This window comes from Ovis aries, chromosome 18, assembly GCF_016772045.2.
Source record: "Ovis aries strain OAR_USU_Benz2616 breed Rambouillet chromosome 18, ARS-UI_Ramb_v3.0, whole genome shotgun sequence".
Lineage (NCBI taxonomy): Eukaryota > Metazoa > Chordata > Mammalia > Artiodactyla > Bovidae > Ovis > Ovis aries.
This window is the reverse complement of record NC_056071.1, coordinates 27,518,112-27,590,200: the sequence shown is the minus strand read 5'-3', so window position 1 is coordinate 27,590,200 and position 72,089 is coordinate 27,518,112. Positions and strand designations below refer to the sequence as shown.

The 72,089-nt window shown below is 40.7% G+C and overlaps 1 protein-coding gene and 1 pseudogene across 1 annotated transcript; both read right to left on the bottom strand.

Moving 5' to 3' along the window:
• Positions 1-49,502: 49,502 nt before the first annotated feature.
• On the bottom strand, positions 49,503-51,238 carry LOC101113365 (wee1-like protein kinase 2; annotated as a pseudogene).
• Positions 51,239-66,840: 15,602 nt separating this feature from the next.
• LOC114111569 (E3 ubiquitin-protein ligase RNF138) lies at positions 66,841-71,309 on the bottom strand. The gene is made up of 3 exons (XM_042235701.2): positions 71,256-71,309; positions 68,967-68,987; positions 66,841-68,787 (listed from the first exon to the last, which is right to left on the bottom strand). The coding sequence occupies exons 1-3, from the start codon at positions 71,307-71,309 to the stop codon at positions 68,173-68,175; spliced, it is 690 nt and encodes a 229-aa protein (XP_042091635.1). The 3' UTR covers positions 66,841-68,172.
• Between the last annotated feature and the right edge of the window lie 780 nt (positions 71,310-72,089).

Here is a 72,089-nt window from a genome sequence, read left to right as displayed (position 1 = left end):
GAATATGAAATTAAAAATAGAATGACATTATATGACATTGTAGACCAATGGCATCCCTTCATATGGGTCATACTAAAGTTTTATTTCAATGCGTAATTTTATTTTTAAAGGAAAATGTGAAAGTGATTACCAAGAGAAGATATACCAGGAGAAAATACAGAAGTATTCAGTGAATCATATGTAAGTTTTTAGAAGAATCTGAAGAATGCCAGTTGGGGTCTAAAATAATGCACTTTGAAGGATACAAAGTGAAGTAGACATATTGCTGTCTTAGGGTGGGCCGACTGGACTCAGAAATCAATTGTTGGGGACTTCCCTGGTGGTCCAGTGGCTAAGATTCAGTGGCTCCCAATGCAGGGGGTCTGGATTCAATTCCTCCTCAGGGAACTAGATCCCACATACAACAACTAAGAGTTTGCTTGCTGCAACTAAAGACCTGGTGCAGCCAAATAAATAAATATTTTTAAAAAATCAGTTGTCAGAACCTTGGTAATATCACCCTAGTTGATAATTTGGTCCTCATATTAACCAGTGCAAAAATATCTAAGTCGTAGTATTCAGTTCAGTTCAGTTCAGTCACTCAGTCGTGTCCTGACGCTTTGTGACCGTGTTGACTGCAGCACGCCAGGTTTCCCTGTCCATCACCAACTCCCGGAGCTTACTCAAACTTGTCCGTCAAGTCAGTGATGCCATCCAACCATCTCATCTTCTGTCATCCCCTTCTCCTGCCTTCAATCTTTCCCAGCATCAGGGTCTTTTTTTTTTTTTTTAAATTTTAAAATCTTTAATTCTTACATGCGTTCCCAAACATGACCCCCCCCCCCACCTCCCTCCCCACAACATCTCTCTGGGTCATCCCTATGCACCAGCCCCAAGCATGCTGCACCCTACGTCAGACATGGACTGGCGATTCAATTCTTACATGATAGTATACATGTTAGAATTCCCATTCTCCCAAATCATCCCACCCTCTCCCTCTCCCTCTGAGTCCAAAAGTCCGTTATACACATCTGTGTCTTTTTTCCTGTCTTGCATACAGGGTCATCATTGCCATCTTCCTAAATTCCATATATATGTGTTAGTATACTGTATTGGTGTTTTTCTTTCTGGCTTACTTCACTCTGTATAATCGGCTCCAGTTTCATCCATCTCATCAGAACTGATTCAAATGTGTTCTTTTTAACGGCTGAGTAATACTCCATTGTGTATATGTACCACAGCTTTCTTATCCATTCATCTGCTGATGGACATCTAGGTTGTTTCCATGTCCTGGCTATTATAAACAGTGCTGCGACGAACATTGGGGTACATGTGTCTCTTTCAATTCTGGTTTCCTCAGTGTGTATGCCCAGCAGTGGGATTGCTGGGTCATAAGGTAGTTCTATTTGCAATTTTTTAAGGAATCTCCACACTGTTCTCCATAGTGGCTGTACTAGTTTGCATTCCCACCAACAGTGTAGGAGGGTTCCCTTTTCTCCACACCCTCTCCAGCATTTATTGCTTGCAGATTTTTGGATCGCAGCCATTCTGACTGGTGTGAAGTGAGGATTTGCCTGCTTTTCTGTACATATGTTATATTGCAATAAAAAGCTTATCTAAAATACATCGACTTAAATTTTTTTTCTAGTTGATTTACAGTGTTTTGTTAGTTTCTGATATACAACCAAGTGATTCAATTATTAATTTTCATTACAATTTATTACAGGATATTGAATGTAGTTCCCCATGCTATACAGTGGGATCTTGTTGATTATCTATTTTATATACAGTAGTGTGTGTGTGTTAATCCCAAACTCCTCTATCCCTCCCCAACCCCTTCCCCTTTTGGTAACCGTAAGTTTTTTTTCTACATCTGTTTCTGTTTTGTAAATATGTTGACTTGTGTCATAGTTTAGGTATATATTTTTTAAAGTATAATAATTTCATGAATTACATATTATAAGCCCTCTTCATCACCCCCAGCCCCACCATAGGAATAACCAAGCTAGTATCAAGGTGGTAAGAAATTTCCAGGATTTAAGAACCTCAAAACTGCTGCTAAATGCAAAGTACTCTAAATAAGCTTCACTGTTGTTGAGTTTAAGATAGATACTAGGAATATTTATCTTTTGTTGCTATTTTAATTAAGTATTTTAAAAATTATCTAGTTCTTGAGTTGGTAAAAATTCTCATCAATAGTTTTTTACTACATTGGATTTTTAAGATAAAGCACAGAAGTTTAAAAAGAAAAGCTAATAATTCTCCTCCCGTCTCACTCCTATGTGTGATCACCCATTCTTCTGTACTTTTTTTATTGTCAAATAGGCAAAAATAAATATACATGTATGGTCCTCTCTATGCCATTTTTTATACAAATGGGATTAAATCAGCTACTTACATGTCAACCTATTTAATCATGGGTTTGTGCACATAAAATTAATTTATTTTAAAAAACATATTTTACAATGTGGCAGATTAAAGAATGCCACCGATTCTTTGCTAATCCTTCCACTGAGTGGTAGAATCTAAAGTCCCTCTCCTTAACTTTGGGCTGGACTTGGTGACTTACTTGCCTAATCAACAGATGGAGACAGAAGCCATGTTATTTAAAGCTTTCACCTTTGTCCCTTGGAACCTGGGAACTATGCTGTGAGGAAGGCCAAACAGCTCCATTCAGAGACCCCATGGAGTGACCCATTTGGAGAAGATCCCTGGCATATGCTGGCTAAGCATCCACCGAGAGCCAGAACCAACTCCTCAGTCTTATGAGTGAGAGTGAGTCTACAAAGTGTTTCCTCTTCCAGCCTCAGAAGAGCTGGACCAGCTGATGTTGCCCAGGGCAGAGAACGGCTGTTTTTGCCATGCCCCATTCAAACTGCTCATTCATGAGCAAAATGAGTAATTCTCATTGTTTTAAACCACTTGGTCTTGTGGAGGTTTGCTGCAAATCAATAGATAACCAGAATGCAAGGAATCAGAATATCTAGACATCTTAATTTACTCATTATGAAACCACCCCACTATGTATAAACATTTCCGTTAGATTTCAGGTTGTTTTCCCCCTGACTTCTAATAATCTTGCAACATACAATAAATACTACTGAAGTATCTGTTTACTGCATTTGATGCTGCTGGCTTTCCCTCAAACATCCTGTGGTTTGTTCTGTGGTACATGATTTATAGAACAGACATAATATCTGAGTGTTTCTAAACTTTCAGGCTTACCATATTGATCCATCAATCCTCCCCATTCTATTTTTCTGATGCTTTTTACTAGTGACAGATGCTGACTCTTTTTTCCACATATCAAGAAAAACACTTAGTTTGATTTTTAACAAAATCAACAGGATGAGTCATGGCATTCTTTAAAGTTTAATCTCTCTTTTTAGAACTCTTTGAATTTAATTGCCATCATGCTACATCACCTTTTGCATGTTTTAGAAAAATTAGTACAATACTCCCTGAAAAAAGCTTTCTGAGTCCACAAAATTTGAATTCTTTGCCATTTATCCAGAATTTGCTTGAGGTCAGAAAATACTGCATTTTTTTTCCTACTCTCTGATAAGAAAACCAATATTTTGGCAAGTTTTTTTCTTCTCTTCATTATTAAGGTGATTTCAAAGCACAAAGCTGGCTGTGTGTACACTCAGTATAATTTCAACAAAATTTGTTTGCTGCTTTTCAGATATGGTTCATGATATGATTTGGTGCTTGCTGTGGCATTATAACTTCCTCACGCTTTTTTCAAGGTCCATAAGAACTAAGGGGGACGATTTCCTCTGGAACCATACGGCCCCTATTATTTTGACAATTTAAACATGGAAGTCAAACTTCATGTTTCTGCTGCTTGCACTTTGTTTGTTTTTTTTTTTTTAAGTTTTTTTATTTTTTAAATTTTAAAATCTTTAATTCTTACATGCGTTCCCAAACATGAACCCCCTCCCACCTCCCTCCCCATAACATCTCTCTGGGTCATCCCCATGCACCAGCCCCAAGCATGCTGTATCCTGCGTCAGACATAGACTAGTGATTTAATTCTTACATGATAGTATAGGGCACCGTGGGGGAAAACACCACATTCACATATGAAATAAAGAATCCAGTGAGGCTGGGAAGTGGCCAGGTTGGCTACTTACCAAAGACTTACAAGGTGTATTTACTCCAGTATGTTGATTACATAGAAGACCTTAGTCTCAGTATTTTCATTCATTTCAATCCCACCATTCAAGATAACAGTAAAGGTAGCATAAATGAATATTAGAATGCCAGCTTCTTCATTGTAATGACTAATGTAGAAAGCACACACATCTGAAATCCCTCTGTTATATAAACATCTACACTGGAATATAATACCTAGGAGCAACCAATAAAGAATCTATACAAAGAGATACATTAAAATTGCAGATAAAATGAAATTCCTAAGTAATGTTCAAGAGACCCAGAAGGCAAAATAAAGAAAACAGAAAAAAGAACCAGAGAAAACAAATAGAAAACAAAATATAAGTAGGCAGACTTCATTCCTAATACAGCAGAAATTATATTAAATATAAATGTCTAAATAATGCCAGTCAAAAGACAGTAATTTACAGAGTTGATTTTAAAGTGACCTAACTATATGAAAAGTGGAATGAAGCAGGGCAAAGACTAATAGAGTTTTGCCAAGAAAATGCACTGGTCATAGCAAACACCCTCTTCCAACAACACAAGAGAAGACTCTACACATGGACATCACCAGATGGTCAACACCGAAATCAGATCGACTATATTCTTTGCAGCCAAAGATGGAGAAGCTCTATACAGTCAACAAAAACAAGACCAGGAGCTGACTGTGGCTCAGATCATGAACTCCTTATTACCAAATTTAGACTCAAATTGAAGAAAGTAGGGAAAACCGCTAGACCATTCGGGTATGACCTAAATCAAATCCCTTATGATTATACAGTGGAAGTGAGAAATAGATTTAAGGGCCTAGATCTGATAGATAGAGTTCCTGATGAACTATGGACGGAGGTTCGTGACATTGTACAGGAGACAGGGATCAAGACCATCCCCAAGGAAAAGAAATGCAAAAAAGCAAAATGGCTGTCTGGGGAGGCCTTACAAATAGCTGTGAAAAGAAGAGAGGCAAAAGCAAAGGAGAAAAGGAAAGATATAAGCATCTGAATGCAGAGTTCCAAAGAATAGCAAGAAGAGATAAGAAAGTCTTCTTCAATGATCAATGCAAAGAAATAGAGGAAAACAACAGAATGGGAAAGACTAGAGATCTCTTCAAGAAAATTAGAGATACCAAGGGAACATTTCATGCAAAGATGGGCTCGATAAAGGACAGAAATGGTCTCGACCTAACAGAAGCAGAAGATATTAAGAACAGGTGACAAGAATACATGGAAGAACTGTACAAAAAAATCTTCACGACCCAGATAATCATGATGATGTGATCACTAATCTAGAGCCAGACATCTTGGAATGTGAAGTCAAGAGGGCCTTAGAAAGCATCACTATGAACAAAGCTATTGGAGGTGATGGAATCCCAGTTGAGCTGTTTCAAATCCTGAAAGATGATGCTGTGAAAGTGCTGCATTCAATATGCCAGCAAATTTGGAAAACTCAGCAGGGGCCACAGGACTGGAAAAGATCAGTTTTCATTCCAATCCCAAAGAAAGGCAATGCCAAAGAACGGTCAAACTACCACACAATTGCACTCATCTCACATGCTAGTAAAGTAATGCTCAAAATTCTCCAAGCCAGGCTTCAGCAATACATGAACCGTGAACTCCCTGATGTTCAAGCTGGTTTTCAAAAAGGCAGAGGAACCAGAGATCAAATGGCCAACATCCTCTGGATCATGGAAAAAGCAAGAGAGTTCCAGAAAAACATCTATTTTTGCTTTATTGACTATGCCAAAGCCTTTGACTGTGTGGATCACAATAAACTGTGGAAAATTCTGAAAGAGATGGGGATACCAGACCACCTGACCTGCCTCTTGAGAAATCTGCATGCAGGTCAGGAAGCAACAGTTAGAACTGGACATGGAACAACAGACTGGTTCCAAATAGGAAACGGAGTATGTCAAGGCTGTATATTGTCACCCTGCTTATTTAACTTATATGCAGAGTACATCATGAGAAATGCTGGACTGGAAGAAACACAAGCTGGAATTAAGATTGCCAGGAGAAATATCAATAACCTCAGATATGCAGATGACACCACCCTTATGGCAGAGAGTGAAGAGGAGCTAAAAGCCTCTTGATGAAAGTGAGAGAGGAGAGCGAAAAAGTTGGCTTAAAGCTCAACATTCAGAAAACGAAGATCATGGCATCGGTCCCATCACTTCATGGGAAATAGATGGGGAAACAGTGGAAACAGTGTCAGACTGTATTTTTGGGGGCTCCAAAATCACTGCAGACGGTGATTGCAGCCATGAAATGAAAAGACACTTACTCCTTGGAAGAAAAGTTATGACCAACCTAGACAGTATATTCAAAAGCAGAGACATTACTTTGCCGACTAAGGTCCATCTAGTCAAGGCTATGGTTTTTCCTGTGGTCATGTATGGATGTGAGAGTTGGACTATGAAGAAGGCTGAGCACTGAAGAATTGATGCTTTTGAACTGTGGTGTTGGAGAAGACTCTTGAGAGTCCCTTGGACTGCAAGGAGATCCAACCAGTCCATTCTGAAGGAGATCAGGCCTGGGATTTCTTTGGAAGGAATGATGCTGAAGCTGAAGCTCCAGTACTTTGGCCACCTCATGCGAAGAGTTGACTCATTGGAAAAGACTCTGATGCTGGGAGGGATTGGGCGCAGGAGGAGAAGGGGACGACTGAGGATGAGATGACTGGATGGCATCACTGATTCGATGGATGTGAGTATGAGTGAACTCCGGGAGATAGTGATGGACAGGCAGGCCTGGCATGCTGCGATTCATGGGGTCGCAGAGTCAGACACGACTGCGCGACTGAACTGAACTGAACTGAACTGAACTATATGACAGCTATAAGAAACTCACTTCAAATATAATGATATAGTTAGGTTGAAAAATGATGGGACAATATTAAACATTAATCAAAAGAAAGTTGAAGTGGACATATTATCACATAGAACAGACCTTAAGGTAAAGGAAATTACAAAGGACCAAAAGGGATATTTCATAATGATAAAAGCAGAGAGCAACTCTAAATACATCTGCACCAATCAACATGGTTGCAAAATATGTGAAGAGAAACTGATAAAGGGCAAAATCAGCACAATTATTGTTGGAGACTATAATACCCTTTCCTCTCTCTACAACTGATACAGCCCAGCATCAACCTGCAGGATATAATCAACCTTCAGAGGGCACTCCACCCAACAGCAGTGGAATACACATTCTTTTCAAACGCCCATGGAATATTTACCAAAATCAAACATCTCATGAGCCATTAGGTGAATTTCAACAGATATAAAGTAATTGAAATCACTTGGAATTTGTTCTATGACCACGGTGGACTCAAACTAGGAACTGATAACAGAAAAATAACAGAAACATCTCCATGCTTTTAGAAACTACACAACATTCTTCTAGTCCGTGCCTCAAAGAGGAAGTCTCAAAGGTAGTTTAAAAAGTACACTGAACTGAATGAAAATACAATATATAGTTAAGTTCTGGGATAGAGACTTCTAGGAAGGTGGAATAAATGTACTTTTCCTTATTCCTCCCACTAAGTTCAACTAAAACCCTTAAACATTATACATGAAACTAACATAAAAATGACTCTGAAAGGTGGAAAGAAGAAAACAGATCAGTAAGGGATCTTGGATCTGGAGAAATGACACAGTGATGAGTTCCCTGGATTTTTCTTTCAGCCTCACCTATTCCATGAAATTCTCCAGGCAAGAATACTGAAGTGAGTAGCTATTCCCTTCTCCAAGCGATCTTCCCGACCCAGGGATTGAACCCAAGTCTCCTGCATTGCAGGCCCATTTTTCACCATCTGAGCCACCAGGAAAGCCCTCTATATCCTACACCTAGTGCTATAGAAGCCAGAAACCTGCCAACAGGAAATCACAGATAAAAGACAAACACCAACAAAAAAACACTTGCTTTCTGTATCCAGTTGTTCAGTTGCTCAATCATGTCCGACTCTTTGCGACACCATGGACTGCAGCACTCCAGGCTTTCCTGTCCTTCACCAATACCCGGAGCTTGCTCAAACTCATGTCCATCGAGTCAGTGATGCCATCCAACCATCTCATCCTCTGTCATCCGCTTCTCCTCCCGCCTTCAATCTTTCCCAGCATCAGGGTCTTTTCTAATGAGTCAGCTCTTTGCATCAGGTAGCCAAAGTATTGGAGCTTCGGCGCTAGCATCATTCCTTCCAATGAGTATTCACCAGGAAAGGGTCAGTCTAGCAAGACGGAAAGGTCTAGACAATAACCACCCTACTTCAGCAAAACTTCACAGAAAGACTTGAAGGTCCAGGTAACCCTTGAAGGCAAGGGCCAGGTGCCGGGCCTAGTCTTCCATGCTTGCCCAGCTGCAACGAGATGACACACCTGCTCCCCTACACCTGGGTTGTATTGGAGAAGGCCAAGTGGGGGGTCAGGACTTCAGTCCCTGACCAGTGCTAATTAGGTCCGGTCCCCTTGGGGTGCCAGTGGAGATCACATGGGTTCATAACAAGGCATCCTGCCTCTCTGCCATGGTGATAACAGCAGGCATCATGAGAAGCTGAGCCTCCACCACTGCTCAGCAGTAATGAAGAATCCTCCCTTCCAGGAGTGAAGATTGGCCAGGTAGGAACCTGAACTTCAACCCCTACTTGGCACTAACGATGCTGAACCCTCTCCATCCATAGAAGTGATGTCAGAAGAAACCTCTAAACAAAAGATTTAGATAAGATCCAATTTCACAATATAATACTTCAAATATTCGGGTTTATTCATCCATCATACCAAGGGCTAGGAAAGTCTCAACTTGAAAGAGTAAAAATGATCAGTAGACATCAACACAGAGATGACAAAGACGTTAGAATTTTCTAATGAGGATTTTAAAGCAGCCATCATAAAAACACCTTGAATGAAAAAAGAATTACCAACATCAGGAATGAAATGAGGGATATCAATATGGACCAAACAAGTGTCTTAAAGATAATAAGGAAATATTATAAACAGTTCTACATCCATAAACTTGACCTTAGATAAAATGGACAAACTCCTTGAAAAGCACAAATTACTACAATCTACCCAAAATGAAACATATTTAAATAGTCCCATAAATATTAGGGCAGTTTATTTTGTAATTTGAAGCTCTCCCTCCCAAAATCTTTCGGTCCAGGTGGTTTCACTGGGAGAATTTTATCTAAAGTTTGGGAAGAATTAGATTTTCCAACTAATTTTACCAGATCAGTATTACCCTGATATCATCTAGACCATGGCAGTACAAAAAAAGAGAAAACTACAGACCAATATCAATCATGAATATGAACACAAGTGTCCTTAAAAAAACATTAGAAATAGAATCAATGTATAAAACAAATTATACAGCATAACCACGGGGAATCTAGATTAGAGTTGCAAGGCTGGTTCCATAATCAAAATCAATTAATACTAAAAAAAAATCAATTAATGCCATTTTCACAGGCTAAAAAATAAAAAGAATTACATGATCATATTAAATCATGCAGAAAAAAGCAAGTGAAAAAGTTCAACACTCTATGATAAAACTCTCAGCAATCTAGGGAAAGAAGGAAGTTCCTCAACATGATAAAGAATATATACAAAACCCCTCCAGTCAATAGCACATTTCAGGATAGAGAAGTGAATGCTTCCCCATTAGACTGAGGAGAAGGAAGATCTTCTCTCACCATTGTTACTCAGTAGTCCTGGAAGCGCCAGCTGATATAGTCAGGCACATCGAGGAAATAAAAGGCATATACACCATAAAGAAAGAAACCTGTGTCTATAATTCAGATGACATGATGGATGAGGTAGAAAATTCTAAGGGATTTGCCAAAAGAAATACCCCAAAACCCTTCTAGAGTAAGAGAGTTTAGCAAGTTTGCAGGAAAGAAAGTTAATACACACCAAAAAGATTGTGTTTCTATGTACTAGCAATGAACATGTGGAAACTGAAATTGAAAATCAAATACCAGTTATGGTCACTGAAAAAAAAAATGAAGTACTTAGATGCAAAGCTAACAAAGCACAGGCAGGACTTATACTGAAAACTAAAAAAATTACAAAGTTACTAACACTGTACACAAATATGCCAGACATGTAATTTTTACATCTAACTGAATTTGAAGAAAAACTTCTGTTTCTTGCTGCACACATTTTGACTTTTTGTGAATTCAATACATTGTACTATTGTATTTATAATGTAAATCTTTAAAAAGTGTGACAATGCTAAGAATGGTTAAGAACATGGTAGATAGAACTTCTATTGCAGCTCACACTGGTTCAACCAATTTAGAGAATAGTTGGCATTGCCTTTTACATGCCTAAATTATATTTAAATTGATCTGATCACATGAATAAAGCACTATTTTGTGTTATTCACTGTTCTAAGCGCTTTCCAGAGTCTGACTCATTTAATTCCTCCAATCCTCTGAAGTACATGCTGCTTACAGTGCTACTTCACAGTTGAAGACATTGAGGAACAGAAGCATTAACTATTTGCCCGAGATACATCAAATAAGTGGCAGAGCCAGCATCCAAATGCAGGTCCTCTTGTTCTAGTATCTATAGAACAAGACTATTTCTCTGTTGACTCTGCTTTGCACACACTGACTTACGACCATCAGACGCCACTCCTAGGTCGTGTCTTTAAGACTTTGTTCTAGAAAGCGTACACAAAGATGTGCATTGCAGCATTGGTTGTGATTATGTGCACACAATCCAAACGTTTATGAACAAAACAAAAGAAGATGTATTACAACTTTCACACAATAGAATTTTGCTGTTTTTGTTCAGTTACCAAGACTCTGTGATCCCATAAACTGCAGAATGCCAGGCTTCCCTGTCCTTCACTGTCTCACAGAGTTTGCCCAAATTCATGTCAGTTGAGTCAGTGATGCCATCCAACATTTCATCCTCTGTTGTCCTCTTCTCCTCTTGCCCTTAACCTTTCCCAGCATCAGGGTCTTTTCCAATGGGTCTGCTCTTCTGATCAGGTGGCCAACATATTGGAGCTTCAGCTTCAGCATCAGTCCTTCCAATGAATATTCAGGGTTGATTTTCTTTAGGATTGACTGGTTTGATCTCCTTGCTGTCCAAGGGATTCTCAAGAGTCTTCTCGGCACCATCAAAAGCATCAGTTCTTTGACGCTCAGCCTTCTTTATAGTTCAACTCTCACATCCTTACATGACTACTAGAAAAACCATACCTTTGATCATATGGACCTTTCTTGGTAAAGTGATTTCTCTGTTTTTAATACACTGCCTAGTTTCCTCATAGCTATTCTTCTAAGGAGCAAGTGTCTTTTAATTTTGTAGCTTCAGTCTGAGTCTACATGGATTTTGGAACCCATAGAAAATGAAATCTGACGCTGTTTCCTCATTTTGCCCATCTATTTGTCTTGAAGTGATAGGAATGGATGCCATGACGTTTGTTTTTTGAATGTTGAGTTTTAAGCCAGATTTTACACTCTTCTTTCACTTTCATCAAGAGGCTCTTTAGTTCCTCTTCACTTTCTGCCATTAGGGTAGTGTTATCTGCATATCTGAGGTTATTGATCTTTCTCCCTGAAATCCTGATTCCAGCTTGTGCTTTATCCAGTCTGGCATTTCACATGATGTACTCTGCATATGAGTTAAATAAGCAGGATGACAATATACAGCCTTGATGTACTCCTTTCTCGACTTGGAATGAATCCGTTGTTCTAAGTTTGGTTCTAACTGTTGCTTCTTGACCTGCATACAGGTTTCTCAGGAGGCAGCTAAGGTGATTCCATCTCTTTAAGATCTCTGAGTCATTAAGATCTTTTTTTGTACAGTTCTTCCCTGTGTTCTTACCACCTTTTCTTAATTTCTTCTGCGCCTGTTAGGTCATTGCTGTTTTTGTCCTTTACTGTGACTATTTTTCATGAAATATTCCCTTAGTATGTCCAATTTTCTTTAAAAGATCTCTAGCCTTTCCCATTCTATTGTATTCCTCTATTTCTTTGCATTGTTCACTTCAGAAGACCTTATCTCTCCTTGGTATTCTCAGAAACTCTGCATTCAGATCCAACATACACTAGATCATAGAAAAAGGAAGAGAATTCAAAAAATCATCAACTTCTGCTTACGATGCTAAAGCCTTTGACTGTGTAGATCACAACAAACTGTGGAATATTCTTAATGACATGGGAATACCAGACAACATTACCTGCCTCCTGAGAAATCTGTATGCAGGTCAAGAAGCAACAGTTAGAACCAGACATGGAACAACAGACTGGTTCGAAATTGGGAAAGGAGTATATCAAGGCTGTATATTGTCATCCAATTTACCTTGATTTATGGACCTAACATTCCAGGTTCCTATGCAATATCGTTCTTACAGCACTGGACTTTACTTTCATCACCACACACATCCACAACAACACATTAATTTTACACAGCAGTTAATGTACTAGAATTACATGAAACAATATACACAAATCTCAGAAACATAATGGTAAGTGAAAATAAGAAGATAGTTTCCAGTAGAGGAATACTTAAAGGCTTCCCAGGTGGCTCAAGTAGTAAAGATTCTGCTTGCCAGCACAGATGTGGAATTCAATCCCTGGATCAGGAAGATCCTCGGGAAGGGGAAATGGTAACCCACTCTAGTATTCTTGCCTGGGAAATCCCACGGCCAGAGAAGCCTGGATTCTTAAATGTAAATTCCTAGAGGGCTTACAGTTCATGGGGTTGCAAAGAGTTGGACAAAACTGAGCATGCACACACAGAGGAGTACTTAGGCAAAGCTACAACGAAGTTGGAGAGGGCAATGGCACCCCACTACAGTACTCTTGCCTGGAAAATCCCATGGACGGGGGGAGCCTGGTGGGCTGCAGTCCACGGGGTTGCTGGGGGTCGGACACGACTGAGTGACTTCCCTTTCACTTTTCACTTTCATGCGCTGGAGAAGGAAATGGCAACCCAGTCCAGTGTTCTTGCCTGGAGAATCCCAGGGATGGGGGAGCCTGGTGGGCTGCCGTCTATGGGGTCGCACAGAGTCAGACACAACTGAAGCGACTTAGCAACAACTTAGCAACAACAAAGACCTAACACTGAATGGCATATGGGCTAGAGATACATGCTTTATGGTAAGCACTCTTTCAAGGAACAAAGGATTAAAATGGTAATGACGGTGCTTTCCTCTGTTTGGAACGAGGGTGCAGGAGACAAGGAGGAACCAAGTGTGCTTCGTCTGCCTTGTTTCTTAAGTTGTCAGGTTGGTTCACAGTTCAGTATTGGTTTGATTATCATTTGTTGTAGCTTCATAAATGTTAAATATAGTCTTTGGCTTGTGTCAATATAACAGAATACAAATTTTTAACAATTGAAGTAGAAACATGAAATTTAAAAAAAAAAGTAGTCAGTAAGACTGAAAACTGGTTCTTGGAAGGATTCTTCCCCCCTCCCCCCAAAATTAAACTAGACCCTGGCAACCTCGATCCAAACTAATAACAACTACAACAACAACAATAATAATACTGCAACAATGAAAAGGAAACATACCTATAGATAAAAGGAAATATATTAAAGGTATATAATACATAGGTGTTATTTCAACAAATGTGAATTTATACAAAACTGGTTTTATAAATATTAATAAATTTTAAGTGCCCAAAATTGATTGAGGAAATAGATTAAAAAAAAAAACTGGAATAAGCTAATGTTCATCAAATGTTTACAAGTAACCGGGCAACAAGTCTTGGCCCACTTGGACTGCATGTTGGGTCCATTTCCCAGTATGGCAGGCATTATGACTCATCTGATCCTTTCTACCACCCTCTGAGGCGGGAGCTGCTGTTTCCTTCACAGATTTTACAGGTGGGGATACTGTGGGGAGGAGAAGTAAGGTAGCTTCCCACATTTAATCAGCTTCCAAGTGACGGTGCAGACTTGAACCCAGCGAGTTTGGCTCCAGGTGGGAACTGGAACCTAGCTGGTTTGGCTCCAGAGCCTGATGTTGTGATGGCCCTGCTGGGCTGGTGATGACCTGCAATGTCTCTCCAAACTCCCCAGGAGATCCCAGACCCAGACATTACACGGTGTCCTGGCAGCGGTGACACCTGTGTGGATAAACTGCCAGAGCAGAGACAACCCCCCCCCCGCACCCCCACCAGCCCTCAGGTGATGAGGATGCCAGGGAGGAACGAGGATGGGGACATCCTGATGTGTGTTTTTGTAGCAGATGGGGAGGCTGGGGATTGGCCTGCTGGTCGTCAAAATTCACAGAGCTTGAGAGCTTACCATCTACCCTCTTCGTTTCATCTCCATCCCACTGTCTCCACTGGCCCTCAATAGCACTGCAATGGACACTTCTTTGACCCTCATTGGACAGGTGATCAATGCTCTGTCCCAGTGACACTGAGCTACAAAGAAAAGTGACTCCTGCTCCCGGAAGGGCTGGGCTGGGGTTCAAAAATCTGGACCCAACAGCCACATTTCAGTAAAGATAAACAGTGTCTTCCTCCTGCATTAAAAAACCAAGCAGAACTTCCTCCAGACAGAAGATGACTGATTATAGAAAACTGTCCAGGAATGATGTTCCTCTTGTACCCACACCTGTTTAGGAGCGGATGCAAAATGTGCCATGGAGCCTGGGTAAAGGTACTTTGCCTTCGTATCTACCTGCTTCTGTTGTCTTCTTATTCATCCCAGCAACGAATTCAGTTTATTATCCTGACACCAATTCCTATGTGTGGGTTTTACCCCCACACCACAAAGCAATTCTGTACCAGCTGGGTGTCCTACAATTCAGTTCGGTTCTGATACTCTTTACCTAGAGAAGGCATCCGGTCCCACAGGAAAAGGGCTCAGTCCTACAAGTCTGCCCTCCCCCTGCTCAGACACATATTTCAGATGCCAGTCAAGTCCAAGTTGTCAGCTGTGCTTCTGATCCATTGGCTATAGATCAGAGGTCCAGAAGGCTCCCCACCCTGGATTCAACTAATTTGCTAGAGTGGCTTAGAAAATGCAGAGAAATAGTTACTTACTAGATTATTAGTTTGTTATAAAAGGATATAACTCAGAAACAGTCAGATGGCCCAGGGTGAGGTGCTGAGAAAGCACAGAGGGTCTAATGCCTTTTTTGAGCCTTCAATACTCCTAGAATCTCCACACAATCACCACACTGGAAGCTCCCCAAACCCAGCCCTTTGGGTTTTTATGGAGGCTTCATTACATAAGCATGATTAAAATCACTGGTTATTGGAGACTGATTCAACCCCCAGGTTCCCTCCCCTCCCTAGTGGGTGGAGCTGAAAGTCCAAACCTTCTAATCACAGGGATGGTTCCCCACCTCCATCTTTAGGGGCTTTCTAAAATCACTTCATTAACATAAACACATGTGTGTTGAAAGGTTTTGTTATGAATATCAAGAGATCTCTATAGCTCTTATCACTTCAGAAATTCCAAAGATTTTAGGACCTCTGTGCCCAAAACAGAGATGGAGACCAAATACATATTTCTTATCATAATTCACAATGACACCAAATATATATTTCTTCTTATAAGTCACAGTGGGTTGTGCAGAGTTTTTAGAAAGATTTAAAAAGGGCTGGTGCCATTGACGCAGCAGAACTATTATAAAGGATCAAAATTAACTTAAATGTTGCATGGTCTAGAGCATAGCAGGTGCTCAGAAAGAACAATATTTCGTCCCCTTAAAATGCTTTATGGAAGTAGATTAAGTGAGATGATGGACTCTCAGTGCCCTGAGCCCTTCTTGGAATCATCTACAAAAGATCTGGGGATTGGGGAAGGCAGAGAGGGCTGTGGGGAGTCAAGACACTTTCCCCAGACGGAGAAGTGCTGTGTAGCTGAGGTCGTCACCTTCTTGATTGAAACAGCCCTCTGCACTCACTGTGGGCCAAGCACCTGAACAATCAACAAGATGGAGGAGAGGACGATGCCAACATTACCGGGAAGAAGGAAGGAGGGAGCAGAGGCTCAGCAGGAAGGCTCAGCTCTGGGGGCACCCTCTGCCCTGTGCCCTTCTGCTGGGCTTGCAGGACCTTACTTAAGTACCTGCGCTGAGCCAGGAACTTTCTCCTTGTTTGGGAAATTGCTTTTATCTTTTCACCCACGAGGAAGCTGAGGCCCACAGGCTGAAGTCCAGCTGCCCAGTTTTCTGGTTCAAGGCTCCTGCTCCCTCAAGTGGGCCTGTGCCCTTGGTCGTTGCCTCCCTCCCCGTGCTGTTCAATTTGCAGGGCTGAAAGACAAAGGCCAGACCAAAAACCACCAGATAGTTCCGTAGAGTGTGAGGTCTGCAACACCCCCACTAAGAATTTTTTTAGGCCCCTGTCTTCAATACCTGAGCAATTCCAGAGCTGCCCTGTCCTGTGGGGAGCGGTTAGGGGCTGGTACTCAGGCCCTGGCAGCCTTCTCACATCTGAGAAGGGTGTGGCTGGGGGTGTTCAGCATTGCCCCCTGTCATCTGTTCTGGGAAACTCCAGCAGGTCATGCAGATCAAGCAACGAGCAGCCTGGGCCTAAGGAAGGGAATTTCAAGTTCTGCAGTCCGGCTTTGGCCTGCCAGGGGTCTGGCTTTCCTGCTCTCTCTGAAGTCATGTAGAGAGGTCCCTCAGGGACTCACTGAGGATGTTGTTGGTGCTGCCAGAGCTGAGCAGGGCACAGAGATAAGGCCGTGATGCCCAGTGCCTGCCCCAGAGCACAGCAAGCCTGGACTGTCCACCCTGAAACCCTGCAGGCCCATGGCTGCTTTGCCAAGAAGCAGCTGTGTGCCGGGGGAGTTGCTCAGGAAAGGACGTTTTAAACAGTTTTACCCTTTTGCTCATGGATTTAGTAAACATTTGCCAACCACTAGTTCTCCTTTACACAGGTGCTGGGTAGGAAACAAGGTCACCTGGCCCTGAAGGGTGAATGTTGATCTGCAGAGGAGTCTATGTTATTGCATTTCCCATCAGGGAAAGCAAAGACTTGTATACAAAGCATTTAGAGTTGCTTGAAGATGTTGCCATACTTGCCAGATTCTGGAGGTGCAGTTTTCCTTCGGGCTAAATTTCAGAATCTTCAGGAGGAAAAAAATCTCTGGAGAGGAAGGTCAAAGGCATCACATTGCTTAAACAGTTACTTTGGGGCGCCACCTAATGGCAAAAGGTCCAAACTGCTCATCTCAAGGTCCAGGGGAGTTAGGGGTAGGGAGGGATAGAAATGGGGAGAGGAAGGGGAGGCGGAGAGGTGGGAGGGATAGGTGGCTTCTGGGATTTGGGATTTGGGACCTGGGAAGAGTACAAGCTCTGAATGTCACTACAATTGTAGGCCGTTTTACTGGGCATGTTCTGACTTTCCTGGTGGAAATGCAAAGGGGCATAGCTCAATGGAGATAAGCGGCAATATCGAGCAAAATCACGTGTGCTTTTTATAATTTTACTTATTTTAATTTTTGCTGCGCTGGGTCTTCGTTGCTGCACGGGCTTTTCTCTAGCCGTGGCAAGCAGGGGCTACTCTCTAGATGCCGTGTGTGAGCTTCTCACTGTGGTGGCCTCTCCTATTGCTGAGCAGGGCTCTAGGGCAGGCAGGCTTCCGTATTTGCAGCACATGGACTCAGCAGTTGCCGCTCCCGGGCTCCAGAGTACAGGCTCAATAGTTGTGGCACATGGGCTCAGCTGCTCTGCAGCATGTGGAATCTTCCAGAATCAGAGATTGAACCTGTGTTTCCTGCACTGGCAGGTGGATTCTCTACCACTGAGCCACCAGGGAAGCCCCAGAATCACGTGCTTTTGTCCTTTGCCCTGGTATTCTAGGGAACCAAGCCAAAAATTCTCTGGCAAAATGATAATAATATATAGACATACTATGAAGAAGGAAATGGCAACCCACTCCAGTATTCTTGCCCAGAGAATCCCATGGATAGAGGAGCCTGGCAGGCTACAGTCCGTGGAGTCACAAGAATCGGACATGACTTAGTGACTAAATCCCCATCATAGACATACTAGGCACTGCGTGATTTTTCGTTATAGCAAAGGACTCAGAATGACTCACATTCTCATCACAGGAGCCTGATAACATACATCCACACAAAGAATTCCAACCAGTTGTCCAGGCTCTGCAGTGGTGACAAATGACACTCAGATCCCAGGCGGGAGTGGGGCTGGGCCCTGGGGTAGTGGGGAAGGAGAGCAAGGCTTGCCCAGAGCCCTGGGTGAACAGTGAGCCTTCTCCGCACACCTCATTCCTCATAGCCAGCTTTGAGTGCCAGTGTAGTGCGCCCACCGTTGTGTCTCCTGCATCTGAGGCCAGTGTGTTCCTGCTGAGCCCACCGTGCGTCCTGATTCTGTGTGGCTGACTTGCTGTGCTCATACAATGCACCTGGCATTTGGCACTGGGCCCTGTGTGTCTGGCTTTGTGTTCACAGCGCTGCATGCTGGTTGTTGTTTGCCCAGCTCCATATGCCTGGCAGTGTGTGTGTGGTTCTGTGTGCCAAGTTGTGTGCTCAGTATTATGTATCTGACACATGTCATATATCCAGGGTGTGTATCTGGCATGTGTGCTCAGCATTTTGCTGATGGTGTGTGTGTATGCCCAGGGTTGTGTATTCACTGTTGTGTGCCATGGGCTGTGTGCCTGGTGTTGTGTTCTCAGAGTCTCTGACTGGCGCTGTGTGTCTAGTTTTGTGTGCCCAGCCTTATATACAGCATGGTATTGCCTGACGTTGCATGTCTGGCATTGTGTTCCCAGAGTCTGGACCTGGCATTTTGAGCTGAGAGTGTGTGCCCAGCATTGGATGCCCAGCTCTGTGTTCCCAGAATTTGGGTCCTGCTGTGTGCATCAGATGTGTGCACCTGGCATGAACTGCCATTTTATGAGCTCAGTATTGTGGTCCCAGAGATCAGGCCTGGTCTGGGGTGCCTCCCAGGGGGTGTCTGATGTGTGTGTCTATCCCCTGGAGTCTTGTGCGTAGTGTCAGGCAGTGTGCAAACTGTGTGTGCATGGCATATGTACCCTATTTGATTTTCTGGCATACTCTGAGCATGTGCCAGGCCTGTGTGCCCCAAGTGTGTGCCTGACACACACTTGTGTGTGTGTCAATGTTTTGTGCCCCCGACAGCATTGTGTTTCGGCATGTCTGGTTTGTGTTATTAGCATATGCTCTTGCCACGTATACCTGGCATTGTGCGTTCGCTTCATGTCCCTGGGGTGTGTATCAGCTTCTGTTCCTGCTGTGGGTGCCAGGCATGACCCTGGTGTGTGTGCAGGTGTGTGTCCCTGGCGCGTGTGCCCAGCTTGCCAGGCCTTAATTGTTTGCCAAGAGCTGTGTGCCAGTGTTGTGTTGCTGGTGCTGCCTGTTTGGCAATGTGTTCTCGGCACGTATGCCCACTCTCCCGCGCCTGGAGTGTGGGCCTGTAAGTGTGTGGCCAGTATTTCCTGCCCAGTGTATGTGCCCAGTGCTGTGTCCTGGTGACGCACGCCCTGTGATGTACACCTTGTGTTTCCCAGTGTGTGTTCACAGCCTGGGCACTGGCAAACGTGCCCGGTGTTGTGTGCCCAGCCTGGTACATGTACATGGCATTGTGTGCATGGCACCCAGCAGCCTTGACTTACACCTGCTGGGGGCACCGGTGTGGGGGTGCCCTCCCTCTGCAGAGTGGGATCAGGCCCCTTCCTGGTCTTGGCCCCTGAAGGGTCCCTGCATTCCCTCCATCTCTATGAGCTCATGGCCCTGTTAGCACACTTGTGCTGGAAGATTCCCGAGTTTAGCCTCTCTGAGGGATCAACCCCCACCTCAAAGACACCCCTTTCATGTGGGGAGTCCCAGCAGGGTAAGGCACCCCAAGCAGGCCTCGTCTCCTGGGCCTGGGGAGGCTTCAGACAAAGCCGAGATCCTGGGGAGGCGGCAGGCCCTGTCGGGCGCTGCCATCCAAGCCTGAGCGTGGAGGAGAGTTGTTCCTTCAATTCAATGTTGTCCCCAAAGCAGCACGACTCCCAGCTCACATCTCACAGATCTCCACTAAAACTGCCCCTTCGTCTGCTTCCCTTTCCCTGTGGGGCCCAGACAGAGCTCCCGGGGCCTCCTTGGGGGTGAATCCCTGCTCTCCTCCCAGCCTCCTCCCTGACCCCATCTTCCCACACAGACGTGGGCTTGGACGGGCCTCCAGTTTCCAAGGGTGATGTTCGTCCTGCCAAAAACCCGCGTGCAGGGTGTCCACCCTCTGTAGGTTCACCAACTCCCTGGGGGTCTAGTCCCGCAGGCCCAGCCACCCGGAACAGCAACAAATCCAAGACCAAGGCTAAGGACAGACTGTGCCAACATGTCGGGTGTCGGGCCTTGAAATTTTGTAGCTTCCTGCGCAGTCAATAAGTCTGAATGCTTCACCTCAATCATATTTTTTTCTTTTTAATTTTTCCCAACTATTTTGTTGGTCAGTCTTTAAGTCATGTCTGACTCTGCAACCCCATGGCCTGCAGCACGCCAGGCTTCCCTGTCCATTACCAGCTCCCAGAACTTGCTCAAACTCATGTCCACAGAGTCAGTGATGCCATCCAACCATCTCATTCTCTGTAGTTCCCTTCTCCTTCTGCCTTCAATCTTTCCTAGCGCCAGGGTCTTTTCTAAGGAGTTGGCTCATCACATCAGGTGGCCAAAAAAATGAGCTGTTGCTACATTGAGAGTCATGAGAGGGGCGGTGTAAAAAGGTTAGTTGTCTGAAAGTCAGGGCCATTAATTTTATTAAGCACCAGCTGTGACAGGGATCATGATTAATATGAGGGATTAGAAGCACTATCTGCCTACTAGCAACCTGTTTCCCATCCATGAAACTTTTATTTTAAAATGTGAATTTGTAACAAAAATATCTCATCAATAAAAAAAGCAAGCAGCTTACCCACTCCAGTGTTCTTGCCTGGAGAATCCCAGGGACGGGGAGCCTGGTGGGCTGCCGTCTATGGGGTCGCACAGAGTCAGACATGACTGAAGTGACTTAGCAGTAGCAGCAGTCCCCTCCTGCCCTGTGGCTTCCCCTCGTGCCTTAACTGAGCTCAGTTCCCAGGTCTCCTGGCTGAGCACAGCATCTCCTGATTCAGCCACCAGGTGGCAGAGCTCCCTCTGTCCAGGAAAGCAGGCCCTTTGTCACCTCTTCCACAGCTGCTGCTGCTGCTGCTGCTAAGTCGCTTCAGTCGTGTCCGACGACTCTGTGCGACCCCATAGAAGGCAGCCCACCAGGCTCCGCCGTCCCTGAGATTCTCCAGGCAAGAACACTGCAGTAGGTTGCCATTTCTTTCTCCAATGCATGAAAGTGAAAAGTGAAAGTGAAGTCGCTCAGTCGTGTCCAACTCTTAGCGACCCCATGGACTGCAGTGCACCATGCTCCTCCGTTCATGAGATTTTCCAGGCAAGAGGACTGGAGTGCGGTGCTATCGCCTTGCTGGATAGGGACTATTGCCTGTTGCAAGAGCCTGTCTCATCTTGGATCCCTTCTGAATAGAGATGGAGGTGTAGACACCAGTTAGTTACTCATTGACCTAGATCTCCAGACAAGTGGAAGGCACGAACATCATTAAAAACAGGGAGATTATCATACTCAGTGAGATAAGCCAGACAGAGAAAAACAGATGTGTGATTTTGCTTACATGTGGAATCTAAAAAAATGATACAGATAAACTTATCCATAAAACAGAAATAGACCCCACAGACATAGGAAACAAACCTATGGTTAACAATAGGGAAAGGGGAAGGATAAATTAGGAGTTTGGGATTAACAGACACAAACTACTATGTATAAAGCATATATTTTGTACCATGTATAAAACTTGATAAACAATAATCACTTACTGTATAGGGAACTATACTCAGTATTTTGTACTAACCTATAAGGAAAAAGAATATATATATATATTCCTTTGCTGTACACCTAAAACTAACACAACATTGTAAATCAACTATACTTCAAAAAAAAGCAGGGAGAGTTTTAAAATGTACAGAAAAGTGCAAACCCAACTATACAACAAGCATTTACGAAACTTTTGTGTGTGTGTGTGTGTGTGTTTTCACATGATTACAGAGCAAAACAGCTAACTTGGGCTGTAGATGCTTTAATTTTAACTTGTTGTTTTAAATTAAATCAGGACTTGCCCTTGTTTCCCTGCTGGCCAGCAGAGGTGTCCAGTGCTCCATCTCTGTTTGTCTCCTTTAGGACAAGGGTCTGTGTGGGAAGGGGCTGAGGAGCTGCATTCTCTGGGACCCTCTGACTGAAAGGAAGCCAACCAGAGACATCCCCTCCTGCAACTCCAGGACAGTTCAGATGTGAAGCAAACCTGACGGAGGTGCTGTTGTCTGGAACTCACTTCTCTGGATCCTGCAGCATCCAGACCACAGTCCTTCCTGCTGGCTGGCTGTGCTATGGTCCTGCCCTGGCTCACAGGTGCCCTGCAGTTCCGGAGATGCTGATGTTATTCTTCTCATCAGTGTTCTTATATATCTATTTTTTTCTCCTTTCTAAGGGTATAAGAACCCCATGGGATCCAAAGATGTGTGTTAGGATCATCGCTGACCAACACCCACCCTGTCAGGCCCAGGACAGTGCCCTCTGTTCTGGGATACACTCCCAGGGGGACGCCCAGCGATGCTCATGACCCAGAACGCAGGGAGCACACACCCCTCAGCCCTGTGCCACCCTTGGCTCTGGGGAGTCCAGGAAAGAGGCTCTCCTAGGGAGCGAGGGTGGGGATTTATGTGTCTGTTCTGAAATGTGTCAGAAACTAAATCTCACACTGCATTTTGCAGCTAATTATGTCTATGCCCTATCTTATCTGGTTCAGCTTAAATGACCAAAGTCCTCCAGAGTCCCTGCTGCCTTGGGGGAACTCACTCTATGATCCATCCCCCTTGCTGCATCTTCTGGAAAGGACGTTTTGGAAAACAGCCTTTTGAATTTTTAAATTTACATTTAAAAGTAGTTATTTGATATCTGAATATAGTCAGGCTCTGAAATTGTGTGTTTTAACACAGAATGAGCGGAAAGTGGTCGAATAGAGGGTGTTCAACTAAGAGATGAAGAGAGTGACAGCCAGTTTATGGCAAGGTCACTGCCACCAGCCTTCCATGATTATCTGCCCTGAGACTCAGCTTGTGTGAGGACAGGGACCTTCATGCTGGGGTCTTTGTCTGAGGCTATTGTGGAGGGCAGGGTTGGGCCGTGGAGAGTGCCTGTGAGTCTGAGAGTCTCAGACTGTTTGCTCTTTGACACGCTTTTTATGTCCCGGTCTGGGCCATTTCTTAATCTTTATTTCATTCCAAACAGTTCTCCACGTTCTCAGAAAGGAGAGTGAGCTGAGTGATAGCCGTCAGTTTTTGTGATCCCACTAGCGCCAGGCTGTGACTCTGGTATCCAACCAGGCATTTTAGGACATGTCTGATGTGGTTTCTGTTTGATTTTTGGCAGAGACACACATGAAGCCTACCATGATTCTCCAGTCTGTTTACTGGGCAGCAGGGAATGCATGGGTCATGGGCGCCAAGTATCTTGCTTCTCTTGGGGAGTTCATAGAGGAAATGGGATCCATTTGAATCTTGAATGGGCTTGGGGACTCACAGATGGGACCTTGTTCACAGAAGGAAGGTTTTCTTTTCAGGCTACAGTAGACGCATGTGTTGAGGATGGAGGTGGGGCCAGCCCTGGCTTTTAGTGGGTGGTGTAGGATTCCTAGAGCTGATGGGAATGACACAGGTAGGATTAGAAAAGGTGGACAGGAGCCAGATCCTGAAGACCTCGATCGAAACTGAGATCACAGAAGGGTTTAAGTCTTTCAGTAGCTTGCTTGATTTTTTGTCCTACACACAGCAATCCAAGTGGGGAAAGACTGTAGAGCCATCACCATGCGTCAGTCCTAGAGGGAGGTGAGGCTGCTGTGAAGCAGGGGTGGAGAGCACGTGGGATGTGAGGGCTCCATGAAACCTGGTTCCTGGTCGGTCAGGGAGTGGAAGAGGGGTCGGGGCTCCTGGGCTCCCACGCAGGATCAAGTAGCTACTCAGAGCTTGAGAGTGTGGCTGGCTCCTCTGTTCCGTGGTTCATCTTGGATTCATGTACTTCGTCACATGTTTCACCTGTGTGTGAGGAGCAAGAGGACCTTTTCCCAATTAGATGAAAATAATATTAATAATAAGGTTTTTTTTTTTTAAACAGCTTTCCTTAATGGCTACCTTTAGGACATGGTATGTCAGCCTAAGGCTCATAATATTATTAACTTGGAAATATTGCCATATGGACAAAGTGCAATGTGAAGCCACTTGTACATTTCATAGCTTGACATTGCTAAATGTAATCAGGAAACATTTACTTAGCATTTTGACCTGGCTGTCTCGCTTAGGAAGGGTCAAGGGGAAAGACATGCCAGTGGGTATCAAGTATGCAGATATAAGTGAAGACTTAGGTGGGCCTCGCTTTGGCAAATTGCTTCCAAGCTCTTCTGTGCAGGTTAAGATTGAGTAGGGAATAAAGATGGTCCAGAGGCAAGCCTGCTTCTCTGAGTGCTGTGGAGGGAGCGGAAAGGCCCTGGGGACTCTTCAGGGTTGGGTGCCCCAAGTTTTCGCTGTAGTCTGTTCCCTGGGGTCCCTACCAAGCCCTATTCTTTGTTACAGAATGCTGCATGCCCAGGGACATCCTGACACTGGCTCATAATTAGGAAGGAAATGCTGACAGAATTCTAACTATAGACACACAGTGGATCTTGGCCAGCTATGCCTTTTAGCGATCAACAGAATAGCCCTGGGAAAGTCATTAGGAAATTACAGGCTGAAGATTAGCTGAGAAAAGGCAGAAAATTGAATGAAGTCAGTGTGAGCGCACAAAGAGGCATTTTTCTAGCTGTCTGCTCAGAAAGGTCTTTGAAGGATGGCACACTAGTGTGGCAGAGACAAAATTGGGCCCTGAGAGCAGCCCCTGCAAACAGCCTGTGAGAAGGATGCTAACTTGCCAAACATGTAGCCTTCCTGGATACCTTTCCTTTTCCACTGCACGTTTGTGGTCAGCTGAGAATCCAGGTGCATATATCCAGCTAATTCACAGTGGGTAGCAGAAAACATGCAACAGCTCACTTAAAGGGTTGCAAACATGGGTGTGCAAATCAGTCATAAACACTGCCTTGGGCCTCCGTCCCTGTGCCCAGGAAGGACAGGCAAAGCACTGGTCTAGCTGCTTAGCTACATCCCCAGGGGGAGCCTTCACTCTGTCTAGGGAACTCTACTTATATCTGCCAACAGAAAATTTCCCTGCCAGTACAGTGGCTACAAATGAGACTTCAGGTGAGCACAGGATGATAGAAAATCTGGGCAGAGTGCATGATGCTGTGTTTCCCAGGCCTTCTGCCAGGCGCCTCCTAAACATCTCTGCCCCAAAGCAGAGGCTCCCTCTCGGTAAAGGCTGGAGTCATCCTAACTCCAGCTTTATTGCTAAATGCTCTGTGCTCTTTCCTCTATGTTTAAGGCTTCTTTCTTTTAACCAGAAGTTCTTCTTTCTTAAGATGTGCCCAAGCCACAAACATAGGGAGAGATATACCATGTTCTTGGATTGGAAGAATCAATTCTGTGAAAATAACTATACTACCCAAAGTAATCTACAGATGCAACACAATCCCTATCAAACTACCAATGGTCTTTTTCACCTAACTAGAACAAAAAGGTTCACAGTTTGTATGGAGACAGAAAAGACCCCAAATAGCCAAAGCAATCTTGAGAAAGAAAAAGGGAGTTGGAAGAATCAACCTTCCTGACTTCAGACTATACTACAAAACTACAGTCCTCAAGACAGTATGATACTGGCACAAAAATAGAAATATAAACCAATGGAATGAGATAGAAAGCCTAAAGATAACTCCACACACCTATGGGCACCTTATCTTTGACAAAGGAGGCAATAATATACAATGAAGAAAAGACATCCTCTTCAATAAGTGATGTTGGGAAAACTGGACAGTTACATGTAAAAGAATGGAACTAGAACACTTCCTAATACCATACACAAAAATAAACTCAAAATGGATTAAAGACTGAACTGTAAGGCCAGAAACTATAAAACTCTTAGAGGAAAACATAGGCAGAACACTCTGACATACATCACAGCAAGATCCTCTTTGACCCACCTCCTAGAGTAATGGAAATAAAACAGAAGTAAATAAATGAATTTAGTTAAACTGAAAATCTTTTGCACAGCAAAGGAAACAATAAACAAGATTAAAAGACAACCCTGAAAATGAGAGAAATGAATAGCAAATGAAACAACAAAGGATTAATTTCCAAAATATATAATCAGCTCATGAAGCTCAGTGCCAGAAAAACAACCCAATCAAAAGTGGACAGAAGAACTAAACAGACACTTCTCCAAAGAAGACATGCAGATGGCTGATAAACACATGAAAAATGCTCAGCATTGCTCATTATTAGAGAAATGCAAATCAAAACTGCAATGAGGTACTGTCTCACACCTGTAAGAATGGCCATCATCAAAACATCTATAAGCAATAAATCCTGGAGAAGATGTGGAGAAAAGGGAACCCTCCTGGACTATTGGTGGGAATGCAAATTTGATGCAACTGCTGTGGAGAACAGTATGGAGATTCCTTTAAAAACTAGGAGTAAACCTATCATATGACCCAACAATACCACTACTGGGCACATTTTCTGAGAAAACCAGAACTCAAAAAGACACATGTACCCCAATGTTCATTACAGCACTATTTACAGTTGCTAGGACATAGAAGCAAACTAGATGTCCGTCGACAGATGAATAGATCAAGAAGTTGTGGTACATATACACAATGGAATATTACTCAGCTATAGAAAGGAATGCATGTGCATCAGTTCTAATGAGGCAGATGCACCTAGAGCCTATGACAGAGTGAAGTAAGTCAGAAAGAGAAAGACAAATATATATTAATGCATATGTATGGAATCTAGAAAGATGGTACTGATGATCCTATTAGCAGTTCAGCAAAGGAGATACAGACATAAAGAAATGGGAGAAGGAGAAAGTGGGATGATGTGGGAGAGTAGCATTAAAGCATATACATTACCATACATAAAATAGATAGCCACTGGGAATTTTCTGTGTGATGCAGGGAACCCAAAACTGGTGTTCTGCGACAACCTAGAGGGGTGCGATGGGGAGGGAGTGGGAGGGAGCTTCAGTAGGGAGGGGATATATGTATAATTATGGCTGATTCATGTTGATATATAACATAAACCATCACAATATTGTAAAGTAATCATCCTCCAATTAAAAATAAAATGAAATTTAAAAAAAAGATAGATGTGTCCAAGCGACAGGCAAGACACTGTCTGTGTGAGTGTCGGGGGCGCCTGCCCTCCACCCGCTCAGGTCAGCCTCAGTGCAGTTTCTACAGCAGTTGTGAAGCTATTCGGTCAGTCCTTCCACCCACAGTTGTTCTCCTAGTGGCCACATGTGTTAACAAAAGGACAAGAATGGCCAGAGCAGATCCCAGGAAATCAAGTGTGGCCAGCCTTGTCGATCACCCCAGAGAACAACTCCTTCCTGGAAAGGTATGTAAACCAAACACATTTTGTGTCAAATCAAATAGCTGAAGCATACTGCAAAGCTGCTTGTTATAAGGCTGACATGTGCATATGTGTGTGGGTTCCTGGGGGAAGGGGTGGTGTGCACAGGGAGGAAGAGACAGAATGGAAGCAGGATTGAGACAAAGCTTCCTTTTTTCTCTGATTATCTACTATGAATGATGAGCATCAGGATTAACAGGATCAGAAGAGGGATCTCCAAGCTCACTCCCCTGACTTTACCCAGGAAGTGGGGAGCAGAGGGGACACTGAGAATCCAGAGAAAGTCACAGGACTCACATTCCAGCCCCCTGGATCCCACAGCACCTCTTGCCACTGCACGTCCTGGGGATGCAGATCCTGACAGGGCCACCATCCGCTCTGCATTCTGCATGGTGGCATTTCCTCTGCTGCTCTGCTCCTTCCCGGATGAATTCTGCATGGGCCGCTGAGCAGGGTGATTGGGCTGCCATCAATGTGCACAATCCCCCAGCCTGCCAACACGAACTTAACTGATTCCAATTTTGTTAAGGAAGCAGAAGATAACTCGAAGTTATGTTGAATTGAGTCCTTTTCCAAAGTAAAGAATATTTAAGTAGATTACAATTTTATATTCTTGGCCATTTTCTGTTGGCTGGTAGAGGGATTGGAGGAAGTGAATAATAGAGTCGCTTCCTAGGGCGGAAAATGGCTTGTTTCTGGCTCATAGAAAGCTCCATGGCTTCTGAAATATGATTAAACATGGTGTAAACAAAGCCTTGGGGCTTTCCAGGTGGCTCAAGTGGTAAAGAATCTGCCTGCCAATGCAGGAGATACAGGAGACTCGGGTACGATCCCTGGGTCAGAAAGAGCCCCTAGAGGAGGGTATGGCAACCCACTCCAGTATTCTTGCCTGAGAATTCCATGGACAGAGGAGGCTGGTGGGCTATAGCCCATGGGGTCCCAAAGAGTTGGACACAACTGAGTGACTGAGCATGCACGCACGCAAACAAAGCCTTGGTGCATGTTCACTGTGACAACACTCCTCTGCAAATCTATTCTGCCCCAGGTCAGAGCTGTGCTCTTGGGATATAAAGCTGAGTTAGGCTTGGGCCATCTTCCAGTCTCAGTGCAAACAAAACAGACCCCTGGTGTTGTAAGAACACAGAAGAGAGAGCCATGGACATTTCCAGGAGGGGGATGAACTGGAGGAAAGCTGTAGGGGTGAGGCAGAATTTGAGTGAAGCTTGAGGCAGACCAGGTCGGGGTCCAGGACAAGTGTGGCAGATGGCCATGAATCCTGGGGCTTGTTTAGGCAGCCAGGGTCTTGGCACCTGCCCCTGGAAGGCCACCTGCCTGGTGGAGGTGGCTGGACTTACAGGTGGACTTGCAGGTGGGTCTCCAGGAGCACAGTGCTTTGAAGGATGTGTGGTGTAAGGTAGGAAGGGGAAGGATGTGGTCTGTTTCAGAACAGTGACTTGGACAGCAGAAGGCAATGGCACCCCACTCCAGGCAAGAGCCTGGAAAATCCCATGGACAGAAGATCCTGGTGGGCTGCAGTCCATGGGGTCACTAAGAGTCGGACATGACTGAGCGACTTCACTTTCACTTTTCACTTTCATGCATTGGAGAAGGAAATGGCAACCCACTCCAGTGTTCTTGCCTAGAGAATCCAGGTGGGCTGCCGTCTATGGGGGCGTACAGAGTCAGACACGACTGAAGCGACTTCACAGCAGCAGCAGCAGCAGCAGGAGGACGGGGCAGCGCTGCTGTCATTGCAGAGGTGCTGGGGTCTTTTTGTGGATGACATGGGACCGAGCCTGTCTCTGTGGAGGAGGGGAGAGACAGGAGCATGGACCTGTCTAGCGCAGAGTGGACGGGACTGGAGGGTGGAGCTGAGAGAAGGAGGACTTGGTTCACAGCTGAGCTCCACAGCTTGGACACTGGAGAAGGATGGCACCTCTTGGTGACACAGGGCACTTGGCAGAGGTGACAGGTTCAGGGAGAAAAAGGATACTCTCAGTTATTTTTCACTTTTTATTTTAGAATAATTAGACTTATTCTAATTATCCTATAATTAGAAATGTGGAAAAAGCAGTGCCAAAAATTCTTATAAACACTTCACCCAGTTTCCCCTAATTGTTGATAATGGTACAATTATCAAAAATAGAACGTGAACATGGACACAATACCATTAATTGAGCTACAGATGTCACAGAAATTTTATCAGCCATTGTGCCTGGTTTTTTGAGTTTTCTGAGTTGAGGTGTTAACAGATAAACCTTGTCTATTATTCAGCAGAGTAACATGAATAATAACATCTTTGTTGTCTTTTTCCATGAGTGCTCTGTACTTTGCCTTCTTTTTGGTCACTACGCTCTTAATACTATTTATTTTTCAATGCCCTCAATGACATTTCATTTTACATATGTCTACACATATATACAATATATATGCATATGCTATATTGAATGGTATGTCTCCCTCCTCTTCACTTGTCTCAGAATTATTTTTACTTGCAAGACTTCCATCCCCTTACCTGCATTGTAAGAACTGCCCTAGAAGTGTCAGCGACCTAACATCACTATGCGGCCCCATGGCACTGTCTGCTCCATCAGCCCTGCAGGAAGAGGCACCAGCTCAAGGTGAGGCCTGCTGAGCTGAGTTCTCCAGCCACAAGCCAAGTGTCAATGCCAAGTCCCGCTTCTGACTGTCTGCCCATACACAAGCATCTTGTTATGCTTTCTGTCATTGCCTTCCTTACTGTCTCTTTTGGTTTCTCTATTTTTTTGTTTTCTATGCAATGTTATCATGTGCTCTTTTTCTCAGTAAAGAATCTGCCTGCAATGCAAGAGACCGGGGTTCGATTCCTGGGTGGAGAAGATCCGCTGGAGCAGGGAATGGCAACCCACTCCAGTATTCTTGCCTGGAGAATTCCATAGACAGAGGAGTCTGGCGGGCTACAGTCCATGGGGTCACAAAGAGTTGGGCACAACTCTTTAGAGTTAGTGTGAGCTACTAATACTAATACTTAGTGGTGTTCAAGGAGACATTCTCTTTGAGCTCCTAGTGGTTGCCTTTAGGTTGATGGAAGTCTCCTGCCGGTTCTCACTGAAGGTCTCCATGCTGTCCCACCCAGGGAACTCCTGTGGCGCTCAGTCCACCTGTCTTTCCAAGACTCTCTCCATATGACACTTCTCAGGACACATATGCACTGCTCCCCTGGCTGTGCCCCTCTCCTGCTTCACTCTGAGGTTAGATTGCCTCAGGCCTGGGATGTTTCCTTGTCTCTCTCTGCATTTGTCCCAGTGACCTGCTTCATTCTATGCTCGGAGTTCCATTTCCCACCCGCATCCCCAGCTGAGATCTCTCTTCTGAGGTTCAGACTTACGTAGTTGACTGGAGAGCTCAGCTTGGATGTCCCACAGGGAACCCAAACTTAACAGATGCCTAACGCACTCAGGATCCCCACTGCTCTCCTGGCCCTCACTGCTTGTGGCCATCCCTCTTGTTTGCCTTTTCTTTACTTGTCACAGCCAAATCATCCACAAATCCTGTAAATTCTATGTCTACCTATCACTTGTTCATATTTCTCTGATTCCTCATCACTCACCATAACTCTTTTTCTGAACAATTATAAAAGCCTTCCAAGTGATCTCATTCACTTTTCAAAACATTCTCTACTCAGAGGGTGGACTGGGCTCTTGTAATTGCAAGCCAAATTATGTCACTTCCTTGCTTAAAGAAGCATAGGCTTTATCTGTCGACACCAGGAGTGCAGAATGTTACATTACAGAAAGCAGGCAATTGTGAATTTATATCAAAACGATACAATGCTTAACTTAGCTTTTGATTCAGCAGTACCTTCTGGGAATTTGTCTACAGCATGGGTTTTTACATATGGGCAGTGATATACATAATAAATACAAGCTTATCCTCAGCTACATTGAAACAGCAAAGTCTGGAAAACCACTCAAAAGCCCACCAGGAGGAAACTGGATACATAAGCTGTGGTCTATCACCACAACAGAATTCCTTGAAGCAGCAAAAGAAAAAAAGATTGAGGAAGGTCCCATATGCTGCTATAAAAATATCTCCAGAAAATCCTGTTGCATGAAAAAAGCAAGTTAAAAATAATATTTTATAGTATGTCATCTTTTATATAGGAAAGAAGGAGAAAGAAGAATTTATGTTTGCTTGAGGTTGAGGTTGGTGGGGCAGACCAGAACAAGGGTTGAAGTGAGATACTTCATTGGGTTAAGTATTAAAGTGTTTTGATTTTTGAAACTTCTTGAATATATTATTGACACACACACATACACACACACTCACTTCCTGCAGTGGCTCTCCTGGCATCCAGTGGAGACCCATACCCCCTAGCACAGTCATCATCAGATTGCCCCCTCTTCTTCCACTCTGCTATGGGATGGGCTTCCCCTGTACCAGCTGCTCAGTTCTCCACTGACCTCAGTTCTCTTCAAAATTCAGGGCCTGCCTGAAACACATATTACCCTTTTCGTGCATCTGGGTTTTCTCAGATTTCACAGTGCAGTGTACACGCCACCCTTTCAGAAAAGACCTTGCTGACCAAGCACACAGACACACAGGAGTTTGTCTCACAGCATTCTTTGCTCTTAAAGCCCTGACTGCTACACAGTTTGCAATTTCCTACTTTGCTTGTTTATCTCCCCTGCTTATCAGTTAGTCCAAGAAAGAAGATATCACTTCTTCTCATTCAAAATCCCAGGCCCTCAATATATTTCTTGAAGAAATGAAAGGACATGCTTATGCCTATATTTATCTGATCAGATTTTTCTAGCAAAATCATAAACAAAATTACTTTTCTCCCTCATATTCAAGGAAGAATTTTGCTCCCTTGACATACTTTCAGTCTGTCAACCCTGCTTTAAAGTTGCAAGACTGATTAATATTTAAATGTTAATATTTAATAACATTCACATGTTAGTATTTAAATGTTAATTTTTTAGAAAAGAATTTTGCATGCAGCTTTGTTACCATACTTACAACATTTATTTATACCCAAATCCATATGTTCAAACTGTTTCAGTGTTCAACTTCCAACTCTTCTATGACATTTTAATTCTTTGTTTTCATGCTTTTTCTATTTTCATGTTTCTCTCACTCTGCTGGAATAAACCTTCAAAGTTTTTTGTTTTTTTTTTTACCCCTCAGGAACTGTATGGAAGTGGTGGATTTTCTGAGACCTGGTAATGTTACCTTTCCTCGTGACCCACAGATTGTCTAAATTTTACACTCTCTCTTCTCCACGTATTCCTCCCAAGGCTCATAGACACTCTAGAGCATCTCTGACATTGGCTGGCACAGAGTTTTTAGTTTCTCTCTTTTGAAATTCAAAAAAATTGCTATGGTTTCTGGTTGTTCTTTGGGCAGTAATTTTATTTGACAAAAGGAAGACTATCAGAAATGTGGATTAAAATCTTGGCTATTGCAGCAACATGGATGGACCTAGAGATTATCATACTAAGTGAGGTAAGGCATAAAAAGAAATTCACATGCCATATGCTATCACTTGTATGTGGAATCTAAAAAAAAAAAATGATACAAATGAACTTATATACAAAACGGAAATAGACCCACAAACATAGAAAACAAATTTATGTAACTAAAGGGGAAAAGGGTGAGGAGGGATAAATTAGGAGCTTGGGATGAATATATACACACTACTATATATAAAATAGATAAGCAACAAGGACCAAGCAATAGCACAGGGAACTCTGTACTTTGTAACAAACTAAATGGGAAAAGAATCTGAAAAAGAATTAGATACATGTATATGGATAACTGAATCACTTTGCCTGTACACTTGAAATTAACACAATATTGTAAATCAACTATACTCCAATATAAAAAAGATAGAATTAATACAAAATGAAACTAAACAACTTATGGCTTTTTTTTGTTCATTTTTGTTTTGCTTAGGAAACATTTTTCTTCTATAATACCAAGAACTATTATTTTAACTGGCATGGGAAGGAATAGGTATTATTAAGTTTTAATTTTAAGGAGTTAATTTTTTAATTTATTTTTATAGGGCTTCCTTGGTAGTTCAGCTGGTAAAGAATCTACCTATAATGCAGGAGACCCCAGTTCAATTCATGGCTCTGGAAGATCCTGGAGAAGGGATAGGCTACCCACTTCAGCATTCTTGGGCTTCCTGATGGCTCAGATGGTAAAGAATCTGCCTGCAATGCGGGAGACCTAGGTTGGATCTGCAGGTTAGGAAGATCCCCTGGAGGAGGGCATGGCAACCCACTCTAGTATTCTTGCTTGGAGAATCCCTGTGGACAGAGGAGCCTGATGGGCTGCAGTCCATGGGGTCGCAAAGAATCGGACATGACTGAGTGACTGAGCGTGCACGCATGAGTAAAGTATTAGCGGTTAAATTATCCTATGTAGATTCAGCCCAAGAGTCAAGGCCATGCAACTAAGCTGCTTGCTTAAATATGAGGATGTGGCTGGTTCCACCCTACATGCTTCCCAGGAATCGATTTCACTTTAACTTTTACATCACCCTTGTGAGGCCTGCAGTGTGAATGTGAACACATAGCAGATCTAGTTGTCAAGCTGCTTGGATAATCTCGGAGTCAGGATATCGCCACCTCTTATTTGTAAGGCCCATTGCTCCCAGCTGATGCTGCAGAAGCAAGTAAAATCCTTCTAAAAGTGAGTGGTAAAAACAGTGCTGCTACAGCACTTACAGCAAAAGAGAGGCAGAATGACTTCAAATTGATGGCGTATTTTGAACCCTTTGGAAATCTGTGGTCACGGAACAACTAACTACCCCAAATCTAAGGAGGGTCAGTGCCTGCAAGGGAAGATGTGATGCAGGTATTCACTCCCCTGGGGTCTATTCAACTGGGCCCTGATAAGAAAACTTCAGCTAGTATCATTGACAAATTAGTTACCACCAAACGGGGGCTAGTGAGACAGTGTGGAATCTGTAAGCGGCCACAGAAATTGAGAGACCAGGGTCTGTCTGTGGGCTCTTTGTAAAGACTACCAGGCACTCAGAGAAAAGATCAGAAGAAGACCTGAAGTACCTATTGTTAGGCAGTGAGCCAGCGGATAAGCAACCATGTGAGGGGGCAAGAAATTCCACCTGAATCTTCCTCCTCCATCAGCATTCTGGAAAAGATCCTTCATTTGTGGGCAGAAGGGCAACAAATGCTTCTTCTTCTAGAACACTGGTAGGAAGGGAATAGGGAGTCAGGTGCCACTTAATTCAGGGGGTGAGTGTGGTGGTGCAATAAAACCAGGAGAGCCACACATCTAAGACCCAGGGTCCCAGTGCAAGCCAACGACGGAGGCTTAATCAGAACAACAGAGACTTCAATTCCCTTTCCACTGCTATGATGACAATGTTTAAATGAGAAGTGATAGCAAAACACTCCAGGAGAATGTGTGTTAAGACACTTCGTGAATCAAAGTTCAAGAGGAAGAACTGTTCTGGGGAAAAAAAAAAAAAAAGATTTCCCTTATACAAAAGGAATCTTTACTGGAATTTGAAGCTTGGGTTTCACTGAGAGTAACCACAACAACCCCAAATCTTAAACCAAGCCAAATCTAGACTAACTCAAATCCCCACACAAAAGTATATCAAATAAAAAAATATTTACTTGTATCCAGGCATGAAAACTATTGAACATAAGATGTTCATCTTTTGGTAAAATTTGTTGAGGTAATGAAAAGGCAAGAAAATAATACTTGAAGACATACAAAAATCACCAGAGCCTGACGAGTATGGCACAGATGTTGAGACTATCTGAAAGGTAATTTAGTATAATTATGATTAATATATTTAAGATGGACACTATACAAGATAAGATGAGCTATTTGAGCAGAAAGATTGAAGCTAAAAAAAATTAATGGAAATAGTAGAAAAAAACAGAAAACAGTAACAGGATAAAGAACGCCTTTAATGAACCATCCATGCTGAGAAAAGAATTAAAGAACTTGTAGATAGCTCAACAGAAATTTTCCAAACTGAAGGGAGGGAGTGAAAAAGTTGGGACAATCGAACTTTCTAAAATACATGCTATTGGAATCCCAGAAGAAGGGAGAGAAAATGGAGAAATAAAAAATGTTTTAATTAATAGTAACCAAGAATTTTCCAAAATTAATTACAGACACCAAAACATAGATACAAGTAGCTCCGAGAATCTCAAGAAGGATAAATATCAGTGCACATGCACACACAAACATGTCTCTGTTCACATTACACCAAAACTACTGAAAACAAAAGAAAAATAAATTATAAAAGGTAGCTGCAGAAAAGAAACACCAAGTATAAGGAACAAAATAAAGAAGTGGAACAAAGTCAAGAACAACAGTGGACTCATCAGCAACAAAGCAAGTTAGGAGGCTAGAGAGTGACATCTTTAAAGAGCTGGGAAAAAATACCATCAACCCAAAGTTCTATACAAAGTGAAAATACCTTTCAAAAATGAAGAAAAAATAAAGATATGCTCAAAGTAAAGCTGAGAGAATTTACTACCAACATATTTGCACTACAAAAGAAAAAACGTGATCAAGCAAAAGAATATGACCACATATTTAAACATGGAATCTATGCAGAAATGAGGACTTCTGTAAATGGAATGATTGAAGGTAAATTTAAAATATGTATATTTTTAAAAGTTTAATTGAATAAGAGATAAGTAGCTAAAGCAGGGTTGGGAAATTTTTTTTAAAGGGTCACATTTTTGACGGCTTGTGAGTTCTACGGTGTGTGTTGAAAGTGTATTTGACCCTTGAACAACAAAGGTTTGAAGTGTGAGCATTTCCTTATACGCAGATTTTTAAAAAATAGTAATGCTAAAGTATTTACATCATCCATATGTTGAATGTATGATTGAATCTGTGGATGCAGAGGAACTGCATATTCAGAGGAATGACTATAAATGGATGGATTTTCAACTGCATAGAGGGTCAGTGTCCCTGAGCCTCATGTTGTTCAAGGCTCAGCTAAACTTAGCTCTGCTGCTATACTACATCCATAAAAAATACATAAATGAGTGGGCATGGTTATGTTACAATACAACTTTACCCACAATGCGATCCTTTAGCCTGTAGTGTGTCAACCCCTGGTCTAAGTCAAAGAATAACAGTGCAGAATGAGTTTATAACATATGCCAAACTAAAAAGAAAGACAATATTGCAATGAATAGCATGGAGGAATTGGTGATATACTGCTGTAAGGTTCTTATACTATTTGTGGAGCAATATAATATTACTTTAAGGTAGACTGATTAACTAAAACATAAAGCCTAAGGCAATGCTGAGGTTTTAAAGAGGTGTAAATAATAAATTAATAGAGATGGTAAATTGAAATCATATAATGCTCTGAATTAACAAGACAGACGATAGAAAAAGAGAAAAACAAAAACAAAGAACAGATGGATCAAGTAGAAAATAGCAAACAAGATAGATTATAATTCCCAAACACAAAGAATGATATTAAATGTGAAAAGTCTAAAACCACTAATTAATAATATAGTGTTTGTCAGAATAGATATAAATAAAGACCTAAGTACATGTTGTTTTCCTAGAAACATACCTTAAAAATAGCTACATAGATAGATAAAAAAGAAAAGAATGGAGAAAGATATACAAGTAGCACTGCCCAGAGAAAACACTAAATCAATGAAAGCCAGCACAGTTATATTAATTTCAAGAAAAGCAGATTTCATAAAATGAATGATTACCAGTAATATGAAACCCAAATCAGTTCAATTCAGTTCAGTTGCTCAGTCGTGTCTGACTCTTTGAGACCCCATGGACTGCAGCACGCCAGGCCTCCCTGTCCATCACCAACTCCCGTAGTTCTATACAACCCAAGTAGTTCTATGCTTAATTTAAAAATAAAATTCATAGTTTAAAATCTTCCCAAAGAGAAACACTAGGCCCAGATGATTTCTCTTGGATGAATTCTACCAAATATTTAAAGAAAAATTGATATGAGTTGTATAGAATTTTCTCAAGAATAAAACGATTATTACTTCCAAACACTTAATGATGCCAGCATTATCCTAATAACAAAACCAGACAAAGACATTACAAGAAAAAAGCACTGCTGATCCAACCAGTCCATTCTGAAGGAGATCAGCCCTGGGAGTTCTTTGGAGGGAATGATGCTAAAGCTGAAGCTCCAGTACTTTGGACACCTCATGCGAAGAGTTGACTCATTGGAAACGACTCTGATCCTGGGAGGGATTGGGGGCAGGAGGAGAAGGGGACGACCGAGGATGAGATGGCTGGATGGCATCACGGACTCGATGGACGTGAGTCTGAGTGAACTCCGGGAGTTGGTGATGGACAGGGAGGCCTGGCGTGCTGCGATTCATGGGGTCGCAAAGAGTCGGACACGACTGAGCAACTGAACTGAACTGATCAATTTCCCTAATGAACATAGATGTGAAATCCTCAAGAAAATGCTAGCAAATAAAGACTGCTGCTGCTGCTGCTAAGTCGCTTCAGTCATGTCTGACGCTGTGCGACCCCAGGCTTTGTGGGGGCTCTGTGGGCTCTGTGCAGCCCACCAGGCTCCTCCATCTCTGGGATTCTCCAGGCAGGAACACTGGAGTGGGCTGCCATTTCCTTCTCCAATGCATGAAAGTGAAAGTGAAGTCGCTCAGTCGTGTCCGACTCCTAGGGACCCCATGGACTGCAGCCTACCAGACTCCTCCGTCCATGGGATTTTCCAGGCAAGAGTACTGGAATGGGTTGCCATTGCCTTCTCCAAAAGACTAGCAATATATAAAAATAATACCTCACAGCCAAGTGGATTTTATCCCAATATGCAAGATCATCATCATTTAAAAATATCTATGAAAATATTTCACTTTATTAACAGACTAAATAAGAACAGTATTTGATCTTCTCAATAGATTTAGTAACAGCATTTGACAAATTAAACATCTGTAATACTGTCTGACTCCATTTACAGTGTTTGATATTTACTCTTTTTGACTCCATCGTTTCCCCTTTTCCTTCTGATTCACATCTTCGAAAGCTGATATAAAAGCCTATATGTTCCTCCCATTGGTGTCAGTAAAAAGTCCAAACAATGCAAGCACTGGCTAGTTAAGTGTGAATTCCCACCATAGCCCCATGCCCTAAGCACAATAAGAATCCCAAGCCACTTAAAGACCTGCTTGGGAGCCTGCTCTGCTCTACCCAGAAAGTCTTCATTATGCAATTAATAAATTTTTCTTACTCTTTTGATATATGTTTTGTATCATCTGAACCAAATTTTGGTTGGGATCTATCTCCTTTCTATAGTGTATCCACAATGACATCCATAAAAACGCTCAGCTAACCAAGAATAAAAAGGATCTAATATGTATATACAATAAACTTAAATATCTATTTTAAAAAATAAAAAAAAGGCTACTTCTTTAACCAGATAAAGATCACCATTGACAAACAAACAAACAACAACAAAACAGTGAGCATCATATTTAAAAGTGAAAGAAAAAAACGTCCTTTCCCTTAGACTGGGTACAATGCTTAGATGGCCTCTTTCACCATTCCTAGTCAACATGAATGGAGAAGGAAATGGCAACCCACTCTAGTATTTTTGCCTGGAGAATCTCATGGACAGAGGAGCCTGGTGGGCAGTTCATGGGGTCACAAAGAATCGGACATCACTGAGCACACATAGTCAACATGAAAAGTTTTAGCAAATGTAATAAAGCAACAAAAAGGGATAAGGATGGAGGAGAGGAACAAAGCTATTCCTTTTCATAGGGATATATGCATAGAAAAATCCCAAAGAATCAAGAAAAGTCACCTAAAACTAATAAATTAGCTTCCCAAGTGCACAGTACAAAAAGTCAACCTTAAAAAGTCAGTTGTGTTTCTATATAAAAGCAATGAACGGTTGAAATTTGAAATTTAAAAATCAATACCATGTATAATAACACCAATAGTAGAATATTTTAATATGAATCTAACAAAATATGTGCAAGATCTGCATTTGAAAACTACAAAATGGAGGAGGGAGGGAAAGATGGCGGAGGAATAGGACGGGAAGATCACGTTCTCCCTCACAAATTCCTCAAAAGAACATTTCAACACCGAGCAAACTCCACAAAACAACTTCTGTAGGCTGGCAGAGGACATCAGGCAACCAGAAAAGCAGACCATTGTCTTCAAAAACAGCATCCCCCCTCCCCACAGCGCGACTGAACTAGTGAGCCTAAAAACCAGCAAACAGAAGAAGTTAAACAGAGGGAACCACCTTGGAAGTGAGCCCACACGGCCCATAACATCAGAGAAGAGCCAGATATATTTTTAATTTTTTAATATTTTTAAAATCATTCTTTTTTTTTTTTTGCCTTTTGCTTTTTTTTTCTTTTTTTTCCGAGCTTTTTTTAATTGTTAAATCTTCTATTTCTCCTCTAATTTTTATTTCTATAACCTAGTCTTACTATTTTTTAAAAAAAAAGACTTTTTTTTTTTTTTTAAGGCAAACACCATATATACTCTTTGGATGGTTGTTGGTGTTTTGTTTTGTTTTGTTTTGTTTTTTTGTTTGTTTTTAATAATTCTTTTTTTTTCTTTCTTCCTTTTTCCTTCTGCTTTTCTTTAATATTGTATCTTTGAAAATCCAACCTCTACTCCAGATTTTTAATCTTTGTTGTCAATTTTGTACATTTAAAAACCCAAACTTCACTACCCAAGTTTACCTGAGAGCGAGATTACTGGCTTGACCACTCTCTCCTCCTCTGGCCTCTCCTTTTTCTCCACCAGGTGGCCTCTGTCTCTTTTCTCCCCCATCTCTTCTCTATCCAACTCTGTGAATCTCTGTATGTTCCAGACGGTAGAGAACACCTAAGGAACTGGTTACTGGCAGGATTTGTCTCTCTCCTACTCATTCCTCTCTCTTATCCTCCTGGTCACCTCTGTCTACTTCCTCCCTCTCCTCTTCCCTGTATAACTCCGTAAATACCTCTGAGCGGTCCAGACTACAGAGCGCACATAAGGAAGTGACTACTGGGTAGCTTGCTCTCTCCTCTCTTGATCTCACCACATCTCATTCCAGTTACCTCTAACTACCCCCTCCATCTTCTCTTCTCCTTGTAACTCAGTGAACCTCTCTGAGTGTCCCTCAAGGTGGAGAAACTTTTCATCTTTAACCTAGATGTTTTATCATCGGTGCTGTATAGATGGAGAAGTCTAGAGGCTACTGTGAAAATAAAACTGAAAACCAGAAGCAGGAAGCTTAAACCCAAAGCCTGAAAACATTAGAGAACTCTTGAATTCAGGGAACATTAAGCAATAGGAGCTCATCAAAAGCCTTCATACCTACACTGAAACCAAGCTCCACCCAAGGGCCAACAAGTTCCAAAACAAGACATACCACGCAAATTCTCCAGGAACACTCCCCTGAGCCTCAATATACAGGCAGCTCAAAATTATCCCAAAACCTTTGATGTCTCATAACCCATTACGGGTCACTCCACTGCACTCCAGAGAGAAGAAACCCAGCTCCACCCACCAAAACTCCAACACAAGCCTCCCTAACCAGGAAACCTTGACAAGCCACTGATAGAACCCCACCCAAAGTGAGGAAGCTCCATAATAAAGAGAACTCCACAAATTATCAGAATATAAAAAGGCCACCCCAAACGCAGCAATATAACCAAGATGAAGAGACAGAGGAATACTCAGCAGGTAAAGGAACAGGAGAGTTGCCCACCAAATCAAACAAAAGAGGAAGAAATAGGGAATCTACCGGAGAAGGAATTCCGAATATTGATAGTGAAAATGATCCAAAATCTTGAAATCAAAATGGAAACACAGATAAATAGCCTAGAGACAAGGATTGAGAAGATGCAAGAAAGGTTTAACAAGGACCTAGAAGAAATAAAAAGAGTCAAAATATAATGAATAACACAATAAATGAGATCAGAAACACTCTGGAGGCAACAAATAGTAGAATAACGGAGGCAGAAGATAGGATTAGTGAAATAGAAGATAGAATGGTAGAAATAAATGAATCAGAGAGGAAACAAGAAAACGAATTAAAAGAAACGAGGACAATCTCAGAGACCTCCAGGACAATATGAAACGCTCCAACATTCGAATTATAGGAGTCCCAGAAGAAGAAGACAGAAAGAAAGATCATGAGAAAATTCTTGAGGAGATAATAGTTGAAAACTTCCCTAAAATGGGGAAGGAAATAATCACCCAAGTCCAAGAAACACAGAGAGTCCCAAATAGGATAAACCCAAGGCGAAACACCCCAAGACACATATTAATCAAATTAACAAAGATCAAACACAAAGAACAAATATTAAAAGCAGCAAGGGAAAAACAACAAATAACACACAAGGGGATTCCCATAAGGATAACAGCTGATCTGTCAATAGAAACTCTTCAGGCCAGGAGGGAATGGCAAGACATACTTAAAGTGATGAAAGACAATAACCTACAGCCCAGATTACTGTACCCAGCAAGGATCTCATTCAAATACGAAGGAGAAATCAAAAGCTTTACAGACAAGCAAAAGCTGAGAGAATTCAGCACCACCAAACCAGCTCTCCAACAAATTCTAAAGGATATCCTCTAGACAGGAAACACGAAAGGGTGTATAAACCCGAACCCAAAACAATAAAGTAAATGGCAACGGGATCATACTTATCAATAATTACCTTAAACGTAAATGGGTTGAACGCCCCAACCAAAAAGGCAAAGACTGGCCGAATGGATACAAAAACAAGACCCTCTATATGCTGCTTACAAGAGACCCACCTCAAAACAAGGGACACATACAGACTGAAAGTGAAGGGCTGGAAAAAGATATACCACGCGAATAGAGACCAAAAGAAAGCAGGAGTGGCAATACTCATATCCGATAAAATAGACTTTAAAACAAAGGCTGTGAAAAGAGACAAAGAAGGCCACTACATAATGATCAAAGGAACAATCCAAGAAGAAGATATAACAATTATAAATATATATGCACCCAATATAGGAGCACCACAATATGTAAGACAAATGCTAACAAGTATGAAAGGGGAAATCAACAATAACACAATAATAGTGGGAGACTTTAATACCCCACTCACACCTATGGACAGATCAACTAAACAGAAAATTAACAAAGAAACGCAAACTTTAAATGATACATTAGATCAGTTAGACCTAATTGATATCTATAGGACATTTCACCCCAAAACAACGAATTTCACCTTTTTTCAAGTGCTCATGGAACCTTCTCCAGGATAGATCACATCCTGGGCCATAAATCTAAACTTGATAAATTCAAAAAATCGAAATCATTCCAAGTATCTTTTCTGACCATAATGCATTAAGATTAGATCTCAATTACAGGAGAAAAACTATTAAAAATTCCAACATATGGAGGTTGAACAACACACTTCTGAATAACCAACAAATCACAGAAGAAATCAAAAAGAAATCAAAATATGCATAGAAACTAATGAAAATGAAAACACAACAACCCAAAACCTGTGGGACACTATAAAAGCAGTGCTAAGAGGAAAATTCATAGCAATACAGGCATACCTCAAGAAACAAGAAAAAAGTCAAATAAATAACCTAACTCTACAACTAAAGCAACTAGAAAAGGAAGAGTTGGAGAACCCCAGAGTGAGTAGAAGGAAAGAAATCTTAAAAATTAGGGCAGAAATAAATGCAAAAGAAACAAAAGAGACCATAGCAAAAATCAACAAAGCCAAAAGCTGGTTCTTTGAAAGGATAAATAAAATTGACAAACCATTAGCCAGACTCATCAAGAAGCAAAGAGAGAAAAATCAAATCAATAAAATTAGAAATGAAAATGGAGAGATCACAACAGACAACACAGAAATACAAAGGATCATAAGAGAGTACTATCAGCAGTTGTATGCCAATAAAATGGACAACGTGGAAGAAATGGACAAGTTCTTAGAAAAGTACAATTTTCCAAAACTGAACCAGGAAGAAATCGAAAATCTTAACAGACCCATCACAAGCACGGAAATTGATACTGTAATCAGAAATCTTCCAGCAAACAAAAGCCCAGGTCCAGATGGCTTCACAGCTGAATTCTACCAAAAATTTCGAGAAGAGCTAACACCTATCCTACTCAAACTCTTCCAGAAATTGCAGAGGAAGGTAAACTTCCAAACTCATTCTATGAGGCCACCATCACCCTAATACCAAAACCTGACAAAGATGTCACAAAAAAGAAAACTACAGGCCAATATCTCTGATGAACATAGATGCAAAAATCCTCAACAAAATTCTAGCAATCAGAATCCAACAACACATTAAAAAGATCATACACCATGACCAAGTGGGCTTTATCCCAGGGATGCAAGGATTCTTCAATATCCGCAAATCAATCAATGTAATTCACCACATTAACAAATTGAAAAATAAAAACCATATGATTATCTCAATAGATGCAGAGAAGGCCTTTGACAAAATTCAACATCCATTTATGATAAAAACTCTCCAGAAAGCAGGAATAGAAGGAACATATCTCAACATAATAAAAGCTATCTATGACAAACCCACAGCAAACATTATCCTCAATGGTGAAAAATTGAAAGCATTTCCCTAAAGTCAGGAACAAGACAAGGGTGTCCACTTTCACCGCTACTATTCAACATAGTTCTGGAAGTTTTGGCTACAGCAATCAGAGCAGAAAAAGAAATAAAAGGAATCCAAATTGGAAAAGAAGAAGTAAAACTCTCACTGTTTGCAGATGACATGATCCTCTACATGGAAAACCCTAAAGACTCCACCAGAAAATTACTAGAGCTCATCAATGAATATAGTAAAGTTGCAGGATATAAAATCAACACACAGAAATCCCTTGCATTCCTATACACGAATAATGAGAAAGTAGAAAAAGAAATTAAGGAAACAATTCCATTCACCATTGCAACGAAAAGAATAAAATACTTAGGAATACATCTACCTAAAGAAACTAAAGACCTATATATAGAAAACTATAAAACACTGATGAAAGAAATCAAAGAGGACACTAATAGATGGAGAAATATACCATGTTCATGGATTGGAAGAATCAATATAGTGAAAATGAGTATACTACCCAAAGCAATTTACAAATTCAATGCAATCCCTATCAAGCTACCAGCCATATTTTTCACAGAACTAGAACAAATAATTTCAAGATTTGTATGGAAATACAAAAACCTCGAATAGCCAAAGCAATCTTGAGAAAGAAGAATGGAACTGGAGGAATCAACTTGCCTGACTTCAGGCTCTATTACAAAGCCACAGTCATCAAGACAGTATGGTACTGGCACAAAGACAGACATATAGATCAATGGAACAAAATAGAAAGCCCAGAGATAAATCCACACACATATGGACACCTTATCTTTGACAAAGGAGGCAAGAATATACAATGGAGTAAAGACAATCTCTTTAACAAGTGGTGCTGGGAAAACTGGTCAACCACTTGTAAAAGAATGAAACTAGATCACTTTCTAACACTGCACACAAAAATAAACTCAAAATGGATTAAAGATCTAAATGTAAGATCAGAAACTATAAAACTCCTAGAGGAGAACATAGGCAAAACACTCTCAGACATAAATCACAGCAGGATCCTCTATGATCCACCTCCCAGAATGCTGGAAATAAAAGCAAAAATAAACAAATGGGATCTAATTAAAATTAAAAGCTTCTGCACAACAAAGGAAAATATAAGCAAGGTGAAAAGACAGCCTTCTGAATGGGAGAAAATCATAGCAAATGAAGCAACTGACAAACAACTAATCTCAAAAATATACAAGCAACTTATGCAGCTCAACTCCAGAAAAATAAACGACCCAATCAAAAATGGGCCAAAGAACTAAATAGACATTTCTCCAAAGAAGACGTACGGATGGCTAACAAACACATGAAAAGATGCTCAACATCACTCATTATTAGAGAAATGCAAATCAAAACCACAATGAGGTACCACTTCACACCAGTCAGAATGGCTGCAATCCAAAAATCTGCAAGCAATAAATGCTGGAGAGGGTGTGGAGAAAAGGGAACCCTCCTACACTGTTGGTGGGAATGCAAACTAGTACAGCCACTATGGAGAACAGTGTGGAGATTCCTTAAAAAATTGCAAATAGAACTACCTTATGACCCAGCCATCCCACTTCTGGGCATACACACTGAGGAAACAAGAATTGAAAGAGACACATGTACCCCAATGTTCATCGCAGCACTGTTTATAATAGCCAGGACATGGAAACAACCTAGATGTCCATCAGCAGATGAATGGATAAGAAAGCTGTGGTACATATACACAATGGAGTATTACTCAGCCGTTAAAAAGAATTCATTTGAATCAGTTCTGATGAGATGGATGAAACTGGAGCCGATTATACAGAGTGAAGTAAGCCAGAAAGAAAAACACCAATACAGTATCCTAACACATATATATGGAATTTAGGAAGATGGCAATGACGACCCTGTATGCAAGACAGGGAAAGAGACACAGATGTGTATAACGGACTTTTGGACTCAGAGGGAGAGGGAGAGGGTGGGATGATTTGGGAGAATGACATTTTAACATGTATACTATCATGTGAATTGAATCGCCAGTCTATGTCTGACGCAGGATGCAGCATGCTTGGGGCTGGTGCATGGGGATGACCCAGAAAGATGTTATGGGGAGGGAGGTGGGAGGGGGGTTCATGTTTGGGAATGCATGTAAGAATTAAAGCTTTTAAAATTTTAAAAAATAAAAAACTAAAAAAATTTTAAAAAAAATAAAAAAAATAAAAAAAAATAAAAAAAAGAAAACTACAAAATGTTGATGAAAGCAATCAATGAAGACCTAAACAAATGGAAAGACATACCATGGTCATGGGCTGGGAAACATGATATTGTTTAAGATGTCAATTTTCCAAATTTGAAGCATATATTCAATGACATTACAAACAAAAATTAAAGTAAGTTTTTGGGAAGGATATTAACAAGCTTATTCTAAAGTTTATACAGAAGGCAAAGAAACTAGTTAATTCAATTGGAGGGGGCAGAACATAGACTACTCATACTACTATATTTCAAGGATTACTATAAAATTACAATATTCAAAATAGTGGATATTGGTAAAAGGATGGACATATAGATAAATAGGACAAAGATATGAAATACAGTAGACAAAGACATCAGAAATAAAGCCAGACAAATACAGTCACCTGATTCTTAAAAATATAAAGGGCAATTCAATGTAGAAAAGATAGACATCTTACACATGGGTTTTATAAAAATTTTATGTCCATATGCAAAAAAGATATATCTTCGCTCACATATTTCTATTAAATAAAGCTGTTCAGATAGTGAAAATAAAAGCACAGAGTAGGAGAAAAATATTCACTAATCACATCTCTGACAACAGACTTGCATTCAGAATAGAAAGAACTATCAAAACCCAACAATAAGAAAACAAACAATATTAGTTGACAAAAGTTCTGAAGAGATATTTCACTAAAGAAGATGTGAGGGTGGCAAGTAAACATATCAACAGATGTGATGTTTACTATCTTTATCCACTAGTGAAATTGAAATTACAACCAAGCCTCCCTATCTGAGAATTCAAGAAGATGGAAAATACAGCAGATGGAAAATGCTTTGTAATCTGCGGTTGGTTGAATCTGCCCATGCAGAATCAAGCACCAACTGTAAGGGATTCGAGCACGCAGGGACGGTAGTATCTTTGGAGGTCCTGGAATCAAACCCCTGTGGATACCGAGGGATGACTATAAAATCACACACACAAAAAGATGGCTATACTTTGTGCAGACAAGGATGGAGAGCAACTGAAACTCATACACACTGTGGGTGAAAATGCAAAAATGATACAGCCACTTTGGGAAAAATGTGACAGGTTTATTAGTCATTTTTATTGACATTTTCATTGAGATAAACATAGATTCACATGCAGTAGTAATAAATAATAAAGAGATATCCCTCATATGTTTGCAGGAGTTTCCAACATGGTAACATTTTGCAAAACTATAGTATAGTATCACAACTAGGATATTCACCTTCATGCAAACCACTGACATTATTTTGATTTCCCATCTTACTTATTCTCATTTGTATGAGTGTGTGTTAAATTCAGGGGAATTTTATCACCCCTGTATGTTCTTTATCCACTGCCTTCATCAACACACTAAGAAATTACAGCACAACAAAGATGCCTTCTGTTGATCTTTTAAAACCCACTTATTTCCTCACACCCTACTTTCATCTCTAAATTCTGGCAACAACTAACAGGTCCTTCATTTCTAAAATGTATCATGTTTTAAAAGTTATATAAATGTAACCATACAGTACATAACCTATGGGGATTTTTTTAATATATTCAGCATAATTTCCTAGAGTTTCCAAATTGTTGCATGTGCTAATAGTCAATTCCTCTTTATTAGCAAGTAGTATTCCCTGGTATACTTATATCAGCCACAGTTTATTTAACCTGATGAAGGGCATCTGAGCTGATTCCAGTTTTTAGCTGCTGTAAATAAAGCTGCTCTAATTATTAGAGGACAGGTTTTTGTGTGAACACTAATTTCCATTTTTCTGAGATAAAAGCTCAATTTCTGGGTCATATGTAAATTGCACGTCTAGTATTCTGAGAAACTGCTAAACGGTGTTTCAGAGTGGCTGTACCATTTATATTCCCACCAGCCAAGCATGAGTGAAGCATTTTCTCTGCATTCTCAATGGTATTTTGTGGTATCACATTTTAAAATTTTAGATATTTTGTGGTTCTATAGTGATATTTCATTGTGGTTTTAATTGGCATTTCTCTGATGGCTGCTGAGGCTTCATTGCCATGTCTGTTTATATAGTTTGCCAATTCTCTAATTGGATTTTCTTTTGACTGGTGAGCTTATATCTTCTAGCTACTAATCTGTTGATAGATATGTGATTTGGAAATGTTTTATCAGTCTGTTGCTTGTATATGCATTCTCTTCGAAGGGGTATTTATCTTGCCCTTTTTTGTTTTGGTTTAGGATGAGATAGAAACCTTTGTTTAAAAACATTCTAGTCCTTTAAAAATACATACAGAGTAAAGGGTTTGGATAAGATATGATAAAATCACAGGAAGCAAAGCCAAATTCTGATACAATAGAGGAGAAATTGGAGACATTCAGAAAATCAAAACCAATTATAGCAGTTACAAGAGGGTCAAAGCAAATAGATATCGGGACAACAAACCACATCAAATTTCCCTCAAACCCTCCACCTGGTGTTTTTGTTCCATAAGTTAATAGACAGCTCATAAATTTCAAGTTATGCAGAGTCTTATTGCTACCCACCTCACATAATGGTGAAGTCATTTATTTAATATCAGAGAAAGGGATTGTCTCCACTCAGAGAATACAGTAGGAGAACCACTTGCTCAAAGTGACTGAAAATTCTTTGAGGAATAAAATCATCTAACCTAGGAAGCATTGTTGATATCCAGGCACGTGAAAGTCAGATGTTACCTCAACTCAAACAGAACTGAATTCCTTTCTGTTTGCCAGGAGTGTCCCTGGGATCCTTCGTAGGTAGGTAAGTAGCCTTGTAATCCTGCACAGGGGGTTTCTTTCAATCCAGAAACCCATGCTTTCTTGTTGTGCAACAACAAATCTGAGGAGTGAACCGTTGACAGGTGGTATTAGGAATGTAGCAAGAGAGAAGAGAAATGGCTGCCAGTGATACTACCTGTGACCAGTGCTGCTAGGAAGAGCTGATCTTGGCTGAAAATGCTAAATTAGGAGTGGCTTTTGAAATCTCTGGCACTCAAGACCATTGTTTTCTCCCTTTACAAGAGAAAGGTTGACACAGTCAGTATCTGTTTGGGGGGAAAAAGGAGAGTTGGTGTGAAAGGAGTTCTTATGAGGAAGCCTGCCCCAGTGAAACTTGATTTGGCAGTCTTTTCTCCCAGCAGGCATATGGTGCTTCTTGATCCTGTGGGGGTCCCAGTGACCCCGGGGACTCTGTGGCATTGCTTGAGGGACCAGGCCAGCTGGGCTTCTTTCAGTCCCCTTTCCAGTGTGACTCTTGAACCTTTCCAAGCTCAACTGCTACTGAAGCTCTTCTGTTTTCCCCCAGAGAGAGACAGAGAACTTGACCTTTGCTGCAGAGGTTCTCTCTGATGGATCGGAGTGGCTCATGTTCTTAAGTAGTTTGTGAAATTCTTTGCAGAGCTCCTGAGAAATGTCCAGAAGATTCCCCTCATGGATGTGATGCCATTGGTGGATAATGACTGCTTCTGCAGCCCCTACAATGGTCAATCCCGAGACAAATATTTCTGCTTTAGGAAGGTGCTGATAATTCTTTTGCAAAATCTCATTATCCAGGAAGTGATTGTGTCCCTCTTCCACTTCGGATTTACTTATTGATGTCACATGACCCAAGTCACCAATTCTATACATCACTTTTCAGAGAGAAACAAATCAGCTTCATTTTCAACCTTTTTATGAGACTATGAGAAAGTCACTTTGCATCTTATGACAAAGGAAGTTGTTACTAGGCTTGATGTCCAGGTGCACCATGCCAGTGTTGTGGATGTACTGAAGCCCAAGGGAAATCTAAAGAAGGATATCCTGGAGTTTGGGCTCTTGGAAATGATTGCCAGACTCTGGATTTTCAGATATAGCAGCCTGCAAGCTCCCACCATTGCAGTATTCATTCCAAATGATTATATGGTCATCTTGTGCCCACGCAGAGTAGTAAGGTACCATATAGGAGTGGTGCCCCAGCACCACATGGGCATAAACTTCATGCATAGCCAAATTCTCATCTGATAATCCTCCCAAAGTTTTCATGGAGCATCTTATTGCATAAACACATCCATCCAGCCTCTTAACGCACTAGTAGACTGTTCCAAAATCCCCAGCCCCATTTTTTTCTACCTCCAAGAAATCTTTTTCATAGCGGGAAGCCATGTTGCTTTCTCATACAACACGTCTCTTGGCAGGGAACACTTGTTCTATCTTGCCTTCTCTTCTCTGGACCAGCTTCCTCTAGATCACCTTGGGTTTTCCTCTTGCCATTGGACTTAAGGAATTGTTTTCTAGACTCCAGGGAAGGGATTAATGTTGACCAGAGCCAGTGAGGTCATCTCACCAGTGAAGGGGCCAGGTGTGAGCTTCAGATGCTTAGAGCTTCAGGAGGGGAGCTTCCCTGTTGAAGAAAGCATAGGCTGGCTCGCCTGGCCTTTGGAGTGAAGAGGTTCTCACAGAGTGGTGGCTTGCCCTTGTCTGGTGGGGCTGGTGCTTCAGGACGTGTGGGAGAGTGTGGCACTGGAGTCGTCAGACCCTGACCTGGACTCACTTGGTCTTTTCCCTGAAATATATGGAAGTCACATGCATTACTAAGGGGGAGTTCTGGAGGTATAAGCTTTGCCTCTGAATACTAAACTCCAGATTCCCCTGGGGTTTGACGTGGCGCCTCCTTTCTCTCTTGTGTCTCCTTCTGCCCTTTGTTCTCATGCTCCTCTTCACGATAGAAGTTTAATCTCTGCTTCAGTTCTTTGTCCTCCCGGTTGTCGCTCATCTCAGCCAAAGAACTTCACAACCCATCAGAAGCAAACACGACAGAACTGCAGAAACGAGAAGAAAAGTATGTAAGCTGTCAAGTTCCCCAGTGCTAGCCTGGCTTTCCTTCTTCCAACTAACAGCTACATCAAATGTATTTAATTTTGACAAGCTCTGAATTATCAATGTTTTGGTGTCAAGTCAAAGAAAACTTTGCCTAGCCTTAGATTCAGAAGATTTCTCCTGTATTATTCCAAAACCTTTACAGTTAACGTTTTACATTTAAGGCTATGAAGAATTTTGAGTTAATTTTGGTATAAGGTGTAAGGTCTGGGTTTAGGCAAAGGTCCATTTCTTCCCCCATGGATTTCTCATTGCTCCAATACCATTTGTTGAAGAAGTGATCCTTCTTCCATTGAGCTGCTTTTGCACTGTTGCCACAGTTGGTTAAGCATATTTTTGAGGGTCTGTTTCTGGATTCTGTATTCTGTTCTATTGATCTATGTTCATCTCTCCCCAATAACACAATGTCTTGATTACTGTATAGTGAACCTAAATATCAAGTACAATGTTTCCTCTCATTTTATTCCTCTTTTCAAGGTTGTTTCAGCTATTCTAAAGCCTATGCCTATTTACATCAATTTTAAAATAAGTTGTTTATATCTACACAAATTCTTGCTAGGGTTTTTACAGGAATTGGATTAAACATATAGATCAATTTTGGGAAAATTGACATTTTTACTATGCTCAGTTTTTCAGCACATAAATGTGATGCATGTCTCCATTAACGTAGGTCTTCTCTATATCTTTCAGCAGTGTTTTGTCATTTTAGGCATATAGATAGGACACAGGTTTTGTTATGTGCATGCCTAACATTTCACTTTATTTGGAGTGATTGTCAGTGTTATTGTGGTTTCTACAATTGTTAGTATATAAAAATGTGATTGATATTTGTGTGTTGACCTTGTAAACTGGGACCTTGTTGAACTAATTCATTCTAGGAGTTTTTTTAAGAGAATCTTGGGATTTTTACATAGATAATCAGATCATTTACAAACAGAAATAGTTTTATAGCTTCCTTTTTCTAATTAGTGTGCTTATTTCTTTTTCTTGCCTTTTAAACAAAATTAATTTTTATTTTATGTTGGAGTATAGTTGATTAACAATGTTGTGTTCAGTTCAGTTCAGTCACTCAGTCGTGTCCAACTGTTTGCAACCCCGTGGACTGCAGCACACCAGGCTTTCCTGTCCATCACCAACTCCTGGAGCCTACTCAAACTCATGTCCATCGAGTTGGTGATGCCATCCAACCATCTCATCGTCTGTCATCCCCTTCTCCTCATGCCTTCAGTCTTTCCCAGCATCAGGGTCTTTTCCAGTGAGTCCGTTCTTTGGAGTTTCAGCTTCAGCATCAGTCCTTCCAATGAATATTCAGGACTGATTTCCTTTAGGATGGACTGGTTGGAATGTTGTATCAGTTTCAGGTATATAATCAAATGACTCAGTTATACATATACATATATCCATTCTTTTCCCAGGTATATTATTACAGAATATTGAGTAGAGTTCTCTGTGCTATACAGTAGGTCCTTGTTAATTTATTAAATGGCTACAACTTTCAGTACTGTGTTAATAAGAGTGGTGAGAGCTGGTATTTTTGTCCTGTTCCTAATCCTAGGGGAGTAAAGAAGCATTAAGTATAATATTAGCTATAGTTGTGGGGGGTTTTTTCTGTAAATGCTTTTTATCAAATTCAGATAATTCCTCCAAGTTCTCAATTGCTAAAAAGAATTCTTAAATCATAAATGAGAGATAGACTTCGTAAAGTGTATTTCCTGTGCATCACTTGATAAAATCATATGACTTTCCCCCCTTAACTTGTTGACATGATGGATTGCATCAGTTGATTTCAAATGTTGTGCCAAGACTGCATCCTGGAGTGCATCTCACTTGGTCACGGTGTATAGTTCGTTTTACACTTTGATAGATCCAGTTGCTAATTTTTTTTTTTTTTGAAGATTTTTGCATCTAAATTCATGGGAGATAGTGGTCTGTAATTTTCTTTTCTCTTATACTATTTTTGCCTAGCTTCAGAATCAGGGTAATACTAGCCTCAAAAAATGAGTTGGGAAGCCCTTCCTCTGTTTTTTTTTCTGAAATGGATTGCATAATATTGATTTTTTTACAAATGCTTTTTTAGAACTCTTCAGTTAAACCATATAAACCTGGCAATTTCTTTTTCTAGAGATTCTAAATTGCAGACTCAATCCCTTTAATGATTGTAGATATATTCAGATGACCTATTTTATCTTGCATGAGTTTTTGTAGTTTGGGAATTTTATTTTGGAATTGGTCTATTTCTTCTATGTTGTCAAATTTATGAGTAATTGCACAAACCATCCCACTGTTATCTTTTTAATGATTGCAGACTACATATTGAATAGTAATATCCTCAGTTTCATTCCTAACATTGATGATTTGAATTTTCTCTCTGTGTTTTTTTCAGACTTGCTAGAGATTCATCAATTTTATTGATTTTTTCCCCCAAAGAACCAGCTACTTGTTTCATCTATTTTTCCCATGTCTGAAATTTCACTGATTTATCTTATCTTTATTAGTCTCTTCATTTTTCTTGCTTTGGATTTATTTTTATCTTATTTTCATAGTTCTTGGGCAGGAACTTAGGTTATTTAATTAGACCTTTCCTAATTTCTAATGTAAACATTTAGCAGTATACATTTCTCTCTCGATGCTCTTTGTCTGCAACCCACAAACTTTGATATGATATTTTCACTTTCATTCAGTTCTATGTGTTTTCCAATTTTCTTTCAGATTTCCCTTTTGACCCAAGAATTATTTAGAGCATTGTTTACTTTCTGTAGGTATAGAGATTTTTCCTGCTATCTTTCTACTATTAATTTCTAGTTAGAGACTATTATGGTTCTATAATCACAGTACACTCATACTGAACACTCTCTCGATACAACTTGGTTCTTTTGTATTTAGTGAGTCTGATTTTTGGCCCCAGGATAAGGTTTAACTTGGTGAAACTTCCAAGGGAACTTGGGGGGAAAATGTGTATTCTTTTCTGTCCTTTTGTGGACTGTTCTGTGTGTCAGTTACATCCTGTTTTTTTTTTGTGTGTCATTCAAATCTCGTGTCTCCTTCCTGGTTTCATAGTTGGTGGGGATGGGTGTTGAAATCTCCAACTGTAACTGTAGACTAGTCTAGTTCTCCTGGCACCTCTATCAGTTTTTGTTTCGTGTACTATGAAGCTCTGTGATTGGCTAGTTCACATTTAGGATCACTGTGCCTTTTTGGTGGATTATAAATCCACCAATTATCATTATGGAATGTCCTTCTCTGTCTCTGGCAATTTTCTTTGCTCTGGAGTCTACTTATATATTAACCTACTCAATCTTTCTTTTAAAAAACTATGTTTACATGGCATCTTTTCCCCTCATTTCAACATACCTATATCATTGGATTTAAAGTGAGTCTCTTATATAAAATTTGTAGTTGGGCCCTATTTTTTTTTTTTAAGTCCACTCTACCAAACTCAGTCTTTTCATTGGTATATTTAGACCACTTGTATGTAGGCTGTTTATTGATATGATAGATATTAACACTGCCTTTTAAAAATGTTCTCTGTTTATTTCTTCTGATTCCCATTCCCCTGTCTTTTTTCCTGCCTTCCTGTGGATTTTGAACACTTTTTAGGATTCTACCTTGATTTATTTGTAGTGCTTTTGGGTGTAACATTTTATATATTTTTCATTCTAGTTGCTCTGAGTAGGTATTACAATACAGATATGTGACTTATCACAGCTACTGATATCACTATTTTACAACTTAGTGTTATGTGTGGAAACCTCAATTTCAGTTAGGTACTTTGCCCCATTTTTAAAAACCATTGTCTGGGTATCAGATGGTGTTACAGTTTGCTTCAATCATTAAATATGATTTATAAAGCTCATTAGGGAAAGAAAAATAATGTCTATATTTTTACTTTTGCCACTATTTACCTTCATTTATCATTTCCTTCCATTCGATGTACTTGCTTTAGTGAGTGAGTGAAAGTCGCTCAGTCGTGTCTGACTCTTTGTGACCCCATGGACTATACAGTCCGTGGAATTCTCTAGGCCAGAATACTGGAATGGGTAGCCTTTCCCTTCTCCAGGGGATCTTCCCAACCCAGGGATCCAACCCAGGTCTCTCACACTGCAGGCAGATTCTTTACCAGCTGAGCCACAAGGGAAGCCCAAGAGTACTGGAGTGGGTAGCCTATCCCTTCTCCAGCGTATCTTCCCAATCCAGGAATTGAACTGGGGTCTACTGCATTGCAGGTGGATTCTTTACCAACTGAACTACCAGGGAAGCCTTGATATCGGGGAAGTACTTGCTTTAACCACTCTTTAAGAATAGGTCTGCTAGCACCAAATTCTTGTTTTCCCTCATCTGACAATGTTTTCATTTTTCTGTATTATTGAAGGATATTTTCACTAGATACAGAATTCTTGGTTGACAGATCATTTCTTTCAGCACTTGAAAAATCTTGTGCTACTTCCTTATGCCTCTATGATATGGGTTCCAGTAAGAATCGTGTTGTTATTTGAGTTGGTGCTTCCTTATTGATAATGTATTGTTTCTCTCTGCTTGCTTTCCAGATATTTCTCTTTGGTTTATAAAAATTTCATTATGATGTATCTTAAAATGATTATTTGGGTTTATCTTGTTTGGATTTTCTTAGCCTTTGGGGGCTTTAAGTTTGTCACTTTTGCCAAATCCGAGAAATCTTCAGCCATGATTTTATTTTATTAAAAAAAATTTTTTTTAATGTGAACCATTTTTAAAGTCTTTATTTAATTTGTTACAACATAGTTTCTGTGCTATGTTTGGGGTTTTTTGGCCATAAGGCATGTGGGATCTTAGCTTCCTGACCAGAGATTGAACTTGCACCCCCTGCATTGGAAAATGAAATTTTAAACACTGGACTTCCAGGGAAGTTCAAACCATTATTTTTCCTAAATACTCTTTCTGCCCCATTATCTTTCTCTTCTCCTTCTGGGACTTTGATGATATGATTGTTGGATTCCATGTTATTTTCCCACACATCTCTGAGGCTCTATTCACTTTTTTCCATATATTTTCTCTCTGATGTTCAGATTGGCTGAGCCTTATTGGTACATTTTCAAGTTCATTGATTCTATCCTCTGCAATTTCCATCCTACTATTGAGCTCATCCAGTGGGTTATTTTTTTCTCTGTCCTGTATTTTTCAAATCTATAATTTTCACTGGGTTATTTTTGTAGCTTTTGTTTCTTTGCTGCAAACTTCAATTTTTTTCATTTGTTTCAAGAGAATTTGTAACTGATTATTGAAATGTTTTAATGACAACTGCTTTAAAAGTCCTTTCAACTAAGTTAAAGAGCTGATTCATCTTATTGGTGGTGTCAGTTAGTCGTCTTTTCTCATTTAAGGTGATTCTTAGTATGACAGGTGACCTTCAACTGTATTCTTACTATTTTCTCATTAGATTAGGAGGCTCTGACCTATTTAAATATTTTGGTTTAGCATGCTATCACCCTTCGCAGATTTAATGTGGGGTTCTTATTCAAATTTTGTGAGTTGTGGTCCCAATGGCAGTTTAGTGTTCAGAGAATTAGCAGTGTTATTTTCCTGTTTGGTTTATTTGGTCCCCTGAGGATCCTAGTATTGTCAACCAGTGCTGCCTGAGGAGCAGAAGAGGTCTCCCCAGGTGGGACACATAGGCATTTTTTTGGCAAGGGAGGGCAGTCCCATGTTTGCATGCCTTATACACTTCCTTGGTGTCTTTGGTTAAGGGAAACAGTCTTCTGCTCACAGAGACAAAGAGGTTTCAGGGGCCAGATTGCTTGCTGTGACTGGGGCCTGTTTACTTTTTCTACCTATCTCTGGTCTAGATTGAGGAGAATTGGACAATTTTGTATAAAATTAATCACATACCTACTCTATGACAAAGAGTCCTACTCCTGAGTATTTATCCAAGAGAAATGAAAATGTACATACACATGAAAGCCTGTAATGCGAATGTCCTTGACATGAATAGATAATCTATGAAACATCCATCTAATGGAGTACTTTTCATCAACAAAAAGAAGCAAATTATGCATGCATGCCAAATTACAGATGACTCTTAAAAGCATTTTGCTAAATGAAATAAGAAAGATCCAAAAGATAACCTATTGTGTAATTCAATCATATATAACACTGGAAAAGGTAAAATTATAGAAAGGAAAGGAGATCAGAGGTTGTTTGCATTGGAAGAGGGTTTATTTTAAAAGGTAGCACAGGGGAGTTTTGGACATAATAAAACTGTTTAATATGAAATGGTTGAGGTGATTCTGTGCTGGTTGATACACGAGTCTATTCATTTGTCAGAATTAAACCTCATTCCGGCCAGAGATGCTCTGAGGGTACAAACAAAACCCTTGTGTGCACCAGGACCCAGGGAAAGGAGCAGTTACTCCCACAAGAGCCTGAGCCAGACCTGTGTTTGAGTGTCCCCTGTGGAGGCACAAGTCAGCAGTGGCCTGCCGTGCGGACAGGGTATCTGGCTGCAGCAGACCTGGGAGGTGTGGTGTGTGGCTCAATTCTTCAATAGATAAATTGTTTAAAACAGAAGAAAAGATGAATAAAAGAAAGGAAGAGATGAATACATGACTTCCAGATTGAAAGAGGATAGAATATTGGAGACACAGTTAGATGGTAAAACCATAGTTAGATGGTAAATCCCCAGTTAAATGAAGAAATGCAAGAAAGTGCCTATTATAAAAAGTCCTACCTGAAGTTATTGATATTTCTCCTGGCAATCTTGATTCCATCTTGTGCTTCATCCAATCTGGCATTTTGCATGATGTACTCTGCATTTAAGTTAAATAAGCAAGGTGACAATACAAAACCTTTACATACTCCTTTCCCAATTTGGAACCAGTTCATTATTCCACGTCCGGTTCTAACTGTTGCTTCTTGACCTGCATACAGGTTTCCGAGGAGGTAGGTAAGCTGGTCTGGTATTCCCATTTTTTGAAGAATTTTCCAGTTTGTTGTGATCCACACTGTCAAAGGCTTTAGCATAGTCAGTGACGCAGAAGTAGATGTCTTTCTGGAATTCTCTTGCTTTTTCTGTAATCCAATGGATGTTGGCAATTTGATCTCTTGTTCCTCTGCCTTTTCTAAAACCAGCTTGAACATCTGGAAGTTCACAGTTCACATATTGTTGAAGCCTAGCTTGGAGAATTTTGAGCATTACTTTGCTAGCATGTGAGATGAGTGCAATTGTGTGGTAGTTTGAACATTCTTTGGCATTGCCTTTCTTAGGGATTGGAATGAAAACTGACCTTTTCTAGTCCTGTGATCACTGCTGTTTTCCAAATCTGCTGGTATATGGAGTGCAGAATCCTCTGCAGAAGCCCCATCTACTTGTTTCTCCCAGTCCCAGAAACAGTCCTATACTTTTGTGGTACAGTTACTACAGATTTAGATGTATTAATATGCTTTCTGTGTACAGATCACCAAAATAGAAAATCAGTGTCATGATGTCAGAGAATCACTGAATAATGGATTTTGAATATCTATGAATCTTGTAATTTTAAATTTGCTCAGTCATGATATTTGAAGATTATGTTCACTTGAAGGTTTGGATTTGTACTTGTGTACTAGGGAAGAACCAATCTGATTCCATATTGGATCTATTCCTTTAGCTCTAACCCTTGTCCTCTGCTGCCCATGCTTAGGCATGCTGGCTCTGCATCTTTTGTAAAAGAATGTTGCCCATAGCCTGAAATATACATGATAACACTTTCTCAAGGCTCTGACCTTTAAGAGTCCATTCATACAGAGATAAAAAGTTGCAGAACAGAGAATAGCATTTGTTTTGTTGGAGGTTTACAGGAACATTGTGACCTGACCTATGTGGACAGCTGGAAGAACAAAGGACTTCCATACCACGAAGTTGATAACAACTAACCACGCCTCTCCCTCACCTGGCCTTTAGACATGTTTTGCTGAAATCATTCAGAGTTCAGGGTTTTTCTTGGGTACAAGTCACCCATTTCCTTGCTTGGCCCTGCAATAAACCTTTTTCTGCTCCAAACTCTGATGTTTTGGTATTTTTTTTTTTTTTTTGGTCTTACTTTGTGTGAGACACAAGAACTTTCCCCTGGTAACACTTGCTGAACATCAGAACCACGACTGTGGAAACCCACAGTCACTCTCACCAAAACCTCAAGCTTGGATTCCAATGTTTCATGACTGCAAACTCAGAAATTCCAAGAAATGAGGCATCATGGAATCACAGTGTCTTAAAGATGCAGGTAGGAATGCTAGAGCAAGCTGTGAATGCACAAATTGAGAGCATTTGTCTGCCACCCACGGCAGAAATGCCCCAAGGAAGTCCCCGAGGGGGACTCAGATATTCAGAGTGGCGAGAAAGAGGGAAATATTGGAGTGGCCAAAAAGTTTATTTGGCTTTTTCTGTAAGATGTTACGGGAAAACCCAAAAGAATTTTTCGGCAAACGCAATACTAATGTCTTACTCTGCAGTAACCACACAAAGATCATTCACAGCATGTGGTGTTATCCTCATTTGTGTGTGCTAATTCCCTTCAGTCATGTCCAACTCTTTGCGACCCTATGGACTGCAGCCTGCCAGGCCCCTCTATCCATGGGATTCTCCGGCCAAGAATACCGGAGTGGGTTGCCATGCCTTCCTCCAGATCTTCCCAACCCAGGGGTCCAACCCGCGTCTCTTACATCTCCTACATTGTCAGGCAAATTCTTACCACTAGCACCACCTGGGAAGACATCCTCATTTGAGGGGAGAGGAAATTAAAGCCAAGAATGATTTAACATAGAAAAGTCAGCTGATATTTGCCAGATCCAGGACATTAACTCCTCATGTGTCAGAAGCCTTGATAAATTGCTATGACAGCCTGGGATGAGAGTGAGATCGAGGAAGACTCAGCTTCTAAGTGGTCAGGGTCCCATTTCTGAAGCCTGCAAAATCTCCCAGGTCATAATCCACCCGCACCTGCTCACCCTCACTCTCTCTCCTGGCAGATAACCTAACTCATGAGGTTTGCAAATAGTCCCTTGTTTACCTCTCTGAAGACTCATATACCCACAAATCCTTACTTTTTCCCTGCTCAAATCCCAGTGCTCTTCTGAGAGACAATCAGAATTGAATCACAAATTTGTCTGCACATTAGAAACACCTGCTGATGTTTGAAACCACCAAAAGCCCTGGCCACACCTAGACAAGTAAAACCTTTGTCTCCAAGAGGTAGAACACTGGTGTCAGTATTTTAAAAACTCACCAGATGATTATAACAGAAAGACAAGTTAAGGAACCTAAGGGTTATTCTGTTATTCACACAAAGCAGTGTGAATAAGAATAAGAATCAAATAAGAAATAAGAATCAAATAAAGGAGATTAAAAAAAAACTTTCTGAAGCCAAAGTCCAATCTCAGACCAGTGAGAACAGAAGTTCTGGGGGAAGTCTGGGCATAGCTTTTTCTAATCTTCTCAGGCTGATAGAAATGAAATCCTGAAAGCTTAAGGCAGGAAATCCCTGAACTGCATAATCTTCCTGGGTCTTTTCAAACTCAGTTTTAGAGCTTCCCAATCCATGGTTTGACCTTGTGAGTCAACAAATTACCTATTTTTGCTTAACTGGTGACTATCTTCTGCAAGTTCTGGAGTTGACCAAGTATCCCAGCTTGCTCAGAACCCTCTGTTTTGCCGAAATTTTTCACTTTTGTCTCAGGTTCAAAGGATCTGTTAACAAAATAAGCCACTCATTATATACAAATAAATAATACCTATATCTATTAGAGAACTATAGAGTTTATTTTCAATATACTAACATTAAAAGAAAAGAAAAATAGAAACAGCAGAGGATACATCACCAAACTGGGTTTTGACCAACATCCAGACTTAAACAGCGCTGGTGAGTCCCATGTCACAGCACCTCTAGAGTCTCAATTGGAAAAGTGTCCCAGGTAGCACGTCTGCTCCGTGGGTACGACTTCAAAGATTGCAGTTCAGGGTTCCTACTTATAATCCCAGGACAGAGACAATCTGATATTCTCATCAATTTGTAACCAAATTGCAAGCCTGTTTTCATGTTAATCCTGTTTGTTTTGCTTTGTAAAACTTGGAATGTTGCTAAGCCTGGGGCTTGGACGGCCAGCGCCGCCCCCTCCCCCAGGGACTCAACAATCTCAAGATTGATCCCCATTTTATCTATGATTCTGCAAATCTTGCACTCACATCGGGCAGTCACTCACAGTCACAGAGTAGTCCAGGCAGGTTAGAAGCAAGGTCAGAGGCCTGCTCTGCTTTGTCTCTGAAGCCTAAACAAGACTATTTAATTTCCCTAACCCCCTCCTCCCCAGTGGCTCAGACAGTAAAGCCTCTGCCTACAATGGGAGGCTGGGTTCAATCCCTGGGTTGGGAAGATCCCCTGGGTTGGGAAGATCCCATGGAGAAGGAAGTGGCAAACCACTCCAGCACTCTTGCCTGGAAAATCCCATGGACAGAGGAGCCTGGTAGGCTACAGTCCATGGGGCAGCAAAGAGTCGGACATGACTGAACAACTTCACTAACCCCCTCCTGGTTTTAGCATTGAAAATTACACTTCCCAGGAAATTCTTCAGTTCAGTTCAGTTCAGTCTCTCAGTCGTGTCTGACTCTTTGTGACCCCATGAATTACAGCATGCCAGGCCTCCCTGTCCATCACCAACTCCCGGAGTTCACTCAGACTCACGTCCATCGAGTCCATGATGCCATCCAGCCATCTCATCCTCTGTCATCCCCTTCTCCTCCTGCCCCCAACCCCTCCCAGCATCAGAGGCTTTTCCAATGAGTCAACTCTTCGCATGAGGTGGCCAAAGTACTGGAGCTTCAGCTTCAGCATCATTCCCTCCAAAGAAATCCCCGGGGTTGATCTCCTTCAGAAGGGACTGGTTGGATCTCCTTGCAGTCCAAGGGACTCTCAAGAGTCTTCTCCAACACCACAGTTCAAAAGCATCAATTCTTCGGCGCTTAGCCTTCTTCACAGTCCAACTCTCACATCCATACATGACCACTGGAAAAACCATAGCCTTGACTAGACGGACCTTAGTCGGCAAAGTAATGTCTCTGCGTTTGAATATGCTATCTAAGTTGGTCATAACTTTCCTTCCAAGGAGTAAGTGTCTTTTAATTTCATGGCTGCAGTCACCATAACTTTGTTACCCAGTTGGAATCAAAGCATCCTGACATTTAACTTCCTGCTGGCTTTCTTGGAATGAGCTCTCTTCACCCTCCTAATTAGGGCTCATAAATGAACTACCACCATAATTTATCTCAATCACATGGATCTCTGAGTACATTCCCTGCATAGATACTGAGATGTCATCCTAGCCTTCACTGGCTCCCAGTCTTGTCACATGACTGCCTCTCACTTCTGTGCCTTACACAACACTATCCCTGGACCCTGATTCACTGACACCTCTAAAGCAGAACCACACTCTACCCAACTGTGCCTCTATAAATCACATTAGGACCTTCTCTCCATGTGTGGCTTAAGTTGTTGGAAACTGAAATATGAAGCTCACTTCCAAGATGTCTCTTCTCACACTTGACTGTTTGGGTCTGTTTGGTCAAAGCTGAAGGCAACTTTCTAGAAAGTTAAGAAAGCAAAACTATGATTCATTTGGGCTACTTTTCTTCACGGAACAGATGAGCCAACTCATGTAAATGGGCGAAGAGCTTAAGAATACATTGAAGAAATCGGAAAACAGTAATCTTAACTGTGGGATAGGTCTTCACAAGAACCCAGGGAAAATGGAACAACCATGCCTCATATCATGGTCAGGAAGTCCAAGTTAGCCACCAGAAAGACCTGAACAGAAGAGTTTCCTAAATCCAGGGCATCTCCAGCCTCAGCTGCAGGAATCCAAGGACCACTCCAAAGCCACTTAACTAGCCACCAAACTAGCCCTCCTCTCTGGATCAGCTTCCCTTGGCCTACCAAGGAGCTCATGGTTGTCCAGCCTCCTCCTTTGAATTCCAGAGAAGAAGACTCTTGTATCTTGTTTAATAGATATCCATATTACCTGCCAGGAAAAAATATTTCCCTAAGCTTTGTTCACCTTAGGCCACTGACTTTAGGTCATTGCAAGTCCCTGGTCAATTATCTGTGAGCTAGGAGGGGGCCATGGTATGACTACCTACAGCTGGGTTCACAAAAGTGCCTGTGGTCATAGCAGTTTATTATAGAAGCCATGAGAAACCCTACAACTCTCATATCTAGTAAGAAGATAAAATCTTATTGTTGGATGAATGCTAATGAAATGCAACTCTAGCATCTTATGGGTGAAGGTAAAGTGCTATATATTGAAAAGAGAAATGTCTGGGTTTGAACCTCAGTCAGTTTTTACCAGTTGACCTTGTAAAATTTACATCACTTTTTTAAATCTCATGTGTAAAGTAAAAAAGAATACTTGCCTTTTATATTTGTCACAAAGACTAATTAACATTGCCTACCGAAGCTCCTGGCAAAACTTAATACTGTTTTCCAGCATGGACTTAGGCACTTCATCCTCCTGCCTTTTGTCCTTAGCCATCACACCCAACATGACACAGCACAATAAGGGCTCTTCAATCAGCAATAAGTTCTGCTTTAGATGGAGCACAAGCTGGTTGGATTTGGGCACCCAGTTGCGCTCTATCAATCTCAAGTCTCTTATGTAACCAACGCACATGATCAAAGATCCTATACTTCAAACCTGAATCATCAATCTCAGTGCTAATGGGATATAGAAAAACGTTTTTCCCTGGAAGATCACTAAAAGGTCACAGTCTTGTTTTCCCTAGATAGATTTTCTGTCATATTATATAGTAATGTTCAGTTGGGTGGCAAGATTACTGTCCTCCTGAGAATAACAGTCATCTTTGTAGCTGTTTTACCCAGCTCTCAAACTGGTCTGTGAGTTTCTCTTGAGATGACTTTTTGATTACTGGCATCTAATTTTTAATTAGTTTTGCTTTTTAGACCACAGACAAACAAAATTAACCCAACCATATTCTTCAGTCTAGGGCACACTTACCATTAGTCTTCCCTGCAAAGTCCATTTTGTGTGACTTCATTCGTTTTTTATTTATGTTAGTTATTAATTTTCCCCTTCATTCATCATCCCCATTCCTATTCCACTCGCCAGCTTGACCTTCACAATGTACACACACTGTACCTAAAGTTTATTCAAACAATTTTCATGCATTCACTCAAAACTACATATGATGTATTTCATGTGTATGTGATTAAATGAAAGTAATTTTTTTCATTAATCACATCCAAACTGATATATGTAAATCTAATTCTGACTGCTGCTGAGATCTTCCCTTTGCACACACACAACCTCATCTATTTCTTTTAAGAAAGGCCACCCGGATCATCTCTAGCACTTGCTCTCATGATGAAGGCTGAATGCCCCCACATCATAAGTCCTTTTTTTGACCACCACTGACACCTTCTTCAGGATACAAGCCCTAGAGACAGACTGCTAGGTGGGAAGGTATACACATACTAATTTCACCTGATTGCCCTCCAGAACGGCTCCACCAGTTTTCACTTCACAAAGTAAACAAATGTTACCATTTCACCTAAAACTCCAATAGCATTTAATGCTATCAAACTTTCTATTTTTTTGCCCATCTGTTAGCAATGCTGTAATATAATGTTTAAATTTGAATATCTCAGAATATTAGTGAGGTTAAGTGCATCCTCATTCAGTTAGCAGCTATTCTGTCTGATTTTCCACCTGAAATGCTTCCTCCTGTGTCTTGCCCATTTTTTTCTACTGGATTTTTGATCTTTCCCTTGATGATTTGTAAGAGTTGTTCGTATATTCTAGGTACTGAAAGGAGTAGAACTCAGGCTGGCACTCATTGTTAACTTAAACTTTGCTAAACAGAAATCACAAATTCTGAATGGGTCAAGTCCATTAGTCCTTTCCTATGTATGACTTTTGGGTCTTAGTGAAGAAAGACTTCTCCATCCGAGTTTACAAAGACATTCAGTATCTTCTCCTGTTTGTTTGACTAGACTTACTTTTTAAAGTGGAACTTTAACCTGTTAAATGTTATTGTGTAAGCGCATGTATGTGTGTGTGTGCACACATGCACACGCACACAGTGTAAAGTAGGAATCCAGTTTTCTTTCTCTGTACAAGTAGTCAGCCTGCTTATGCAACACCATTTACTAAGTAAAAACCATCCTTACGGACAACATCATATACCATATCCTGAAATACACATGTGGCTCCGTTTGGACTGTCTAGGCTATTCCATTGCTCCTCTACTAGTAACATATTGCTTTAATAAAGAATTTTAAAATGTGTATTATTTTAAGGTAGGGTAAATACTCCATATTGTGTGCTTCATTTTCACAATTTATTTAGTAGGTTATGCACTTCAAAATCAGTTTATTGATTTTCCCTAAAGAAGATGATTACAAAATAAAGCCTGGCTATTAGAAGTTGATTATATAAACTAATTTATGGTTATTTCACAAAAAATGCAAATAAGTAGAATGTCAACTGAAAGGACATTAGCATAAATATACTAGAGGATTTTTTAATGAACAAAATTTTCTTTTAAACATGACATACTGAGATTACATTCAAAATTCCACTGAAATTGAAATAAAGAAGAAAAACATAGCATCAGTGTAGAAGGGCAAAGCAAATAAGATTGCATCAATTAATCAATCTTAGGAACCTTTAATAGTGGCAAAGTAGAAGGACAAACGGTCAGAGTTACCAGACCAGGGAAAGCTAAGTGTCTATGAGGAATGCAGCCAGTGGTGATAACAGAAGATACTGCACCCATGGGGTAAAAACATGATACTTTTAAAAAGCACTCGGTCTGAGAGCAAACACTATCAAAACTTAAAAATATAATGGAAAAGTATATATTCAATAAAAGGGCTGGAAGATGAAATGGAGTTATTCTCTAAGAATGTAGAGCAAAACAGTAAACAGACGAACTGTAAGAAAAACAAAAGTTCAGTCTAGGAGGACCAACATGCAGATAACTGGAGTTCCAAAATATGAGAATATATAAAAAGCAAAGAAGAACAATAACAAAAATTAATACTAGAATTCTTGGAATTTTAGGGAATGAGTGTCCAGATCAAAAGTTCTCACTGAACATTTGACACAATGTAGGAAGCTAAATCATAAGAAACCGTTGATATATTATGGGCAGATGACAACAATATGGCGACAAAGAGATGAATACAAAGGATGAGTCATTGCAGTTACCTCAGGCTATAAACAATGCCTCCACCTTCCTAAAGAAAAATGATTCCCAATCCAGACTTCTTCTTTTTTTTTTTTTTTTCAAAATTAACATTTTTATTAAATCAAGTTTAAAAAACATTCACTGTAGAAAAGTCAACAAGGGTTTTAACAAAACCAAAATATACCTTTTTATACAACATATGTATATATTAGCAGCAAACTACTTCTGAGATTTTATGTGCTTTTAGTTATTTATTTTAAAGAAAGCATAAACAATTATATTAGTATGGAATGTCAGCTAATCCACTCTTCAGCTTTATTCTGTGATTTGGGCCTTCTAGTACAAGTTATTTTATGACTTTCATTAATGAATACTAAGAATGAACTAAATTTTGACTAAAATGTAGTGAAACAGAGTGGCTGGTAGGATCCATCTCACTACTATAGTCCCGCATTATCTTTCCGATAACAAATGAGCACCATATAAACATTTAATTGTGTAGGTGTGTAAACTCAATTTTTAAGGTGTCATAGTAGCCAAGTAGACAACTTAGCATTTGACTGTTACTTTAAAAATTTGGTAACATACAAAGTTTTAATCAACTCAGATAAACACATCAACCCCATATTACTAATCCCTTTTAAAAATCTTAATAGAAATTCTGCATATACCCAGACAAATTGCATGCTTATATGTGTACATACACATACAAAAGTGCATGTATATATACATACACATCTTTAGCTTTGAACAAATTTCTAAATTGAGATGAAGTCAAACCTCTCATTTAAATATATAGAGAGAATGTAATATCACCAACTGCAAGTTTCTAATACAAGTTTCATCATAGCTAACCAGCAATTCTGTTACTGAAAATTCTGAAGCCAAAGAGCTGTAATTCAGCTTACTGTACTTTAGGCTTACAAATTAGTCAGCCAAACAAACAAGATTTGACATTACCAACTGTCCACCAAAGAAATCAATTTTTCTCTTGATATTTTCTTCTAACAGCAAAAGGAAATATCTATACAATGAGCTTTGCTTTTTAAAGAGTTAAAATTATTAAAGAAATCTCACTAGTCTTCAAAAATACTAAACATTATATAAATACAACTTTCTTATAGTTGAATTCTTCAGCTAGAATCTGTATTTAAAAAGTTTCCTTTGGATTGTTTCATTTAGCACTTCAAGTCTCCATTTGCAACTCAAATAACTGGCTCAGTTTTGTTAGGTTTATATTAATCACATCATTCAGAATTTGGTACTATGTTACCTGTGTACAATAATGTCAATGGAAGGAACTGCACCAAATTTCAAAAGCAAGGAAAAATTCAAGAATATGTAATGCAAAAAAGGTAAGTACAATAGGGATTCTCTTTTCACCATTAATGAAATATAATCCTTTTAATGTTTATAAAGATAATGTCCGAAGCTTTATCCTTTAACTTATCAAAAGAATTAAGTTTTTACATGGCCCACCTTTATTTTTCAATTAAAAAACTAAAACAATAGCCTGAATTACTTTTATTAATATACACATCAAGTTATTGAAATGGTGACTTCATGTAGTTTTCTCCTTAAAGATGGCACTTGCAGGTACAAAGATGCAGAGGTGTCTACAGCCTTCAGATGTTTACTTGAAAAGATTCTTCAACCGCAGTTTGATACTGGGTTTCCTCATCTAGCTGAAGATTCACAGGAACTATCTGAAATAGGTGATTACTGTTACAATGATCCAGTAAACGCTGTCTGGTAAAATTTGATTCTTGACACAAGGGACACTTAAAGGTAGGATGCCCAGAAGAACCTGTATTCTCTTGGTAAGTTTCTATGTTATCAGATGCAGCTGTTTCACTCCTGTTACTGTTTCCTACTGAATCTTGAGAGATCTGAAAGTTTGGAATGATAGAAGAAACACCATATTCATCTTGATACTTCTTACAAGATTTGTAATGATGTCTCATGCGATAGAATTTAATCTGTTTTGCACAGCATCTGCAGCTACCAGAAAATTTCCTCATGATATTTTCAAGGTCTAAGGCCCGTTCAGGACATGCTCTCTCTCTTCTAGTCACATTTCCACGACAGTGGGGACAATGTATTCCACTTTCTCTCATTGCAGTCAGGAAACACTTTCTACGGAAAACGTGCTGACAGGCCGCAGTCCGCACGGGCGTCTTGAGCACCTCCTGACAGACGGGGCAGTAGAAATCATCTTCGGTGAGCACGTGGCCATGAAGCTCTCATGGTAGGCACAAGGATGAACCTTGTGCATCAGCAGAGAATGTGGTGGAGGCCTGTGGCCCTACTCCCTGTGCCTAATCAGACTTCTAGTGAAGCTATTTCAATTATTCTGAGGTATGGATATAATGAGTGATATTTTTAGAAAGTAAGGTCACAAAATGTGATTGCCACATACCCGCTCTTCAAAGGATTTGTTCTAAAATGTAACAGCAATAAAAGAAGGAAGAAAGTATGAGATCTTAAAAAAAATTAGCTAATTCAAAAATAAACATAAATAATTCTTAGTATGAAGATAAGGCCTTAGTATGACAACTGCATAAGCATGATTAATACACAATGGTTGAGAATTCCATGGAATGGGGTTTCAACAGATGGGAAATTATATAGCAGAATCATGGAAGTGGAAAGACATTTACTTTTCTACTAGACTGTTTATTCGATGAGATAAATAAAATAAAATAAAATAAAATTTATTGATAAGAATATTATAAGCAGCGATTCCTTTTTCTGTGGTCATGTACGGATGTGAGAGTTGGACTGTGAAGAAGGCTGAGCGCCGAAGAATTGATGGTTTTGAACTGTGGTGTTGGAGAAGACTCTCAAGAGTCCCTTAGACTGCAAGGAGATCCAACCAGTCCATTCTGAAGGAGATCAGCCCTGGGATTTCTTTGGAAGGACTGATGCTAAAGCTGAAACTCCAGTACTTTGGCTACCTCATGCGAAGAGTTGACTCATTGGAAAAGACTCTGATGCTGGGAGGGGTTGGGGGCAGGAGGAGAAGGGATGACTGAGGATGAGATGGCTGGATGGTATCACGGACTCGATGGACGTGCATCTGAGTGAACTCCGGGAGTTGGTGATGGACAGGGAGGCCTGGCATGCTGCGATTCATGGGGTCGCAAAAAGTCGGACATGACTGAGCAACTGAACTGAACTGAACTGATGGAGGACTAAATATAAAGGTCTAGGGGAAGTGGAAAACTTTTTGAAAAACTTTAAAAACTAACTTTGGTGCTAGAAGAAAAAAATGTGAAAACCAATAACAAATGAAAATATTAAAATTGTAGACTGAGACTCTAGAATTTACATAGACAAATTCTACCAAACTCTCAAAGAATATGTAACCCCTATTTTACACATTTTGTTGAAGAAAGTAGAACTTGAAGATAAGCCTCAAAACTCATTATATGAAGTCAGTTAATAACCTTGTTACCAAAACAGAGCAAGCAAATTACAAGGAAGGAAAATGACAGACTGATTTCATGGATGAACATAAACTCAGAAATGAGAAAAGGAATGTTAGCTAATTAAACTGTATAGTATATTTTTAAACTAACAAAACAAAGCAAAATGATGTGTTGAGTTTATCCCAGGAAAGCAAGCGTGCCATCAGAAAATATTTAACATTAGATTATTTCATTATCAGAAAGTCTACCAGCGTAATTTACTACTGAACACAGTAAAGGAGAAAATCACATGTTCTTCTCAACATATTTTCAAAAGCCATTTAACAAGTTCAATGCTGTTTATATTGAAAACTCACAGGAAAAAAAGACTAAACATACAGTCTATCAGAATAAAAAAGAAAACACAGCAAAACTGCCAGATAGGAGATCAGCATGTAAAAATGAATTTGTTGTTTAGTTTATAATTGTGTCTGACTCTTTTGTGGTCCCACAGACTGTAGCATGCCAGGCTCCTCTGTCCATGGGATTTCCAGGCTAAAATACTGGAGCGGGTTGCCATTTCCTTCTCCAGGACATCTTCCTGACTCAAGGATTGAACCCACGTCTCCTGAACTGGCAAGAAGATTCTTTACCACTGAGCCGCCAGGGAAGCCATGCTACTAAACCAGTAATTTAACCATCAGGAAAATATAATAGACTACAAGATTCAATGTATAATAGAAAGAAAATCTGTAATATATTTAGGATAACTTAACAAAAAATTCATGAGATATTTATAGAGAAGAAGAATCGCTCTAAGGACTTTTTTTTTCTAATTAAACTTTTAGATAATTGAATATTCACATACAATTGTGGGAAATAATAGAGAGAGATCCTGTGTATCCTTTGCCCAATTCCCTCCAATGGTAATGTCTAGCAAAACTACTTTACATCATCACAAGCAGACATTGATGTGGTCCACCTATCTTATTTGGATCATCCTCAAACTGGAAACAAGGCAGACATCCTTCAATGGGTAAAGGATTAAATAAACTACAGTAAAATCTGTTTCACAGGCAATAGGCCAGCTGGGGACTCGGATACAGGAGGAGCACAGCAGTGGCACCTCTAGGCTCTTTTTCTGCCTCACTGGAGAAACTTGTGTAAAGATTGTCAGCAGGTGCAGACAGAAAGTTCTCCATAGACACTAGCTCTCTCAGGCCAATAGACCAGGAAAGGCACAACACAGCAAGATGGAAAACTTTTCTTAGAGTTAGACCACCCCATGCCCACCTTACCAGTAAAGCCTGAGTTCCACTCTCTGACTGTGAGTGGGCACTGCTGGGGTCCATCACCCTCTCCCCATCACATAAGAGGAAATAGGTAGTTGGGATTTTCACCCCTACTTATGGTACTGACACCTCCCATTTCACAGTGTCAGTGGGGTCCATGTGGTGTCTTAAACTTCTATCCCCCACCAAGTGGTAGCAGGCCTCCCTTATCTCATAGTGCCAGAGTACCCCTCCTGTTCCAGGCCAGGGTGGAGCCTGATGGGAATTCTGTATCCCACCTCCAGCCAGCAGGACCCTGTGGAATCATGTCTTCAAAAGGGTTGAAAGTAAACAACTGTGAAAATCAAATTTTATACAAGTTGAAATGTCTTCTCAAGAACTCTGGGAAGATGGGCATGTAACTATATATATATATATATATATATATATATATATATGTACATATAAAATATTGAATCTCCAAATTCCCGGTGAACACACAGAGAATTGTGGCACAATCCAAATTCCATAGATAACATGTATAATAAAGCTAGATAACTCAGTTTCCTAAGAATTCCAGAATATAAGAGGGTAGGGGAACCATCGGCTTGCAAAAGATACACGTAGCTTCAGCAGAGGGCAACAGAGTGTGTCTTCAAGGCTGAAACTTCCAATAAAACTCCAGGCAGGGCTGGCCTCATGGGCCTGTGCCTAGCTCAGTCACACAGGGCTGACACTCAGAAGGGGCTCACACGTGGAGGCTAAGGATCTATAATGGCCATCTAGAAATGCTGAATAATTTTTGAATTTTTATCCTGGGATGATAGAGCATGCATTGGGGGCTTGGAGACCCCACTTGAT

Coding starts and splice junctions, on each gene's coding strand:
- LOC114111569 (XM_042235701.2), bottom strand. CDS start 71,309: ATGGACCCCAGCAGTGCCCACTCACAGTCAGAGAGTGGAACTCAGGCT. Junction 68,988..71,255: donor GTGGAACTCAGGCTTTACTG/GTAAGGTGGGCA, acceptor GTTACATTTTAG/AACAAATCCTTTGAAGAGCG. Junction 68,788..68,966: donor ACAAATCCTTTGAAGAGCGG/GTATGTGGCAAT, acceptor CTACCATGAGAG/CTTCATGGCCACGTGCTCAC.